Below are 72,089 nucleotides of genomic sequence, written 5' to 3'. Positions count from 1 at the left end.
GAACGGGAGCGATGGAGCCTGGTCATCGAATCACAACGTGCACCGAAATGGCGACGGGTTCCTCGTACCCATTTATATCCCGGAAAGATCGCGTGTAACGCACTGATACGACAGTTTCTTCTCTCTCTCTTTTCAAGATCTTTGCTACTTCGTGATACAACTATGCACGGTGCGATAAGGGGCGCGGAGGAGAGGAAAGGATGGGCTCACGAAGTTTGCTAAGAGTTTGAAAGAGTAGCCCCTTTTAACACTTGTATCAATTTTTCTCTATACTGCTAAATCATGAAATAAGATAGTAGTGACGCAATCTTCGTATATAGCAGTTGCTAAGCATCATGTGCTTCATGTAGTCCCTACTGATCTATGTTGTTCTGAAAGGATTGATGTTCCGTCGACATCGCCCACGTATAGTCGGCGTCAAACGTATGCGGAGCTCAGGACTTGAGAAACCATTGAATTTCACAGCACTTAGTAGCCGTAGTTAGTAAAACCGTACAACACTACGTGGTTCCCATATGGCGAAAGTACAGCCTGCAAATTCGAATGCCAGGCTGCGCTGTGTTGAGGCTGCGGAAATATTCAGCTTTTCTTACATAGCGCGATCCGTAAACTTTGGACGCATTCTCTACGCCTTCTCTAGCAGACTCGCTGGGAAGCACAGGCGAGGCGGTAAGGTGCAACTGCAGATCTTAATCCTGGAGGAGAACAACGCCTATATTTCTTGTAACTATACCCGCCACTTTCTTTCTTTCTTTTTTTCTTTTTGCGGAAAGTTAACAGGAGCATGCGCGACTACTGAGAAAAAAAAGCCACTGTGCTCTTTCTCTGCATTTTACATAGAAGTGAGGTTCACGTCTCCCATTTATCCAAACGCTGACAAATGCACACCAAAACTAAAAGAGAGAGACAGATATATTAACGATAACTTAAGATATCAACCCTGATACATGTATGGCTGACTCTTTCAGATTAGGGTTGACACGATATCTTAAGAAACGTGCAGCAGCCGTTTCTGGGGTAACTAATTTATACCGTGCGAGCCTGTGCACATCAACTAAAAAAAAAAGAAGACACTGAGAGTCTCAGTCTGCCTTTCGAGCACGGCGTCCTTTTTCCTTAATCAGAGCCACGCCGCGCGCGCGCCACTCACTCGATTTGTACAGGTTAGCTGCCGGGCCGGGCCGTCAGCATGCACGCGCTGTGGGGGCATGCATGGTCAGGCGCGGTTTTACGGTGCCCTGCTTGACACAGGCAGTGTGACAAGTTCTTGGGACGCGGGAGGCAGCGGGCGCCTTTTGGGTCTACGTCAAATTATAGAAACAGACACGGAGAAACAAAAGGACAAAAAAACTCAGTGCCCGTCCACTCTACGAAGAAGGATGACCAGCGAAGCTATGTATGTGAGCCCCTTAATGGCGAACTGCACCTCCGTCGTGGGTCGGCCCGGCATTTCAGTATCTTCGGGATCGGCCCACGTACGGGGAGTGCTTAACGCCTGCGCCACCTCCGCCGCGGATTGGCCCGGCATTGCACTATCTAGGGGACTTTTTTTTTCTACAGGCGGACACGATAGTGGGGAAAGTAGTCCTCAACAGCTTCGCTGTAATAGTAGTTAGAAAACAAATAAAATAAGCCCAAGTATACAAAACGGTCGAAGGGTGTCTTTCAGTCCTGGTGAACGTAAACACAACAGCATGACCTTCGAAGGTCGGACTGCATCCCCATTTCTGTTAAAGATCGGGCAACTGAGGTCACCATTGCGCCCCCTAGTATAAACTACCTGAATACATTGACCACGCACTGTGTATTTGCCGGAACGATAAGCAGCAAAGGTACACGTCAACAGATTAAGACAAGCGGTTTCCTCGGACCTTGGCACACAAAATCAAGGACGAAAATCACGTAAATGAATTGATAGGGAGTACACGCAGTGGCCCGCGGGAGTACAAATTAATTGGAAGGTTCCAAGTGACTTGTGGAGTTGGGGAAAGTTAATACAAAAAAATAAAAGACGAATTGTCATAGACATTTACATGCGCAGCTCATACCCCGGACATCCGCGTGCCGCATGCCACTTGAGCTACAGTGGCTGCTGTGTGCCTGTTTACATTAATACTTGCATTCATAATAATGTACATTAGCGTTGGAGATAATTCTGCTTACTGAATATGGGCTAAAGTGTTGAAAGATCAGCTTCGAAAACAAACAGCACGGCAACTAAATTTAGAATTATGTTCGAAAATATTGGCGCGTTTAATAGCGGTATTCCGCCAGAGAAAGCAAAACGAGTGAAGATGCAGGGAGCTCAGCAAGGCAAATATTCGCTTTTCTACCCTACACAGGAGGCAAGCAAAGAGGGTGCAAAATGAGAAAAGGTGCGAGAGAATGAAGAGCGCGCGGATGCAAGAGGATGCATAGCACGTAGGCAGGTTCTCTTCAAACACAGCGGTTGCTTTCGAACTTCTGATTACGCCAGCGATAGATGTGGCCATGGTCCTAGAGTCTTTTCCCCTGAAAAGGTTCTGGAGTCCAGCAAGCTTAACGCTGTCAGTTATTGCAATTGTGCGGGGTGAATTAATGGGGAGTCATGAAAGTACAAAGCTTTGCAAATGCATGTCAAGGAGTTTCATCAAGCTTTACTATCAGGATGCCCATGCTGTATTGCATGTTCACGGATGCATACAACTACTAGTAGAGGGAAAAGCGAATAACGATTTAACTTGTGTAAAGTGATCGAGTGTGATGCAAAAATACTAAAACGGGAAGCCAGTCGGAATGACGTACGGGGCTAAGTTCGCAGAATACCTTTTATTGCGATAGCAATTATATGGACACTCCAGGGGCATTTCTGCCGTCGCCGTCGCCGTGAGGCTCCGTATGAGTGAAAGCGTGTGAGGGTGAGCCGGCGAATGCGGTTCAATCTCGCGCGCACGAGCGAGGAACGCTGCCCAGATGCGTGCCCTCTCCTGTGGCCCGCGAGGCAGGGGGGTCAGGCGAGGGAAGAGGGATGTTCTTCTCCGGCGGCTGCTAGGGTGCCTCGATGTCCTCCTCGCCCGCCGCTCCGTACAGAGTGGAGACAACCGCGGCCTTTTCTACGGCGTTGGCCACGCGAATCGCAGACGCCGTAGTAGACGCCCTTGGCGAACGCCGTAGGGATGCGTTGCCGGCGCTCGTGTGTCTTGAAAGTGATCTGCGACGTGGCCAAAGTGCACGCCCGCGTGGGCCTCATTTTCAAAGCGATCTGCGATGTTGGCAGAGTGCGCGTAGTGCCAGTACCTTCGTATGCGCTGTGCTTTCGACGTTTCGTTCGCGTTGAAGCGAGAGATGCATGAAGGTCGATTCGCTTGATGCTGCCGCGCTTCCTAACTCCATCGTTTACCCAGACGATTTCCGCTTTCATCGAGCGAGATGTGTTCATGTTTACCTGTGCGCGATGGACACCGTGCTGGTTAATTTAGTTAAAACACATTGACGGGCTAGCTGGTTTGAATCGATGATAGAATGCGTAAGCGCTACTGAACAAGGACGTAGAAAGAAGCAGACATACAAAGACAGCGCGGTCTGTGTGTCTGTTTCTTTCTACGTCCTCGTTGAGTCACGCTTACCCATTTGTTATTTGTGTGTTAACACACACACACATTGTTAATTTAGTTATTAAGCGAATGTTTACAAGTTTATACGGCGATAAAACTGCTATACTTACTACGTACAGGTATCTACTAATTTGCTATCGCAATCGGTGCTTTTTGTGAGTGCCATTCCCTAGAAGATCAAGGCGTATTCGTTTCTTACCGCCCTAGGCTTTCGGATCGGCGAAATGCAAGCAACATCGTGAAACTACGACTTTGTGCTCGGACGACGCGAAAATCACAAAAAAGTCTTCAGCGATTTTGAAAACGAGCGTCACCAAACGCCTTGCTGACCACAGCAGTGTGCCGGTGTGAGTAGGTTGCCTTCTTTTTTTTCCCGTCATCTCTTAAATGCTAGAGTATTTCGTTGTTTAACCTTACCCATTTTGCTGAATCTAGTTTTCTTGCCTGTATGCGACGCTAAGGCCCCGTAGACGCCGCCATAGTACTGTCTGATGTAGTGTCCCTACAATATGCTCCCGCAAGGAGCATATACAGGGACACTCGTCTGCAGACGTTGTGTGGGTTGAAGCACCCATACCGCATGAAGGAGCTCCGCCGGGATGCCCATGACGCATCTGATATTTATTTATTTATTTTCAATACTGCCAGTCTCTTTATCGAGACCATAGCAGGTGGGCATATAAAGAGAGGAACCCGTATGGGTTTCCTTTGTAGCAATTGCTACGAACGGGTGGATGTCTGATTTTCCCTTTATTCATTACTTCTCTCCACCTTGCGGGTTTCCGGAGAACTACTACGTCAAACAGGTGGGCATATTGTTACAATGTAAGCGTTGACACAGCATTTTTTCATAGAACATGTGAATACAAAGTAGAATAAACTAGATACGCTACACGTAGCTACGCAGTACAGTCTGGAAAAATACAAATGCAAAAAAAAAAGAAAGACATCGTTTCATGCATTTAATTAGTGAAGTCAACTCTAACAATAAAAAAATGTTATAAATACAATAAATTGTGATACAATACAATCTCGTGAAATCTAAATGCAACAGATCTATTTGCAACCTAACAGTGTATAACTTAATACAAGCTAACATAACATAACATAAGAGATAGATCTAAACAATTTAAAAAACAAATTTGCATAAGACTAAAGTTTTTCTTGCAGTTATTCCTTACTCTTTTCTATCATGTTACTAAAAATTGATGGCGATTCTATATCAGCTATTGCTGAGTCGAGGTGGTTCCACTCCCTAACAGCAGGAGGGAAAAAAGAGTATCTAAATGCGTCCGTTTTACAAGGGTACTCAACTAACATCTTATGCTTATGGCGTGAAATACGGGAGGTAGAGAAAGTATTGTATTTTGAAGAATTTATGTTAAAGCGGTTGTGCAACAGGTTGTGTATGAATTTTAGCCGAGCTTGCTTTGCTCTGTTTACCAGTGTGTCCATTCCGGATGAAGCCAGGAGTTCTGTGGGCGAGTCAATGGTTTTGTACTTGTTGTGAATAAACCGTATTGCTTTTCTTTGAAAATTTTCCACTTCGGTTATGTTTGTCTTTGTGTGAAGAAACCAAACCGTGTTGGCGTATTCTAGTACTGGCCGCACATAAGGTTTTATAGCATAGCAGTTTGATATGACTGGGAGCAGATTTCAGGGACCTTTTAAGGAAGAAAAGCTTACGGGTGGCTGCTGAAGTGATGTTGGCAATGCGCTTGTTCCACTTCAAGTCAGATGCTAGAGTGTTAACACAATTGATGATGATGCATCTGTTGATTCAAGTGACGATGATTATCATGATAATGATGATAATAATGCCCATGAAGATTGCGATTATAATGTCCATAATGTCCATTATTTGCTATGATGCTCTCTCTCATTGAAGATTATTATTATTATTATTATTATTATTATTATTATTATTATTATTATTAACATGACGCCTAAGATGACAATGCTGTCTTCGGGCAAGTCTGCATTTAAATTCTGGCATTGGCATTTGCAGTAGCGAACGGACAGGTTCTACCGGAATATTTTGTTTAGCTTTTCGCCTTGTGCAATATAGAACGGCCCAACAGGACTTGACCCTGCTCACTCTCCTTTGCTGTATTCCGTTGCATTTAGTTCATCCGATATACAATGGAAAAGAAAAAATGTTCGATCATTCGAAATGACTGCTTGCTTCAGTCTCCTCTCGCTTCCATAATCATCAGAAAGGAAGAAGCATGCCTTCACAACAGCTTTAGTGCCCCATATTTTGCGGCCTTTACACTGTCATGATAACCTCGTAACACAGGCAAGCATATGGTATGCATATTCGCGCGTACTGAAAATCTTGTCCAAAGTTTTTGATGCGGAGTGTCAAGCGGCACAACTGTATGTTATATATATATATATATATATATATATATATATATATATATATATATATATATATATATATATATATATATATATATATATATATATATATAGAGAGAGAGAGAGAGAGAGAGAGACAGGACCTCAGAGAGGTGCGTCGTAATACTCACGCATTCCTCTCGTATTTACTTCTAAATCACCGCTGATTTTTTCTTTTATTTTTCAGGAGCCGGAATAACCACAGTCACGATTGTTCTAGCTCTACCTCGCAAACGTCAGTAATCATGTAGCCAGAAATGCTTCTTTTTTCCTTCTTTCGTTTCCTTTATTGATTTTTTAATTAATATTTTTTTCAGGGACAGAGAGCTCCTTCATGTATTCGCAGAAACCGCCGTGATGGCTAGTGGCTTTGGCGTTGCGCTGCTAAGCCTGAAGGCGCGGGATCGAACCCCGACCGCGGCGGCCGTATTTCGATGGGGACGAAATGCAAAAACGCCCGTGTACCGTGCATTGGATGTCCTCAAAGAACCCAAATTATTCAAAATTATTCCGGAGTCTCCCAGTACGGCGTGCCTCATAATCAGATCGTGCTTTTGGCGCGTGAAACCTCAGAATTTTTTTTAGATGCATTCTCAGATAAATTACTGGCACTGCTTGCTAATGTTAGCCAATGGTTGCCAACCATTAGCTACCGCAATCATTCAGACAGGCGAGGACATCGCATGCAAGTTGCAAGTGCAACTTGCAACGGGTCGAAGCAAGAAGCAGTAAATGGTTGCTCAAGCATTTAGTTTCATGTTCTAGTGTTTACAGTTTTCTCGTGTTCGCTTCATGTTCACGCCAAGAAACATACCCCCCTACTTCAGACATCCACATTGACCATCACAATGCACATATTGCACCTGGAGGCGCCGGCTGGTAAAATGTGCTCGGCTTGGAGCGAATTAGTTTGAAGCACCTGTGACAGAGGCAAAGCTCTTGAAGCATGGATAATGACAAGCCCGTAAAAGAAAGAAAGGAAATGCCCGACTGCAAAGCTTTCCCCCAACCAAAAAAATCATCGACTAAGAAGCCTGGCTGAGGCTTCGCATTACAAGCAACGGTTTGGCGGGCTTCGCGTTCCGCCGCTCACTCGCAATGTCAGCGTTAAATCGAGACTGCCTGCTACGCGCATTTCGGCGTCTACCGTCGTAAATTCGGAAGACAACGCCGTTCAAACGGGGACGACTGTCTTCCAACGTCCTCTTTCTCGTTTGCTCACAGATGCCGCGCTCAGCCGGCCACGCTGACGCGGTGAAGAATCGACTGAACTGCAAGCGCTCAGTGTACAAGTTCCTAATGTGCGAGCGAATTTGGCAGCCGCCTTAGCGAGCCCGCGCCGTCGCAAGGGGCCCAGACGCTCGGGGCAGATGGGGCTCGGTTCCGCTAGGTGCGCGCCCCGATGCCGGGACCGGTGGAGCGAGCGCGCGACACGAGCCCCGGCTGCTCTCGGCGCGATCATCCCGGCCGGCGCGTAAGCGCAGCAGCCGGGATTGCAGCGGACACGCTTCACGGACGCGGCGCGCACACCCTTTATGGAGTGGACGGCTTCGGCGCCGGGCTCTTCCCCCGACGACGAGGGGGGCGACACAGCGTTGAGCTGACGAGGGATCAGGTCGTCCCGGATTGAAGGCTCGAGTGGCCCGCTTAATCCGTCGTAAAAATCCAACTCCCGGAGCCCTCCGGAGATGTTCGTCCCGCGTACCGCTCGGGGCAATAATCCGGCCCGAATCAATGTCGCGTGGCCGGCTGCTACACGAGGCTTCGGCCGCGGCACTGTGACGACGACGACGACGACTACGCTGCCGGGGCGGCGGCCGTTTGCAGCAGCGACAACGCGTGCGTCCGAGCGTGGCGACGCGCGGCTCGCTGTCGCCATTACTCCCGGGCGCGCCGGGACTTCTTTGTTGCGCGGTGCGCGCGCGGGCGCGTGCACCCCAAAATAACTTCGGCATGGCGAATTTCGGCGAGCCCCTGCGATGAAATCAAAACAGCCAGAAAACAGGGAAAGGAAGAAAAGAGAAGGAAACAGCGCCATTTCGACCATACTATTTTTTTATCTTCGGCCTGCTCCGTTATCCTTCAGCCCTTCTTGATCTCTTCTGGAAGCCTTTGTCGTGTATGTAGGTGGGCGCGCTGTCTTCTGACCTTCTGGCGCGCATTGTATGCCAGTGAAAATGTTCCAGTAGAGTGGTAAGAAAAACTCGGAACCCATTTTGCCCTGCTTTCGACGTTTACAACCCCAAGGGGGAACCGACGTGGCTTTGCTGTCCCATCGTTGCATTAAATATGGTACGTGGTTCCAAATGGTTGCAACAGCGAATGCCGTAAAAATGGCAACGGGAAAACAAAAGTTATGTCTCCACAAGCCAGGCGTGCGAGCCTATATCGCAGTTATTCATTTCTATTTTTTACTAACGTTTATCCCCGAAGCTCTGCGCGCGACTTCAGACCGTCGTCACTGTCTATAGAAGCACAGTTTCAGCACTACTCATTCTCACTGAGAAACATACTGAAACATGTTGCAAAAGCACCAGTGGTTTGTCGTTCGGGTTGGAATATATTGCAAGAGTGAATCACCCCTCCGCCATCGGTTTAAATGCCACCGGATTAGTTGCGCCTTTATACCTTGCTACGCGCTGGGTGTATTAAGCATGCATATTGTTTAACGCAGCCGACGTTTCGCGAAATTCTTAATCATTTGAATTCAGCCTCTCGAGCATCCTCATCAGGACATTATAGAATTCGTAAAAAACGTTTCATTTCTGCGCAAACACAACGCTACGTAAAATTGGATTGCAAGCTTGGCTTCAAAATTTTGGTCGTGCTACTTCATCCGCCGCGGTGGCTCATTGGCTACGGTGTTCTGCTGCTTAATATGACGTCGCGGGATAAATTACCTGCAGCATGCAGCTGCCATTTCGATTAAAGCGAATCGCAAAAACGCTCTTTGTGTGCCGAGTGTTACGCGCCCCAACAGCAGCAACAACAACAAACAAACAAAGCGCAGGTGGTCAATCCGGAGCCTTCAACGCAGTGCGACATTAAACAATCTCCATCAGTCAATCACACTGATTCTTTTTTGATTGACAAAATTTGGATATCTGAATAAGATAAATTCATAAATATTGCAAATACTCAATTTTTTTTTTCATTTCTGCAAATTCTTCAACTGAAGTTAAACCGCGACAAAGCGCAAGCTGGTCTCCACGTGAGGCGAGCAAATACTACTACTACTACTACTACTACTACTACTAATAATAATAATAATAATAATAATAAAGGAGAATCAGCTTCCGGCATGAGATATTTAACTGATCTTGGACTTCACATGTGACGCGTACTCTTTATGATCATCTTCATTAAACAACCATAGGAATTATGCAATCCAAAATTTTGACATAAAAGAGGCGTTCTTGCGACGTTACACCATATTGAGAAGCATGGCTACCTGCACGATACCAGCGAAAAGTATACAGGTTCGCACAAGTATAGAATGTGGCGCATGCCAGGAAATGACCGCTGTATCAGCACTCTTATTTGCCATAAATCACGAATGAAACACGTTATCCACCAATATTTTCTGATTACCGTAATGTTTCAAAACGTCACTACACATCCCAAGTGTGGTGTTGAATCCACTCAATGCGACTCAATTGGTGTGCTTTTACTACACTAAGAAATCAAAAGGTTCGCACCATATTCAAGAGATACATCCCAAAATTGTGCGGCCTGATGCGTTGGTTCCATTCAGTATAGCCTCAAAGTGCAAAAGTGAAGTGTTAGGGGAAAATGATACGCTAGCACCAAATATTTCGTCGCCTAATCTGTGTTCAGTTCTCGTTTGGAGCGACCTCAGGAAAACATATTTTGGAAATTTGCCAGAGTTCAATGTGTCGAGCATTTTTAGAGCGCAGCTCTTAGACGTCCGTTCCTGCGGCGAGCGTAGGCGGCGTCGGCGGCGTAACCGAGCAAACGAGCACAGCGAAAGATGAAAGAGCGAACGCAGAGCGAGAGATGAAAGACGCGAGCCGCGAAAGGCGGAGACCAATGAGGAGCGGCCTCTTCAGTGGCGTGCGCGCGGGAAACTGGTGTCGTGCGGACCCGCGCGACCACTCGATTCGTGCTTGTATCTGGTCTCAGCCAGACTGCTCGTTTCGTACTATCGTCTGCTCGCGTCAGCTCTCGCTCGCGCTTGTTTGGTTTGCAATGGTCTCGTTCGCGCTCGTTTCGATTGTCATGGTTTGCGACTGTTTTGTAATATGATTGTATGCGCGACGCGTACTGTTTAGTACTTTCTGGATGCCACGCGGCACCAGCGATTACACGTGAACCTTCAACGAGTCATGTATAAAAGCCGACGCGCCCGACGCGCAGGTCAGATTTTCGACGAGCGCCGACTCTGCTACATGTCTCTCTGATAATCTTTCCCTCAGTATATCGCGAAATGAGAACACGCAAAGAGCTCCGCTCAAATTTCGCATGAGGGAGTATCATAATCATCAGTGAATTTTTTTTCTTCAGTGTCAGTTCATACAGTTCAAACGGGACTCCAAGATGTGCATGCAAACGATGGAAAAAAAAAAGAAAGAAAGAAAGCGTGTATGGCGTAACCTGGCGCTAAAACTCTATTTCCCAAACTCTAACCACCTCGGTGAATTTATCAGGTCAATTTATTACACACTATAGCGAATTAGAGAAAATACGCCTTCTTGCTTGATTTCTTGTGTTCGCATTTCATTCCAGCGTGACAGTATACACGTATGCCAGACAAGAGCGAAGCTGTAAGGTTTGCGAAGGTCAGGAGAAAAGCCAAAAGAAAATATATGCAGGAGGGGCGCATGCATGTCAATACCTTCGAGTGTTCCCCAGCGAGTTAATTGGGAATGTCCATGTTAACGCAATCAGGGTTGAGCGTGGCATACACCGTACCACTGAATATAGGCACTGGGTTCAGAAATGCACGCGGTACAAGGGCAAGTTTGAACAACTATCGCAGAATTAAAGCAAATCTGCTCGAGCGCACAGGCCCGTTCGCAACAACGTATAGTAGAAGGAGCGTGTTTGGCCAATTCAATCGAGAGAACCCCAGTGTTGGCTGTGCACCTTCAGAAAAAAAGAAAAGAAGCACTAGCGAAAAAGAGCGAGAAACGAGGTGGCGTCACGCACGCACGTCCAAATCATTCAAAAAGCTTTCAGCGATTGTGTAATGCAAACTCGGCTTCGAACGAGGTCATCAACTTGGGCGCCACGGCGCGGAGAGCCCTGTCGAGGGGCGCCTGCGCCACGCCTGGAACAAAACGCTCTCCTGGGCACGTCCAACAAGCCTAATCACCGACGCGAGGGAAATGCATCATCACTTCACGCACGAAAGAGCCCGCTCGTCGGCGGAGTAAGGCGCGCGCGCAGCGAACAGTGATTTATTGATCCTCGAGGCCATCGATGAAATATAAAAAATTGACGCCATTTCTTTTACGCTTGCCTCTGTCTTTTGCGGAGTAATCGCCATTAGTTCGTCGATACCACGTTCTTTAAAGCAGTGCAGCGGAGAACATTGAATACAGCTTGAGAAGCGTAATATAAAAGAGAGAGAGACAGAGAGCTAATAATAACCTGGAAACCTGCAGGCACGTCGCAGATTCAGTGAAAAGCGCGCGAACTTCATGAGATGGAACCGCTTGGTAGAGGACAATAACGCAGGTGATAATGAGGCGTTTGAGAGAAGCTTTCGCGACTGAAATCTCGAGGACAATGCACGGGCAAATATTTCTGGCGCCTACATACGGACAATGCCAGCGGACACATAGAAACACAAAATGTGGGGTGGTTTGGAATTAATTACATTGTCGCGGGTGTAACGACGAATAAACAGCGAGTGAGAGACAGAAGGAGACGTAGAGGGCAGAGAAAAAAAAAGAGAAAGAAAGAAAGAGCCGGGTAAAGGAGGGGAAAAAAAAAAGGAAGAAGACGCCATTCGGGGTGTCATACTTTCATCAGATACGCGTGAGAGACGAGCTGCGAGGAAACGTGCAGGACACACGCGCGGACGTGCGTCAGCGGCCCGACGGCGTGTTCAGGCGGCGCGCGCCGCACACAGGGCTGACGACGTGATCTGCGCGGCGGCCCAGTCGTGGTGGGCCGCCGGTCGCGGGGCCCGCCACCTCTCGGGGCTTTCGCCCTCCGACTGCGTGCACCCTCCCATCCCTACAGCACCCCCACATCACTTTTGTGTTTCGAGCCGCATAGCGCTGTGGGATGCCCGTGCGCGCGCGTGTGTGTGCGCTGCTGCTGGACGACCCAGCGGCGCTCGCAATCACGCTTATTCGCGACCCGAGCGCGCCGGCCTCGACCGAAAAACACAAGCGCGAACAAGACGCCACGTCCACGCCAGTCGCCTGCCACTCTGGAGATAAACAGCCCATCGCCAAGTCCGTGCGCACACGCAGCGAAGCCTGGTGCTCTCGCACTTTCGGCAAATGCGTGGAAGCTTATTTCGGGCAGCTCGACTTTGTTTTTGTTCTTCGGTTTGACTGCACATGTATACTTAGGATCTTATTTTTTATATGCTTACCCAGCCTGTGTTTATGCTTTACTTTTCCGCAGCTCTTTCTTGATTGAGCTAGCGTGCTCGCCGCACTGAACCTTTGTGTTAGTGCATTTCCTTTTGTTTACATATACTCTCCCGGATAATCGTAGAAGTCGCAAAAGCAACAATGTGCTGAACACAGTCGGAAAACAACGCCCAAGACAACGAGACCACAATTTTCCTACGGTGGAAGGACAATAATTCTGTATACTTCACGGACGGAATTTCACATTTTCACACATGCGCACTTGCGAAGGTGTTCGTGGCTTTTCATACTCGGTAAAAACCGGGAATGTGTTTTAGGGTGGTCTTTTTATTTTCATTTTCTGTTTCTTTCCTTTTTCTTTTTCTCTATCTTTTTTTTTTTACGTTGACGCAGTTGCACAAGAGGGTCATGAACGCATAACATAAAAGTCACAAGGAACTCGCAGTGAGCCTATAAGGAAGACGATGACGGACATTATGGTATTCTTTCCGCCCCATAAAGGAGCTGTAAGAAACAATAGGCAGCATAGGTACCGGTGAAAGCTGTGGCGTTGAGTGCACAGTGAAGCAAGCCTCTACTGCTAAAATTCAGGAATGATGCCCAGCATGCCGGGCAAGTTGTGCCGCCTTAAACACTACGTTCCGCGTATATCAGTTTCTTGAATAACTAGGACACACACTATGCTATGCAGACGGAGGCATGATGCCAGAAGTTGTGCCCGTAGGGCCGTTCCCCACCAGCAGGTTTGGGCAACGAAGGAGTGACAGGGTTCTCGGCACTCTTCACTCCTTCCACTGCACTGACTCGTCACACATCCTGCACTGGCCCCTCCTCCCAGACCGGCTCAACTCAATCTCCATCCGAGGAGAAAAATGAGTATAATTTTCTATTCAGCGGTGGAATGTAATTTTTACAGCGAAGCTGTTAACGGGAGTTTCGCATAATTTTCTGTTCAGAATGTAATTTTTACAGCGAAGCTGTTAAGGGCAGTTTCGCATGCGTTTTCACAGGGCGATGAAGGCCGGCACCCGCCACGGTGGTGCAGCGGCAGTGGTGTTGCGTTGCTAAGCACGAGGTCGCGGGATCGAATCTCGGCCGCGGCAGCCGCATTTCAATTGGGACGAAATGCAAGAACCCCCGTGTCCCGTGCACTGGGGGCACGTCAAAGATTCCCTGGTGGTCAAAATTAATCAGGAGTCTCTCACTACGGCGTGCCTCATAATGAAATGGTAGTTTTGGCACGTAAAATCGCAGAATTCAATTCAATGAAGGCCGGCAATAAACCAGCCACTCAACCTGCGTCGGAGTCCTGAATTTTTGCTTTGAAACGTACTTTGCAATTATTATAAAATGAAAGTTACCTCGCGTACACCTAACACGTACACCTCACACGAACGCCTTATTTGCGCTTTATTTTTAGCCAGTGATCCGTAATTTGTGTTTCTCACGCCGCGCTTTACGGGCTCCACGTGTGAGGTCAGCTAGGAATTGGTACGGCTGCGGTGGTAGACGGCAGCCATCAACGCAGCCTGCGTGGAAGCCCCAAAGCAGCCGTATGACCAGGGTGGTGATGAATAATCAATAAGATCAACCAGCAAATAGATTCCTAGTACTTCTGAGCGAGGATGGCAGAACTCGCTTATAGAGCTTCGCTGTCTTTGATGTATCACTTGCTCAGATTGGCACACATCTGGGAAGGACGTTTTTTTTTTATTGAACAATGAAATTGTGAAACTAGAAGACAGTTGTAATTATGTAATTATAATGTAAAGTGTGTAATTATTTACACCTTCTGCTCAAATGCAATCGCAAGTTCACATAGCCTCCTGATATGCGACGAGGGTGCAGCGATGCGTTGCCGGCTAATGTGAGGTTTTGCGAGTGGTGAAGGAAGCGCTGTGAGATGGCGCGTGTGTGCACGGAAGTATTAAACATAGTGATGCACGTTTGAAGCTTCAAAACCTTTGACAAACACGTGATCACTCAATCACCCCACCATGCGACGCACGCGACTGCGAAGATCTCCCGTTGAGTCGATCAGGCGAGATGTTCTTTTTCTGGTAAATGTATTTTGTGCTTTCCCTCTCCATGTCATAGGTCATTGGCTTGTCATAGGTCATTGGTCCATGTCATTGGCTTTGTTTACTGTTATGCTTGTCTCCAGGATCAACCCACTTTACTTGGCAAGAAGCCGACCAACGGACCGGCAGCAAGCATGAGGGAGCCGGCATAGAAAGCTTCGCTTTAAAATTTGCGGCCTGCTCACATGCTACTGTGCGATAGAATGGAAATGCGACAGCCAAGAGCCCTTTGGCACTTGATGCGTCCGGCCGCAGGGCTCCTTTCGGACGCCCTCGGTGTAGCTTCTACAAGCATGGCCCTCCTGCTGAAGCTCCTCTCTGACAACATTCTGATTGCGTTCGGTATATGGCAGAAGTTGGCCGTTATACTTCCGAGAATTTCCGGAATCACCTACACATTGCCTTAGATGTATTCTTCACGGTCGCCACAGCTTATTTACTAGCCATTTATCACACCATGTACATAATAGGCAAAAATAGTTATAGTGGTTCAGAACGCGAAATATGCACCGCCCACTGCAGGCCACGTGTAATAGCTCTTTTTAAATAACGTAGGTGCCCGATTTCCATATGGCGAAAGAGGTTGAATCGAGAGGGCATAGGTTTGATGGCGGCTTATATGCATTTATTTATTTATTTATTTATTTATTTATTTATTTATTTATTTATTTATTTAAGGATTCTTGGCGTTAACGGGGTGATTTGCTCAAATAGGAACACTTCGAATGCACATTAGCTCCCCTGTCTTTGAAACGAATGTACCTTGTTAATCTGGTTTCTCCCAACAGCGCTAGTTGTAGTGGTAAAGCCAGCTTTAAAGGTGTTTGTAACACGCGCGCAGACACATTCAAGTGTGCGTGTGCTCAAGCAAGGAATATTTGGAGCTCTGTTGCTGAGCACGCGAAGTTGTAAGTTTGATTCAGCCCCGGTGCTAGCATTTAGAGGAGACCATAAAGCAAAAAAAAGAAGAAAAAGAAAACGCCATTGCTACGTCATGTCCGTGAGCGTTAAAGGACACTAGGTGTTCTAACTTATTCCGGCTTCGTTCATGCACCGTCTCTCACAGCCCAAGGGGCACCTCTCAGACGTAAATTTATCGCTCAACAGTAATTCTGCTAGTAAAGACAACTAGAAGACCTGCTATACGCAGCACGAATGAGCAAGGCTTATGCCGCAAAAACGAATGACAGCTGTCCTTGTCCTTAACGTGGAAAAAGAGAGCAGCGACATGTCTGTCCTTGACTGAATTTTTTTCTGAGCAGCTTTCCCGACTGCGTAGATGTGTATTAAGATAAAAGCATGAAAGCTGTCCTGATGTAGACCTTGCAGTAGTGGCTTAGCGAACTTGTCCGTGAGCCAACACCTGGATCAAAGAAACAGGCAACACGCTTGGCTGGAACGCAGCATGAGAGACCGTAGGGACCTGAACACACGTTCCTGGCCTTTCGATTTCTCGGCAGGCAACCGACCGACATAAAGAGAGGAAACCAGGAAAGAGGCGTACGCAAAGAAAGCTTCAGTTTTAAAAAACTCCATGCAGTCACAAGAATAACCACAGAACACAACGTTACATCACAAAGCGGCTTCAATTAAATTACAAATTTGGCTCTATGTCGGCGACATATACACATAGTTTTCTGGGTGCAACATGCGTGTGTTGAATGCAAGACTGTACAAAAGCTATGAAGTCAATACATAAGCTTCTTATCCTCGACCGTCTTGCAATGTCGCCTGGAAAGTGCTTAGCGATTGCCTTTTGTGAGGCCTGTCGTATTATGCCATGTGCCGAACGCTCAGAAGTCTTGAAGACTCTCCGCTTCACAAGCGAGACCGTAGAAAAGTTTGGTGGTTCGCTAATTCTTGTACACCAGCCTTACGCTAGTCAAAAGCTGTGGCGTGTATCGGCCATGGTTATTATGCATTTGTGCATAGGGTCTACAGATATGGCGGCATGGCTTTTCGAGGACAGCCTCAGCTATTTCCTTCCCTGCTTATAGTGCTGAGCCGTTGAGGACGTTCATCAATTCTGAACCTGCCTGGTCCATATGCGATAGAAAGTGGTCACGTTATTCATGTTACCGAAAGGCAGGTGTGCGAATACGGTCACAAGAGGTAACAATAAGGTTCCGCGAACACGCATAATTGCAACGGTTCCGCTTGTCGATGCGTCCATAGAGTGATGGTTTCAATATCGGGTTTCTGCGCTATAGAGGTTCTGTGTTCGAATCATGCCGTCGGACAATTTTAATAATGGTTATTTAATTATTTAAAACGCAATGCCCTTTGAAAATGGTCAGTTTGCCAAGTCAGGGAAGTCCTTTAAAGCCAGAAAACGAAGTTTGGACAAATCCACGCACAAGCCATCATTCCCGTGATGGCTTCTTAACCACCCTGGTTGCAGCTCCCGTTGACACTATCACCACAGTTCTTTCTAGTATTTGTATAAAACTCTGTCATCATGCAACCATGCGGGCACTCGCGAAGGATAGTTGCTTAGGTACGACAACTCTTCTTTGTGCAAAATAATCGAGAGCTGACTTACGCACTCATTATCACAATTAATGATATACTACGTCTCAACAATAAAGTGAATTTCTTCGCTCTTATGTTTGAACAAATAGATACTGACTACAAATTTTTGGAGCACGCTAGGAATTGCGACAGTGCAACGAATGGGTAGACGGTGTTCCACTGGTGAAGCAACGTTTATGCTCAATTAGTTCCTGATTGATGCAACAACCTGCCACATTTGTCGCCATCTGTCACATTATTAATCTGTTTCTGCTCCTACTTCCCTGAAGAACAAAAAGACCAGTGGTGCAAACATTCACATTCGATAATTAGTATACGTCTATCAGTAAGTTGATCAAACAATGAAATCGCTGGCGAGCCCGTGAGGCAAAGGGGTCACCTTAGAAATATTGCAAAGTGAAAAAGAAAGTTACTTTTTTTTTCAATAGTATAATTTTCCTTTCCTCGCGCTTTTTGCTTCACATACGTGGCTAATAATCCTGCACAGGCGCACAAATTATTCGTGGTTGGCTGCCATTCCCGTTAAATTTTGTTTTTCTTGATTCAGACTGATTTAAAGAAAAAATCGCATGTAGCAGACAGCACAATTTGGCCTCTTCATTCGACTTTTTGGAAGAGACGCATGTTATTTGCACGAAAAATCAAAATGTACCATTAGAAAATTTAAAAAGTTCCAATTAACCTTGCAATTATTCACTTGAGCGTACTTGTAGCAACTACAGAAATGAAGCTGGGCAATAACTCAAAGAATTGATATCCACTTTGTAGAAATACCTAGGTTACCATGAGTTTCGATGTATATCCATCCGACAAATATGCCACGACATACATTGGCGTTACCGTCATTTGTATTTTAAAAGCCTCCTTTGTTAAATACGGTAAGAAAGCAAGTTGAACAAGAAGGCACGTTTCAGAAAATTTTGGGAACATATATCTCAAAACTGGGGCTAGTCTCAGCACTTCTGCTAAGAGAATATGACTCATTATCCGGCTACATTCTTGCTTTTAAAACATGTGTCCTAAGGTCAGTAATGAAAACGTTATTTAGTGAAATATTGTTCATTAACAAACTGAACATTGCAACTTTTGAAAAAAAAAGTACTTTTTTATAAATAAAGAACAGGTGGTTTTACAGGTTGAACACATTTATTGTTTACTTGATGAGCCACAACAACAGCAAAACGAACCTCAGCAAGGATATTTCAGGAAAGACGTTATAAAAAGCTCCAGGGCATTGTTAAAAGACGTGTTTTTTTGCCGCAAGTTAAAACACACACAAAAGGAAGACACATCGAAAACAACACGGGCGGCACTTCCAACTAATTTAGTTTGGGCGGTGACCCAGGAACATACACACACACGCACATGTGCAGGCTGTTCACGCACCTATGTTATCCATCTTTTATTAGATTTTAAGGATCGCGTGGCACATTTGCCAGCGTACTGCAAGGCCTGCATGTGCAAACCACGTTTTTCTGAGATTAAGACTCCTGGTATAAGCAGAAATCAAACAGCACGTCAGCTAATGGAAGGATATTATATAAAAAAGAAAGGTTCCAGTTGCATTAGAAATACATCTATCTTGCTCCAGAAATCGGAAACTAGATTGTTCGACCGCTGGATAACATAGGTTTGTGAACAGCCTGTGCATGCGTGTATGTGTATATATATTCCTGGGCCACCACCTGAACTAAATCAGTCAGAAGTGCCGCCCGTGTTGTCTTTTGTATGTCTTCCTTTTGTATGTGTTTTAACTTACGGCAAAAAATCATCTCTTTTAGCAAGCACCAACTAGGCCAACAAGCAGTTCTGTTGCAAGGGCATTGTTGACGTCCCATTCATATGCTCTGCCTTTCGATGCCCAGTTTGGTTTGAATTCTTCAGGCAATGTTGCCGTAGGGCAGGCAGCTACGCGAGAATAGGGGACACGCAACGTAAACTTACTAGTCTCATTTCCTCGCCTACCCCGCAGGCACATTGCCTGCAGAATGGGGAAGCCTACCACAGCCCTATCGAACTGAAGCTTGGCGTTATCATGAGGACCGTTCTCAAGGGGCATACTATAAAAGTTCGCTTCCCTTTTGCTTCTTGCGTTTTTCAATCAATTACAGGCATGTGGTATAGCAATTGGATACAGTCCGCTGGAACAGACACCGCCGACACAGCGCGCTATAAGCGAGGACGCGCGAAGTCGCACACTGTATCGAACCTGTCGGCGCAATCACGCTTCCTGGCCGGGCTGGCTCGTCAACTGGACGCACGTCGCTGGCGAGCGCCTGCACGTCGGATCACCCGCTGGCCGCATGATCCACCGGCACTTCGCATGCGCTGCGCGCAGTGCTGAAGTGACTGCCGACGGTGCGTTTTTGCTCACTCAGGGAGAGCGCAGGTTAACGGCGCCCAACAATGAGGGCCCGCACGACGCGCAGCTTTCGAGCGGTCCGCCCACATATTAGAGAGAATAGGCTCGCTCGCAGGCCATAAAGTAGGCTGCTGCTGCTGCTGCGCCAGAGTGGCAATCGCGGCGCGCGCGCTCTGGGTCAGACAGCGGCTGGAAACAAGAAGTCGGGGGGAAAAAAAGGAGAAAAAGAGAAAGAAAGAAAGAGGTACGAGAGAGAAAGAAAGAGCGTGCGGACGCAAGACGCATAAATTGGCGGGCCGTAAACGAACAAAAGCCGGGGGCGCCACGAAAGCGCGCGGGGCGTAAGTAGGCGCTGTCAGGGGGCCCGACCAGCGGGGCATGTCAACCTCGGCGATACTTACACGGTTTCCCGGAACAACGGATCGTGAACGACCTTTATGGAAGCGCGCGCACACGAAGGATCGACGTGCTGCCGCTTGTAAATGCTGCTCGCAGGTCGTTTAATTTGATTACACGGCAGCAGCGCGGCCGCTGGTGTCGAGATTAAAGATGCGGCTTAATTATAACGCCGCCTTATTGCGCATTCACGACGCGTCACGGTCCCTCGTTTCCACAACAAACCTCGCGCCCACGCCACCACTGCCCGGGAACACATCGACCAAAAAGGACGACGAGGGTGCGGGCGGGGGGAGGCGACCTCACGACGCGCGGCGCGTGATCATCGCACGTGTGAACGCACAGGCCGTGCCGCGCCTCCTCCAGCACGGTGGCGTGAGCCTCGGAGAAGGAAGGCTGCACCGTCGCTTCGCGCTGTGCGCCACCGACAAAGAAGCGACCGCGTGCATCTGCCCGTCCATATATCGCTGTCGGCATGCCGACGACAACCTCCGCGCACACCACCGCTGCAGCGAAAAAGCCCACACGGCGATTGCCGTATTTCAATGTTTCGCTTGCTCATTGTCACTCGTGCGCCAACGCTGCACCTGCTATTCTCGCTATGTGCACAATGATAGTCCGTATCCTGAATAGAGGGGAAAGCCAAAAAAAAAAAAAAAAACGAACGTTCGTGTACCGTGCTCTTGGGGCACGTTATAGAAGCCCAGAGAGTCAAAATCCAGCCGATGTTCTCCACTACGTCGTCCCTCATGAACACCTGTGAAGTTTCGGGACGTTAAACCTGATAATTTCATTTTATGACGCCTCTTGCCAATCCTCTCGCGGTGAAACACGTGACGCAAGCTTTTTTTGGTTCCTCCGCTTTCAGCCTTGCGTGAGTGCGACGAAGTGTTCGAGAGCATCCGCCGCTTGAACTGAACTTCACCGTACTGTGAATAAGAGACAGGCAGCGTTTGATGAGCTCTTGCCGTAAAAGTTAGGCACTTGTAATGACACATTCTCCATGAATACGCCAAGAGTGAATGTCACACAAAAAGCGGAATTACCGTGATGACATTAGCGCACATTGTGCAGCGTATACAATACGAGTTCCTTCACCTGTAAAATGGCAAGGAGAGCGTACCTTAATCGATTTCTTCGTTTAATAAATCTTTCTTGCTTTCTTTCTCTCACTCTTTCTTTCTGTGTATGTGTTCGAACGGATAAGTTCACGTGTGCACGCGGGCGAAATCTGTCAGCATTTTAATGTGGCATGCATAGCGAAATGTCGGTGAAATCTGCTGTGTAACAAAGAGGGGGATCCCTCCCCATGAATTTTCTGCCAGACTCCCTTTATCAGGCCCCCATGATCAAATACCTTGTTTGGGAATGTGACAGATTGGATGTGGAAGGCACCAGGAAAAAGCCTTGCCACCGGAAGTGGCCACAAGCGATGATTAAATCTTATGGGAACGCCGGCATGATTGATGAGCGGCATTGGAGCCAGCGGTGGAAGTGTGGGCGTTCCCATAATCTGTACAAAAAGGTCAAGAGAAAGATCATCCTAGCACTGCCAAGCTATATAACCTGGGGCCGTCTTCAGCTTTCTATGCTCATGTGCGCTGTGGTGGTTCCGTTGGCTTTGTCAACAGGATGCACAAAAAACCGTGTCTGTGTCGCCGAATAAGTATAAGTTGGTAGTTGGCGCCCATCTCGATTGCATTTGTCTCATCCCCGTCATTTAGCGCCGCTAAGTGCTTTCTTCATGTCTCAGTTGAAGGATGGCAATATACTGTTCAAGATACTCCCAAGCTTCACATGGCTCTCGTACCCCCCCCCCCCCCTCCCCACACCGGTCAAGTTTCCATCACTTCGTATGAAATTTATTCTCTGTCCCCGACTCCAACTGCGCAGTGCACTTTATTTTTTCTCTCTCTCTCTCTCCCTGCATGGTGGTTCTCAGGCGTATAAGTAACCGACGCGCTTTTGTTCTGCGTACAGAGATGACGTCGAGCGCTTAGGGGTTTTGCTGCACGTTCTCTGTATACTGCACTCGTATGCATATAGCGCGCAGTCGCTGCCCATTCAATACGTGCTGCACAGCTACACGAAATGCCCCGTATGCTGAAGTAGTCATTTTGGGGGGCTTCGATTGTGCGCAGGCAACAACATAATGCCCGCTTCCTCACTAATGGGCGCAGTACCACCCGCTCGTATACGACTGTTCGCTCCGATCGCGCGGCCCGCGCGGTGTGCGTGTCACACGTCACAGACCATCACACGCCCCATTATTCAATCTCCCTTGAACTCTGGCCCGTTCGTTAAATCGCTGCTTACCAAATCTGCGCGCGAACGTGCCCGGAGAATAAAGCGCGTTGGCGGAGAGGCACCTGCCTACCTGCGCCCGGAGCGCGCATGACACCCTGCGTTCGCGGCTCCTGGGTACGCACGCACGCACACCCCACACGCACACCCCACACGCACACACACGCTCGCACACATTTTCGGGCGCGCGAGCCGGTGCTTCCACCGCTTACATGCGCATCATGTCCCGCATTATATTGCCGCCGAGAAGCGTGGCTGTTTGCTCGACAGCGAACGCCCACCGCCACGGTTCTCTCTCGGTTTCCGTACTCCTCGCTTTTCTTTATCGCTGTTTTCTCTTTTTCGGCGCGTTGCCCTCCATCTGTGCGCGACCACGCGCGCGCGCGCGCGCGCGCCGTCCAGAAGAAAATAGGCGCCGGGCTCTTGTCATAATTGCTAGACACGAAAGATTATGTGGCCCGTCTCATTTTGCTTGCGCCACCGCCCCTGGGAAAGATGCGGCTGACCGCGTATCCTGAAAGCAGCCAAACATAGGGGTAGCCAAGGGTGCCGGTTCGCGGCTCTGCACTGCGCTGAAGCGATGGCGCGCAGAAGCAAAGCGCCACAATTATCTCCCCCGCCGCGGCACCGCCCACGCAGCCGGTGCAGTGCTGGCCCTTCAATGCACAGCGAGCGTGCGCTGCGTACATGCCGCCGCGCCACCTGGCGGCACAGGGCGACTACACGCAGGTCCTCCAGCCCCGGTGCCTAAAGTAACAGACTGACGCTATGATCTGGTCGCGCCCCAGCTAATTTCTTGGTAGTAAAAAAGAACTGGTGATGGCCGCAAAGCGCTGCCGTTAACCCGAGTTCATCGTAACACCGAAAAAAGCTCTTGGCTATGAAATTACCGCTGTCCTCATTGTATGGCTTCGTGGAGGAGAACGGAACATCACATAACCTCGACACATTTAGCATTAACACTAGCATCTACATCAAAGAAGGTTCGCGTCCAGCAATTCCCACAGTACGTGTTATCCGCGATTTTTCTTAATGGCGCGCTCTTTCGTATATTAATTTTGTAACGCTCCCAGCGAACGTTATAGTAATTTGACGCTATTGAACAGTGTTACTACTGCGCAAACCAAAATAGTTCGAGGAGTTGTACAGCGTAGCTGCTACGTAAGGCCACAGGTGTTTCCTATTACTTCACTAGAATCGAATCTTCTGAGCTCCCTCCATACTTGCCTGAGGGTGCAGAGTGACCTATTCCATCTAATTAAAAGTATAATTCATTTCTGATGTGGTTCATCTGCCTCTTCTGCGTCTCTTGTATTCTAAGTGGCTCATATGCTGACGCTGGTGGATCATATGAGGGTCATATGACCCACCAGGGTTTTTACAACCATATCACCTAGATGAGGGTTTTTACGAACCGGGATGTTAATTGGCCTTGTCACGAAACGTTCCATGTCTGTTTCCTTTTGCCTTATCTCGTTGGCATGATACATTGTTGTATATGTACCCATGTCAGAATAAATAGTATTTATTATTATATATGGATGTTGGGTGTTGGCCGGAAACCTTCATTTTCCCGGTGAGCGAACTTCAGAAGTCACCGGCACTTGCACCGATCACTTACGTCGCTTAGCCTCATTTTTCGTGTGCAGGGGCGTACGTGGGCATGGTAAGATGGTACGCTGGTCAATTGCTGCGTGATAACGAGAAGGACAGCGCAAGGAATTGGGCTCCATAACATTCACGGCCTCACTTTCGATGCGAAAGCATCAAACGGCGCATTGAGCGAGAAAGCCGGCCTCTGTAGCACCTACGGCACCTAAATTTCCATTGACTGCGACGCTACGTCACGTGCGCGTCTTGACGGAGCAGAGCGCGCGAAAGGGTACACGTGCTGTCGCGCTGGCTGACCAGGTGTTGCGTGAGGGAGAGGGGGGCATCGCCGCGATGCCACGTCACCATCGGAAGCCTGCGTCATACGCGCGTTCCTTGGGCGCGCAAGCTTTCGCCTGCGTTCATGCTTCGCCTCGGTATTCGCTACAGGGAAATTAATGTAATTACCTCTTCCTCGGGGTTCGTCGTCGTTTCCTCGCCGGATGTATTCGTGGATATAATATATAAGCAATGTGGGCCACTGGTATGTGCCAGAACAGGCAGCTTCGGCACTGGGTGTGTACAACTGGGTGTGAGCACATTGTTGTTCCAATCCTTATGAAGAAATCCGCCACTGGAACACATGCTGTATGAAGCCTTAAATGTATTTTGATATGTATCCTACTTCTGTGTGCCGTACACCTGACATCAACATTCTTCCCCTCGACAAGCATCATACATCATCTTCGTCATCGTGACGTCGACGGCTAACAGCTACTGGCGACGAGGCTGCACTCGTCTCATCCAGTACTGCTGGTACTTTGCTAACACAAACAAGCTTCCAACATTGCGTTGAATCTACGTGTTTGTTCTTTTTTTTTTTCGTTGGCTTACCTCTTGCGGTCTCGTGCAGCGACGTTTTGCCGACTCTGCGTGGAAAAAAATACTTTGACAGAAGCATTACGAGGGAGCCATTTTTTTGTTTTTTCTCCCGAGGAAGCCTGAACAACCGTTCAAGCTTGAACAACCGTTACACCACTTTGTCCATTCCACCCAGTTGTTTAACCCTATAATGCGTAATGTATCATGCATGCTACACTGGTTTTGGTACATAAGGTTCGGACTTAAGCACGGGAAACCTAACGCATAGTCTATAGTAGCGTGTTTGATATGATACGCAATGGCTACGTATACCACGCGATCGGACATTGGCCTTGCGGAGCTCAACAAGCCTACGCTTACTGGCTCCTGACTTGAATATCTGTCTACCGCCTGGGCTATTAAGATACGAAGCAACACCGGCTGCGGTTTGGTGTCGCGTTTACCAGTATACATACTCGTTTCTTGGATGAGCCCACAGCCCTGTGGCATTTAGGGCTCTGATGGAACGATCGTACATCTGTGCATCTGTCCACGTTATATCGCGGACATAATGAATCTCATGTTTAAATCGGGCAGTTTCCCACAGGATCTTAAACAAGGCCGGATCGCTCGAATTAAAAAAAAAAAGTGGCCACTCTTTAATCTTTGATTATGGCCCCATCCGTGTACTATCTTTTTTTAGCAAAGTAATTGAAAAGCTTATTGAAAAACGCTTAACTACCTTAAAACGTTTAATATTCTCTCACCATTCCAATACGGGCTTTTGCCCGGCTTACTCGACTGACCGATCAACTAAATCTCGCTATCGATGAGGGTCATTATGCAGCTTCTGTATTTGTAGGCTAAACGAAAGCGTTTGAGAAAATAAATCCTGATATCTTATTTCATAAGCTTGAATCATTAAGAATTACCGGCCCAACACTACTACTACTAAAAAATTACATGACAGACAGAATGCAGGTAGCGACTATTTCAGGCGTTTATTCTAAAGCTATGTTCACTAATACTGCCGCGCCCCTGGGTTCCATACTGGGTCCGCTTTTATTTTTGATATATGTCAATGATCTGCCTCACTGTCTTTCTTCTTCGAAACATATACTTTACGTAGAGGATACTACTATCATCAACTCTGATAAATGTCTTAGAACTATAATATCTAACCTTATTGGTGATTTGTACAGCCTGCTGGAGGGGTGCCACGCTAACCAGCTACACATAAACCTGTCGAAAACAAAATTTGTTGTATTCACTTTCCACCAACGAACACTTCACTCCATTCCTCCCATTTTGCTTCGCGCCAGCACTTTCTCTGCAAGTTTTTGCGTATCTTGATCTAGAACTTGACAGAAATCTTAAATTTATTGAACAAATATCGAAAGTAAAAGAGAAGATTACCTACGGGATTAGGATGCTTCTATAGGCACACAACGTATTTAACCATCAAGTATTACTATCCTTATACTTTACATATTTATTCATTCACACATTAACTACTACATTACTTGTTGTGGAAACACATAGGTAACCCATTTAAACTCATTGTAAATCCTACAGAATCAGGCTATTAGGATAATTACGTTCAGCCCATACAGCCACAACGCCGCATATCTTTTACAAACTAATCACATTCTTACAGTCACAAAACTCGTTAAATATAACCTCCGAACCTATTTGTTCCGACAAATGAATTACACATGATGCGATGGCTTTGATACCCTAATCTTCTCTAATAAATACAAATTTCACCAGGTCTGTAATAAATAGGAACTTCATTTTACCCAAAATACATACTAACTACGGCAAGCAGAGCATCGATTTTTCATCCATCGCTTTCTGAAACAGACTACCGTTAGATACAAAAACATTTAAGATTCACGAATTCAAGAAACAACTAAAAGAGTATATTCTGTTCAATACTGATGCTTAATTCATACTCATAACCATTCTTTCAGTGTGCCTTCAGTTAGTTTTCATTGTGGTACGATTAGAATGCTGTTTGGTGTCTTTGTCATGCATATGTATTCGAGGTCGCCAATTATGCTATGTACATCATGTCATTTACACTTCAAATTTATGAGTATTTAATGAGATTATCCTACAATGCTTTTTATATGCTTCCTATTTGTGCACATTTAATTATTTAATTATGATATTTATCCAAGAAACCTGTAATTCTTCACTGTTCACGATATTTTTCAACTGCTGTAGTCTGTGCTTTATTATGTTTAGTTTGCAAAGGAGGTCCCATGGCAGTCTTTGACTTCGGGACCTCCTTCTGCATATTAACATCATGTAATCTTTCTAATAATCACAATAAGAGTGATACTGATTTTGTTTCTGATTGCGGAGAGCCAGATGCCAAGAAAGTGCTGTGCAGTGCGTTAGAGACACTGGGCAGCCGGTCACTTTCAGAACCGAAGATAATAGGACTGGGGTCATAACGGATGTATGCACTACAGCCGCAGCAGTAGTTCGCTTCCTGTGGTCTACGGGCCTGCGAGACAGACTGTGATAGTGAAGTGCGTTACTTCACAACGTTGTGCGCCAATTTTCGTTTCGATATTCAACTTCCTCCTTTTCTATCTGCAACTGTATCTTCCCCTGTCTGCCTTTCCCCGTTCTTGTCTCTCTTTATCTCTTTAAATATAGTTTCCCCTTCCCCCATGCAGGGTAGCAAACCAAGCAAGCCAGATTTTTTTCTGGCTGACCTCCTTGTCTTTCATGTTTCTATCTCAGTCCCTCTCTCTCTCTCTCTCTCTCTCTCTCTCTGCGTGCGTGCGTGTGCGTGTGTGTGCGTGTTGCTGTGTGTGTGTGTGTGTGTGTGTGTGTGTGTGTGAGTGTGTGTGTGTGTGTGTGTGTGTGTGTGTGTGTGTGTGCGCGTGTGTGTGTGTGTGTGTGTGTGTGTGTGTGCACGCGGCGATGAAGGAAACGGACGCCAACGGTCTCTCCTTTGCCCTACGTTCCACCCCTCTGTACCAGGGAGCGGTTTCTCTCAGAATTCTTCTGTGTGGGTTGACCAGTGTGTTGACCCGACGTGACCTACACTCTCCACCTCTACGCGAGTGAGTGGTTTCTCTCCGAATTACTCTGTTTGGATTGCCAGGGAGTGGTGTTTCTCCGTATTCCTCTGTGTAGGCTGACCAGTGTGCTGACAGGCAGCAAGAGAGAATGAAGTTGCCCAGTTGGTGCTGGGTATAAGAAGGCCAGTGAGACGTCACGTAGAGATCTTTCCTGCCTTTCCTACGCCGAATGTTTCTGTACTTTTTGTCTTGGAGCGCACCGCTCACCCGTAACGGTGTATTAAACTTCCGTTATTTGTTTTTACATAATCTCGTCTACCCTGCCGGACCCTCTCCGATGGTCAATCTGGTTCGAGCTCCAAGCAGACGCTGTTGAAAGTCGCCGAAACCGAGTCCCTGTACCAACTAGTGGCAGTCTTAACAACTGGTGGCAGCAGTGGGATATGGATCTACGAGCCTCGTCTACCAAGTCGCAACTGAATTCAGGGTTTACGATGATCTACGCCGGATTCTTGGCTGCAAGGTGGTCAGTGTGGGACATTCTGTGCTGAGTTTTGCCAAGTTTTGTTAAAGGGTTAGAACAGAACGGGTAATTCGAGCTATTGTTGTCGCCTAGTTAGGTCACGGCAAGATAGTTGCGTGCAGTAGAAAGAGCAGCTCTGAAAACAGCCATGAAATTGAAGTTATTGCGCAAACCGGAGTTGTTGGAGCTGGTCAAGGAGTTGCAGCTGGGTGTCACTACATCTGCAGGCTTGGCGTGCAGCCTGACACCGGCAGAAGATGCCGAGAGGGAGTGGGGCTATACTAATCCAGGTACAACCAAATTAGGAAGGCCCACTAAGCTTCAACAAAGACACTACCTCACCAGAACAGGAATTGGCCTCCCTGGTGCAGTATTCGGCCACTACGTCCCAAATGATTCCTACATATAACCCATTGCCCTCAGTCCACAGCAGGTGCGGAACACGTGACCAAGGCGGCGGTCAGACCTGTGACGTAGCAGAGGGTGCTAAGAATATCTGGGTCCGGACAGGCCGCCAATGGAAACTGACCCTATCTATCTATCTATCTATCTATCTATCTATCTATCTATCTATCTATCTATCTATCTATCTATCTATCTATCTATCTATCTATCTATCTATCTATCTATCTATCTATCTATCTATCTATCTATCTATCTATCTATCTATCTATCTATCTATCTATCTATCTATCTATCTATCTATCTATCTATCTATCTATCTATCTATCTATCTATCTATCTATCTATCTATCTATCTATCTATCCTGTCAACAAGATATAGTAAAAGAAGCGAAAGAATTCTATACTGGCCTGTACAGTACCAAGAGAAATCAGGATACCTTCATTAGAAACAGTAATGAACAGGATACATAAACTCCTCCTATAACTAGCGATGAGGTCAGAAGAGCCTTGCAAGACATGAAACGAGGAAGAGCGGCAGGTGAAGACGGAATAACAGTCGATTTAATTAAATACGGAGGAGACATAATGCTTGGAAAACTGGCGACTCTTTATACGAAGTGTATATCGACTGCAAAGGTCCCAGAAAACTGTAAGAATGCAAACATTATACTAATCTACAAAAAGGGAGACGTTAAAGAACTGAAAAATTATACGCCCATTAGCTCACTCCCAGTAACTTATAAAATATTTACCATAATAATCTCCAATAGAGTAAGGGCAACACTGGACTTTAGTCAACCAAGAGAACAGGAAGGTTTCAGAAAGGGATACTCTACAATGGATCATGTACATCCGTGTCATTAAACAGGTAATCGAGAAATACGCAGAGTACAATCAGCTTCTAGATATGGCTTTCATATATTACGAAAAGGCATTTGATTCAGTAGAGATACCAGCAGTAACAGAGGCATTACGTAATCAAGGAATACAGACCGCTTACGTAAATATGCTGGAAAATATCTACACAGATTCCACAGCTACCTTAATTCTACATAAGGAAAGCAGGAAGATACCTATAGAGAAAGGGGTCAGAGAAGGAGACACTCTCCCTCCAAGGCTATTCACTGCGTGCTTGGAAGAGGTATTCAACCTATTAAATGGGAAGGCTTAGAAGTAAGGAACGACGGCGAATACCTCAGCAACTTTCGGTTTGCCGAAGACATTGTTCTATTCAGCAAAAATGCAGACGAGTTACAACAAATGATTGAGGACCTTAACAGGGAGAGTGCAGGAGTGGGGTTGAAGATTAATATGCAGAAGACAAAGATAATGATGAATAACCGGGCAAAGGAACAAGAGTTCAGAATCGCCAGTCAGCCTCTAGAGTCTGTGAAGGAGTACGTTTACCTAGGTCAATTAATCACAGGGAACCTTGATCATGAGAAGGAAATTCACGGAAGAATAAAAATGGGTTGGATCGCATACGGCAGACATTGTCAGCTCCTGACTGGAAGCTTACCATTATCATTGAAAAGGAAGGTGCACAATCAGTGCATTTTTCCAGTGCTGACATATGGGGCAGAGACTTGGAGACTGACAAAGAAGTTTGAGAACAAGTTAAGAACCGCGCAAAGAGCGATGGAACGAAGATTGCTAGGCATAAAGTTAAGAGACAGAAAGAGAGCGGTTTGGATCAGAGAGCAAACGGGTACAGACACGGGTCTAATTGACATCAAGAGAAAAAGGTGGAGCTGGGCAGGTCATGTAATGCGCCGGTTAGATAACCGTTGGACCATTAGGGTTACAGAATGGGTACCAAGAAAAGGTAAATGCAATTGAGGACGGCAGAAGACTAGCTGGAGCGATGAAATTAGGAAATTCTCAGGTGCTAGTTGGAATCGGTTGACGCAGGACAGCGGTGATTGGAGATCGCAGGGACAGGCCTTCGTCCTGCAGTGGACATAAAACAGGCTGCTGATGATGATGTCACTGTCGCGCTCCGAAAACCACTGTTAATTGAGGCTATTCTTGGTCTCGAGGCTGAGGATGATGGGCTTACGGTACGGCTGAAGATCCTCAAAGAGAGGGTGACTGCAAAAAGTCAGGCAGAAGAGCGTGAACAATGGGAACGTGAAGAACGGGAATGTAGAGAACAGAAAGAGCGAGAACGTGAAGAACGAGAGCGTAACAACAGTAAGAGCGGGAGCATGAAGAGCGGGAACTTAAAGAACTGGAACGCGAAGCACAGAAAGAGCGTGAGGAAATGGAACATGCACTTGAAATGAAGCGACTCGAGCTTGGAATGGAACGCGCTCGAGTAGCAGGTCAAAGGAGCGAAGGAAACAGTGCAGGAGTGCGCGTATCGTTAAAGATGACAAAGCTAACGCGGCCCTTTAAGCTCGAAGGAGACATTGGTGTGTACTTCACGTCTCAGCGTGGAGCGCGTAATTATCCCCGCGGCAAACTAGCCCTGGACGTCTTCGTAAACTTCGAGCGGAGCAAGGGTTCTCCCGCGAATCGTGGCCACAGCGACTGCTCACACTGTTGCCGGGCGAGGCAACGCACGTAATCGCTCGCTTAATCAGAGAGTAAGCTGAGGATTATGATGAAGTCGAGTTTGCTGAGTATGTATAGGTTGTCAGCGGAAGCGTTCCGGCGGAAGTTCCGCGATATGGGAAAGGCTAGGAATGAGCCCTATACAGAGTTTGCATATAAGCTTATATAAATCATGGAGGAATGGCTCAAGGAACACGAGAGAGAGAGGGAAAAAAGATGAATAGAAAGGCATGTAGGTTAACCACAGGCAGTTCCGGTTGGCTACCCTGCACGCAGGAAGGGTGAAGGGGGATAAAAAGGGAGAGAGAGAGTGGAAGGGGGAGATAGAGAGAAATAGAAACGAGCACGAACAAACAGCGTACACAGAGCACTAGAGGGCGGCGTTCCTAAAGTATATCGTGAAGCCCCGTAGACCGCAAGAACCTTAACAACGCGAGTAAGGCCTTCAGTGCGGATGTTCTGTGAGAGTACTGACCTAAAGCCTTGAGTTCTTATAGTGGACGATTGTCCAACTGGTCCAGTACTCTGCACAGCACTTGTCTCTGGGCACTATATCGCGGGCAGACACAGATAATATGTGCGACTGTCTCATCGATGTTGAATATGGCGCACGTGGGGCTGTTGGCCATTCCAATAAGGAAAGCATATGAGTTCGCAAATGCAACGCCTAGCCACAGAAGGTACAGCAGGGTTTGTTCACGTCGTGGTAACCCAGGCGGTAGATGCATCCGTATGTACGGAGACAACGAACGCAAACGACACATGGCGGAAACGTTCGAGTCCCACAGAGGCAAAGTACATTCACGGGACATCAATCACAGCACAGCCGCAGCGTCTGTTCGCGAAAGCGGAATCAAGACACGTTGACCACTTTCATGTGCAGATCGGCTGGCTTTGTCGGCGTGGTCATTTCCACTGATGCTGCAATGTCCTGGAAGCCATTAAAAGATTACGTTGTGTCCCTTGTCATGGTTGCGATGATATATGTGTCGAATTTCTGAGGCCATTTGTTCATTGGGTCCGTGGCGCATTGGGCTTTGTATGCAATGTTACGTTTCGCCTACAACGCGCGGTAATGCCGGCGCGGATGCAACGCACGCCGGGGCTTTGTTCAAAGCGGCGGACATTTTGGCCCGTCCGACGCCGCCGCGACGCCTACCCGCCAAGCGTGTCCAGGCGTGTTTCAGTGCCACGTGTCTTCGTGTGTGCGTGTGTGTGTGTGTGCCCTCGCTTGTCAAAGCGCGGCAGCCGGGGAGCGGAGTTCCCCGAATGAGGGGCCTGGGGGTCTCTCGGCTCAACCGCTCGCGCCGTCGTGGGCCCCTGCTGCGCCGTCCCGTGACCTTCATCCCGTGACCTTCCCTCCTTCCCTTTTGGACCGCGACGCCGAGGGTATAAGAGCAGCTGCCCCCGGACGCCAGAGGAGAGGCTCCGATTTGTACTGTTGAGTTACGTGCTCTCCCGTCTCTCCACTTCGGTCGACCTGACCGGCCGCTCTTTTGCTATGTTAGAATAAACAAGTTGTTCTGTTACCAGTCTTCTCATGCTTTGCCGGGACCTTCGGATGCTTCCAGTGCCCCAGGCCGCCAGGCCAACGCTACCCTTGGGGCTTGCGACCCATTGGCAATATCGGGCGTCAGCACCGAGACCCCAACAACTCGTGCCAGCGGTGCGATTACAACATCTGGTTGCCAGCGGTGAGATCGCGACAACGGAGGCCAGCAGCGAAGAGATGCGGTTGACTGTATGCTGAGCAGCACAACGACCATCCGGGAGCAGCGCAACGAGCCCTGTGTGATGACTGGTTGCCTGCAGCGGAACGACTGCGCTGAAGTCTTGGCTGCGAGGTTTGGTGAGTGCGGGACTTTCTTCTTCTGAGTTTTGCCAGGCTTTTGTTAGTGTTAGAAACAGAGCTGGTAATTGTGGTTGTCGTTGCTACCGGGTTAGTTTGCGGCAAGACAATAGTAGGCAGTAGAGAAAGCAGCATTCAGAGCAGCCATGGATTTGAAGTCGTTGCGCAAACCGAAATTGTTGGAGCTTGCGAGAGAGTTGGGTCTGGATGTCTCAGACAAACTCAGAAAACCAGAACTGCTAAGGGCTATTCTTGAGTTAGAAGCTGAGGATGACGAGCTGTCGGAATGCCTTGAGACCATTGAGGAGAGGGAGACGGCAAAAAGACAGGAGCGCGAACTTAAAGAGCAAAAAGAGAAACAGGAGCGCGAACTTAAAGAACAAAAAGAGAAAGAAAAAGAAGAGCGCGACCGTCAACACGCGTTGGAAATGAAGCGTCTCGAGTTAGAGATGGAACGCGCTCGTAATGGAAGTCAGGCACACGGTGCAGGAGAACGAGTATTGTTCAAAATGACTGACCTGATGCGGCCGTTTAAGCTTGGAGAGGACATTGGTTTGTTCCTGGTTAACTTTGAGCGAACGTGCGAGAAGCAGGGGTTCTCTCGGGAAACGTGGCCACAGCGCTTGCTCACTTTGCTACCCGGCGAGGCGGCCGACGTAGTCGCCCGCTTGGAGAGAGAGGAAGCAGAGGATTTCGACAAAGTGAAATCGAGTCTGCTAAAAAAGTACCGGCTGTCAGCGGAGGCGTTCCGTCGGAAGTTTCGGGAAAATGAGAAAGGCAGAAGTGAGTCATATACAGAGTTTGCGTACAGGCTTATGTCAAACATGCAGGAGTGGCTCAAAGAAGAGAAAGCGTTTGGTGACCACGAGAAAGTTCTGCAGTGTTTCGGGCTAGAACAGTTTTATAGTCGGTTACCTGAGAACGTGCGGTACTGGGTCTTGGATAGGCCAGACGTTAGTACGGTGGCTAGAGCCGCTGAGTTAGCCGAGGAGTTTGTGACGCGTCGGGCTCGTGGAGCTAAGGACGGTCAAAAGGGTGAATTTGGCTCCAAGTTTGAGAGGCCAAAGTTCACGCCCATGAGAGCAAAGGGGGACACACGTAGTTCGGATGCGAGTGAAAGCAGTCCGACCGAACGTAAGGAGACGGCGGCAACCGAAGCCGAACGCAGAAAGCGGTTCGAGATGAGGCAAGCGCGCGTTTGTTATACGTGCCAGAAGCCGGGTCACTTTTCGGCGCAGTGTCCAGAAACAAAAACACAAGTCGTGTTTTTGTCTATATGCAGCACTGACGAGAACATGAAGCTTCTCGAGCCTTACATGCGAGACCTCCTCGTGAACGGGAAAGAGTGCCGAGTGCTTCGCGATTCCGCAGCTACAATGGATGTAGTTCACCCCTCTTACGTAGAACCCGATATGTTCACGGGCGAGTGCGCATGGATCAAGCAAGCAGTGGAAGCTCATAGCGTGTGTCTGCCGGTAGCAAAAGTGCTTATTGAAGGACCTTTCGGAGCACTTGAGACGGAGGCCGCAGTGTCATCTATGCTGCCCCCCCAGTACCCGTACTTATTTTCGAACAGGTCCGATCACCTCCTGCGCGAGAAGGGGCTTTTGTTTGGTGAGGCTAGCGTTCAGGCCTTAACCAGATCGAAGGTTCGGGAGCTCGCTGCAAAGGCGGTAGTTGCGGGGCCGACGTTGTTGAATGATGAGAAAGGGTCAGAGGCGCAGCAAGCTGGTATTCAGAGCACGCCCAAACTGAATAAAATTGAGCCTGTAGCGTTAAAGGCAGCAGATACTGGAGAGGAAATTCCCGACACGGGAAAGTTAGAAGAGCTGTCTCCAGATTTGCTCATCGCGCCTACGTCAGACGGACTTAACAGGTTGCTAAAAGTCAGCCGGTCGGCTTTGATAGCCGAGCAAAAGAAGGATGGCAGCCTAGAAAACATACGCTGCATTATCAAGGAAGGTATCGCCAAGAAAAATGCTCGCTTTGTGGAAAGAGGTGGGGTCCTGTACCGGAAGTATCTAGACCGCAGGGGAGTGGAGTTCGATCAGCTGATCGTGCCTCAATGCTATCGTCAGGATCTGTTGCGCTTGTCGCATGGGGGTTCGTGGTCCGGACACCTAGGAGTTAAGAAAACTAAGGACCGTCTCTTGCAAGAGTACTATTGGCCAGGGTGTTTTCGGGACGCAGACCACTTTGTGAAGACATGCGACACCTGTCAGCGGGTGGGCAAGCCAGGGGACAAATCGAGGGCGCCGTTGAAGTTGGTACCTATCATTACGGAGCCTTTTAGACGGCTCGTTATTGATACAGTGGGACCTCTGCCGGTAACAGCCACGGGGTACCGACACATTTTGACTGTGATCTGCCCAGCGACAAAGTTCCCTGAAGCAGTGCCGCTTAAAGAACTCAGCTCAGTTGAGATAGTCAATGCACTACTGTCCATATTTGCGCGAGTTGGTTTTCCTGCAGAAATCCAGTCAGATCAGGGTACAGTGTTTACTAGCGCTTTGACGACAGCCTTTCTCGAAAGGTGCGGGGTAAGGCTGTTACACAGCTCAGTGCACCACCCCCAGTCGAATTCCGTGGAGAAGCTCCACTCCGTCATGAAGCGCGTGTTGAGAGCATTGTGTTTTGAACATCAAACTGACTGGGAGCTGTGTCTGCCTGGAGTGATGTTTGCATTAAGAACCGCGCCGCATGCGGCTACGGGGTTCTCGCCAGCTGAGCTGGTGTACGGTCGCTCGCTGCGATCTCCGCTTCGCATGCTTCGAGAATCATGGGAAGGCAGGGGCGACGACCCAGTCGTGGTAGAGTACGTGCTTAAGCTCCTCGAACGCTTAAGAAGGGCACAGGAGTTGTCAGGTGAAGCAATGGCAGAGGCCCAGCAGAGGGCCAAGGTTTATTATGATCGGACAGCCAGGGCCCGTCGTTTTGAGGTGGGCGATGAGGTCATGATATTGCGCACATCGCTAAAGAACAAACTCGACGTGCAGTGGGAGGGCCCAGCACGGATTGTTCAAAAACTGTCGGACGTTAACTACGTGGTGAGTCTGCCAGGAAAGCGGAAAGCACAGCAAGTTTACCACTGTAATCTGCTCAAACCCTATAATCAACGGGAAGCAGTGGTGTGCATGATGGTAAACGTGCCCGAAGAGCTTCCGGTCGAGCTTCCGGGACTAGGCTCAGTGACAAACAGGAAAGACACCGATCAAGTCATTAGTGACTTAATAAGTAAAGCATCGCTGTCGCCTGAGCAGAAAACCGAACTACACCAGCTCTTACAAGAGTTTCAAGGTCTGTTCTCTGAGAGGCCTGGTAGGACTTCTGTCCTTACTCATGACATAGAACTTACCTCCCCAGAGCCAGTACGATCCAAGGCGTACCGGGTGTCACCCCGCCAGAGCGATATTATGGAGGCTGAGGTAAAGAAAATGCTACAGCTCGGTGTTATTGAAGCGGGTGAGAGTGATTATACCTCCCCTTTGATTTTAGTTGAGGTACCGGGCAAGGAACCTCGTCCTTGCGTCGACTACCGCAGGCTTAATTCCATCACTAAGGATCAAATTTATCCGATCCCTAACATCGAGGAGCGCCTTGAGAGAGTGAGTAGCGCTCAGTTTATTTCCACCCTAGATCTTGTCAGGGGTTATTGGCAGGTTCCACTTACAGAAGAGGCTAGTAGGTATGCGGCGTTCATTTCACCAATGGGGACATTCCGTCCTAAAGTTTTGAGTTTTGGTTTGAAGAACGCGCCATACTGCTTTTCAAGCCTCATGGATAAAGTGTTGCGGGGACAGCAAGAATTCGCTTTACCGTATCTAGACGACGTAGCGATATTCTCCGCATCCTGGCCTGAACATATGGCGCACTTGCGGGCAGTGCTAACCCGCCTGCGCGATGCGGGCTTGACAGTCAAGGCTCCCAAGTGCCAGTTAGCACAGGCCGAGGTTGTCTACCTCGGACACGTGATTGGTCGGGGTCGTCGCCGCCCCTCTGAAATAAAGGTCGCCGCTGTGCGAGACTTCCCGCGACCGCGCACGAAGACCGATATTCGGTCGTTCTTAGGTGTCGCCGGCTACTATCAGAGGTACATCCCCAGGTACTCTGATATCGCGGCTCCCTTGACGGATGCTCTAAGAAAGACAGAGCCGCAAACAGTCGTCTGGGAGGAGACGAAGGAAAGGGCTTTTAGCGCCCTAAAGAGCGCCCTAACAAGCCAGCCGGTGCTACGATCGCCCGACTACACAAAAGGGTTCGTTGTTCAGTGTGATGCTAGTGAGCGAGGCATGGGCGTTGTACTGTGCCAACGGGAAAATGGAGAAGTAGAACACCCCGTCCTGTATGCTAGTCGTAAGCTGACGAGTCGTGAGCAGGCGTATAGCGCCACCGAGAAAGAGTGTGCGTGTATCGTGTGGGCCGTTCAGAAATTGTCATGTTACCTAGCTGGCTCGAGGTTTATCATTGAAACGGATCACTGCCCTGTCCAATGGCTGCAGACCATCTCTCCCAAAAATGGCCGCCTCCTGCGCTGGAGCCTCGCTTTGCAACAATATTCCTTTGAGGTGCGTTACAAAAAGGGGAGTCTCAACGGTAACGCCGATGGCTTAAGTCGAAGCCCCTAACGTGGGAATCAGCCTCAAAATTGTTTGTTACTGATGTTTTTCTTCCTGAGGCAGGATTTTTAACTTATTGCTTTTGTGTAGTGTTTCAAAGTGATGATGTGCTTTTTAGTGCAATTTTTCCGATTTGTGGACGCGTTCTGAGTGCTGCTAAACTACTGTAAGGAACTAGGCAGCAGTATAAAAGGGGAAAGAGCCTGGCAGGGCTTAGTGAGGGTTGTGCCGTGCTTGCTGACTGAGCGGTTGACTTTTGGCGTGGTTCTAACGCTTGCCGGAAACGAGAACAAAAATGTCAACTCTCCCGAAGTCACTTTGCAGTGTCCTGTGTGCACCTGAACGTGAGAACGAGGCCTTCTCTGTGCGCTGCGCTCAAGAAACGCCCAAGGACGCCCAACTTCGGTTATGAGCATCATCGAGCGACATCCCTCCGGACAGCGGATGCAGTCCCCTGACCATCGGGATCTCCTTCCCCCGGCGGGGCGGTCTGTTACGTTTCGCCTACAACGCGCGGTAATGCCGGCGCGGATGCAACGCACGCCGGGGCTTTGTTCAAAGCGGCGGACATTTTGGCCCGTCCGACGCCGCCGCGACGCCTACCCGCCAAGCGTGTCCAGGCGTGTTTCAGTGCCACGTGTCTTCGTGTGTGCGTGTGTGTGTGTGTGCCCTCGCTTGTCAAAGCGCGGCAGCCGGGGAGCGGAGTTCCCCGAATGAGGGGCCTGGGGGTCTCTCGGCTCAACCGCTCGCGCCGTCGTGGGCCCCTGCTGCGCCGTCCCGTGACCTTCATCCCGTGACCTTCCCTCCTTCCCTTTTGGACCGCGACGCCGAGGGTATAAGAGCAGCTGCCCCCGGACGCCAGAGGAGAGGCTCCGATTTGTACTGTTGAGTTACGTGCTCTCCCGTCTCTCCACTTCGGTCGACCTGACCGGCCGCTCTTTTGCTATGTTAGAATAAACAAGTTGTTCTGTTACCAGTCTTCTCATGCTTTGCCGGGACCTTCGGATGCTTCCAGTGCCCCAGGCCGCCAGGCCAACGCTACCCTTGGGGCTTGCGACCCATTGGCAATATCGGGCGTCAGCACCGAGACCCCAACAACTCGTGCCAGCGGTGCGATTACAACAGCAATGAAGGGCTGCCTTGAAGTCACTAAAGACTCTCCACTGTTATAGTGGTTCCTGATTAATGAAATCAAGTGCAGCATGGAGTGCCGCAAGTTCAGCACCCGTCAATGTGGTCACACATGTAGTTTCTAATTTGATTTCTTAAGATTTTGCCGGGATGGGATGAGTGCAGCAGCTGAGCTGTTGAGTTTTACCGAACCATCTGTGTAGACAAATTGCCGGAACAAAAACCCTATGATGATCACGCGAAGGTTTTTCAGTGCTTTACACTTGAACAATTCTATAACCGGTTACCTGGGAGCGTGAGGTACTGGGTTCAAGATAGGCGAGAAGTTATCACGATAGCCAGAGCAGCTGAACTAGCCGAGGAACTTGTGACGCGTCGGGCTAGCGAAGTCAGCGACGGCCGAAAAGGCGATCCCAATTTCCGGCTAGGCAGGCCGAAACTTGGGCACGAAAAAAGAAGGGGCGAGCCTATGATTGAGGGTACCTCGAAATGGAATACTTCAGGGTCTGAAGGCACCCCGGAAGTTATGAAATTGGAAGCGACAACTGTCATAAACCAGGGCTACAACTGTCGCAAACCAGGGCTACAACTGTTACAAACCAGAGCACATTCCTCCGCAATGTAACAAAGCAAAGGTAGTTTTTTTATCAGTCGGATGCAATGAAGAGAACATGAAGCTGCTCAAACCGTAAATGCGTGACCTTGAGGTAAACTGGAAACCATGTCGCGGACTGCGCGACTCCGTGGCTACTATGTGGACGTGGTTCACAACTTCTTATGTGGAACCTGAGATGTTCAGGGGTGAATGGGCCTGGATTAAGCAAGCTGAAGAAGCTTACAGTGTATGTCTTCCAGTCGCAAAGGTATGTATTAAAGGTCCTTTCGGCCCATGCGCACTTGAGCTGGAAGCTGCCGTATCGCCTCCGCTTCCTCCGCAGTATCCTTACCTGTCCTCAAATAGGTCGGATCAGATTCTGCGCTAGAAAGGGCTAATGTTCGGGGAGTCTAGCGTGATGGCACTAACGAGAGCGAAAGCTCATGGGTTAACTGCAAAAGCAGTCGCGGAAACGACACTAACTGACGTGGATGCCAGTTCGGAATCTCAGGAAGCGGAGATCGAGAATGCTTCCGCGTTAGAACCACAAGTTTGCATCCACGCAGACAGAGGTCCCGGTAGTGGCAGCAGCCAAGTATTGAGAAGTGCAGTCGCATGATTTGCATACAGCGCCTACGTCGGAAGGCCTACAGCGGCTGAGGTAGACAGTTCCACCTTGAAGTCCAAGCAAAACAAGGACCCCAGCCTGCGGAACATCCGAAGCAGCCTAAACGAAAGTATTGCTCGGAAAATGTGAATTTTTATGGGAGACGCGGCCTACTGTACCGGAAGTATGAGATCGCAGGGGGGTCGCATTTGACTAGCTGGTCGTTCCCCAATCTTTTGCGCTTGTTGCACGGAAGCTCTTGGGCTGGTCACTTAGGTGTCAAGAAAACTAAGGATCGACTATTACAGGAGTATTATTGGCCAGGTTGTTTTCGCGACGCAGAGCTATTTGTAAGGACTTGCGACATATGTCAGCGTGTAAGGAAGCCGGGCGAAAAGGCAAGAGCGCCGAAGGAGCTAGTGCGGATCATCATTGCGCCCTTTCGCCCCCTCGTAGTCGACACAGCGGGCCCATTACCAGTAACAATCCTGTGATACCGCCATATTTTGACAGCGATTTGCCCCTCTTCTAAGCTCCCCGAAGCGGTCCCACGTAAAGAACTTAGTTCGGTGAAAAGTTAGTTAGTTAATTCGGGTTTAATGGCGCAAAAGTGACTAAGGCCATGCTGCGCCAGCCACGAGATATTAAGAATTCAAATCTTAAAGCAGCTCAAGCTGCGATACTTTAGAGTTTGTGTAAAAAACCAGTTTCTTCTAAAAAGCTGAACAAGTCAGTGAAGGGCACTAGCGGTTCATCTCCGAGTATTGATGCGGGGTGTAAAGGTATGTGTAAGTTGTAGAGATTCTGTAAAAGCCTTTGTCTCTGTGTTTCAATGTTTCGACATGTCATAATAATGTGCATTATAGTGAGTGGTTCATGGCACTTCTCGCAAGTTGGCGGGTTGTCGTTTTGAAGTAGAAAATTGTGTTTCAGGTGTGTATGCCCGATTCGAAGTCTACATAGGATCACCTCATAGAAGCGTTGCTGGTGACTGCACGACTTCCATTCTGTAAGCAGGGGTTTTATTGCGTGTAACTTGTTATTTGTGCATGAGTCCCATTCTAGTTGCCACTTTGATGTCAGGGCCTTATGAATCGCTCGGATACTGTCTTTGTATGGAAGTGTTGTTTGTGTTATACCTTTGTGCGCTGCCATGAACGCGCATCTATCTGCTGCTTCATTCCCTGGTATCCCGACATGGCTTGGGACCCAGCAGAATCGTAAGGTTCTTCCGTATTCGTTATAGGCCAACATGTTTAGGATATCACCAATTAGGGGTTCAGACGCGGAGTTAAGGTTTAGAGATCTGAGTGCGCTTAACGAATCGGTATATATGATAGCATTCATCTGCTTGTCGCTGGTAATTTTTTTTACTGCCGTCCATATTGCAAAAGCTTCTGCGGTAAACACTGAAGAAAAATTATTTATCCGAATGCTATTTTGCCAATTTTTTGTTATGATCCCGACACCTACGTATTCTTGTGTTTTGGAGCCGTCAGTGTAAAACTCCGTGTAATTTTTATATTTTTCTTGAATGGCTCGGAACTCTTGTATTATGTGTTCTTGTGGAATGTCTTTTTTCTTTAGATGTGTTAGTGTCCAGTCACATAGCTGTGAAAAGTTGTACCATGGTGGCAACCTTGGTGGCCTTTCAGCAACCTGCAGGGCCTCATGAGGAACATCGTAATTCTGACAGTATTCTTCGTGTCGTAAGATTAGTGGCCGAATCATGTTTGGTTTGTTTGTGTAGTGTATCCGTGATTTGCACTGTGTTACGATGCTGTAGCATATATGTTGTGGTGATGATCGAATTCGTAGTACATAGGAAAGTGTAAGTAGTGCTCTGCGTTGCTGTAAGGACGGCTCATTGCAGTCAACATATAAACTTTGGACAGGCGATGTTCTGTAGGCACCGCTCGCCAGTCGTAGGCCAAGATTGTGAACTGGATCAAGTCGCTTAATGTAGGACTGCCTAGCTGCACCATAAACTACACTACCGTAGTCGAGAATGCTGCGTACAAGAGACCGGTATATACGTAATAGACATGTATGGTCAGATCCCCAGTGCTTGTGCGATAAAACCTTAATGATATTTAGTGCTTTATTTGCTTTTATCTTAGTTGAGTTAATGTGGGCAAGGAAATTCAGTTTTGTGTCAAAAGTTACACCTAAAAATTTGTAGTCTTCTTTGACCGGCAGCGTTGTACCATACAATGTGAGAACTGGAGTGCAGTGTAAACCTCGCTTCTAGGAAAAGAGAACTGTAACAGTTTTGTGTGTTGAAAAACGGAAACCATTTTTGTCGGCCCATTGTGTCAGATTATTTATCGTTATTTGTAGTTGTCTTTCGCAGGCGGGTAGATTTGAAGCGCGGCAAGCCACTTGCAAATCGTCGACATATAATGAGTGCATAACAGATGATGGGATAACTTTATTAACAGAGTTCATTTTGACTATGAAAAGTGTCGTGCTCAGAATGCAACCTTGTGGAACGCCATTTTCTTGTGTAAATGTGCGTGAAAGTGTTGTGCCGAGACGTACTTGAAATGTTCTATTTGACATGAAATCACATAGACAATTTAGCATTCTGCCGCGAATTCCCAGGTCAGCCAGGTCTCTTAGGATTCCATATCGCCACGTCGTATCATAGGCCTTTTCTAAATCGAAGAAAACCGTCAGACAATATTGCTTGTGTAGGAAGGTGTCACGTATTTCCTGTTCTAGTCGTACGAGATGGTCAATGGTGGAGCAACCCTTTTTGTATCCGCACTGGTGCATATCTATTAGGCGTCTTGTTTCAAGGATAAATGTGAGTCTTGTGTTTATGATGCTCTCATAGGAATTGGCTAGACAGTTTGTTAATGCAATGGGTCTATAGCTACTAGGGGATGTTGCGGGCTTACCAGATTTTAGAAAGGGCACTACTATCGCATTTTTCCAGTCTGTGGGCATTACCCCAGACTCCCATATCATATTGAAAAATTTAAGAAGTGTCCCTACCGATGTTTGAGGTAAGTGTGCCAGCATTGTGTAGTGGACACGGTCAAGACCAGTTGCCGTTTTTTTACCGGCAGAGAGAACTCTGTTCAATTCATGTATTGTGAGGGGGTTATTATACGTTTCAGCTGAAGCCCCAGTGGTGAGCAGTCTCTGTTTCTCCGCCGACTCTTTATATTTTAAGAATGAATTTGAATAGTTTGCCGAGCTGGATATGTTACGAAAGTGTTCACCTAATAAGTTGGCCTGGTCCTGTAGTGTTGTTTGTGTGCCTGGACATGTAAGTAGTGGTATTGTGTAAGATGAGTACTGTCCTCTAAATTTCCTCACCTGGTCCCACATTCGTTTTGATGTTACCGTACTATTAATTGAAGAGATGTATTTTTGCCACGATGATTTTTCAGCATGTCTACGAATGAACCGTGCTTTGGCTTTCGCTTGTTTGAAGGTTAACAGGTTGCTATAGGTGGGGTACCTTCGTAGGATTCCCCAGGCCTTATTTTGTGCTTTTTTAGCGTCGGCGCACTCCTTCGTCCACCAGGGGTTTAGCTTTTTGTGCACAATACCCGATGACTGGGGTATGGCCTTCTCTGCCGCACAGATTATAACCTCAGTGATTTTTTTATTAAGTTTGTCAATACTTAGCTCTGGCGAAAAGACATCTTCCAGTATCGCGTTCTCCATAAAGAGCGGCCAGTCCGCGAGCTGTAATTTCCATAGTTCGGTGAAAACATATAGTTAATGCACTCCTCTCGATGTTCGCGCGAGTTGGTTTTCCCGCCGAAGTACAGTCCGACCGAGGCATCGTGTTTACTACAGCCCTTACCGCGACCTTTCTAGAACGATGGGGGGTAAGGCCCATTCATAGCTCAGTGTACCATCCGCAGTCCAATTCCGTAGAGAAGCTACACTCTATTATCAAGCTCGCGTTAAGGGCGTTATGCTTCGAAAGGAAGACAGACTGGTAGCAGTGTTTGCCCGCTGCCATGCTTGCGTTGAGGCCTGCGTCGCATGAAGCAACCAGTTTTTCGCCAGCAGAGCTCGTATATACGGCCACTCGCTCAGATCACCGCTGCGCATGCTCCACGAATCATGGGAAGGACGCGAGGAAGACCCAGTTGTTGTCGAGTACGTACTTTAGCTACCAGAACGCTTAAACAAGGCGCAGAAGTTGTCAGAACAGAAGAGGTCATGTCTAAAGCCCAACATAGGTCCAAGGTGTATTGCGACCGGACAGCCAGGACCCGTCGATGATTAAAAGTAATGATTAATGAGTAATGAGTAATAACGATGAGTAATGATTCTGAGGCCATCGCAGAAAAAGGAGCTAAAGGTAACCATCAAGGCACCAAAATGCCAAATGGCGCAAGCGGAAGTGATCTATCTCGGTCACGTAATCGGACGGGGCCGTCGCCATCCATCTGAGCTAAAGGTGGCTGCGATACGCGATTTCCCGCAGTTCTTTCTTAGGGGTCACCGGTTACTATCAGCGGTGCATCCCTAGGTATTCTGCACCAGCTAGCGCTCTAACTGATGCTCTTCGAAAAACTGAGCCACAGAGTGTCCTCTCGATCGAAAAAAAAGAATAATCTTTCAACGCCCTGAAGAGCACGCTGACGAGTCAGCCCGTGCCAAGATCGCGGGACTACACGAGGGGGTTTGTGGTTCAACGCGATGCGACCGAGCGAGGCATGGGCGTCGATAGTACTATGCCAAAAGGGAGAGAGCGACTACGAATTGGACACCCCGTCCTTTACGGAGGTCGGAAATTCCCTAGTCGAGAACAGGCGTAGAGCGCTACTGAGAAAGAGTGCGCATGTCTCGTATGGGCTGTTCAAAAGGTTCAAAAAGCTCGAGGTTCGTCATCGAAACGGATCATTGTCCTCTCAAATTGTTGCAGACAACGTCTTCCAAATATGGTCGTCTCCTGCGTTGGAGTATCGCCTTGCAGCAATATTCTTTTGAGATGCGCTATAAAAAGGGGACTTTCAATGGCAATGCCCATGGCTTGAGTCGAAGCCCCTAGATTGAGAATGGGCCTCAAACGTCTTCCAAAACTCGTGCTTTCTTTTTTTCCTGACGTGGGATTGGAAGGGTCGTATTTTGGTTTACGCAGTTCGGTTGAGTCATGTTTTCTGAAGCGTATAACAAGTTCATGTATGTATTAAGTGATGTTGTAAGTTCTGTAAAACTGTCACTTTTGAGTGGGAAATAAGCCTGGTGGAGCTCCGCAAAAGTTTGTCTCGCGCTTATTGACTGAGTGGATGAGTCTCGGTGTAGTCCTCACAACGCATGCTATGAACGAAAAACTGTTGCAGACCCTTGTGAAGCATCTAGACCCTGACCGAGACGTTGAGCGACGTGGTAAAACCACCGCAACCTACGACGACTACAAGCACCGACTTGCGTTATCCCTCTGACCAGCGGGTGTCGTCCCCTGCCCATCGGGATCTCCTTCAGCGGCGGTGCAGTCTGTTACGGTTCAGTGTGCGCAGCGATGAAGGAAACGGATGCCAAGCGCGTCAGACACGACTTGCCTAATCGTCACGTTCGTCAACATGAAAAGACTTGTCCGCCGGGTGTGTGCGACGGGATTATGCACCAGTGCAAATCCTACTCTCCTTTGCCCTACGTTCCACCCCTCTGTACCAGGGAGCGGTTTCTCGCAGAATTCGTCTGTGTGGGTTGACCAGCGTGTTGACCCGAGGTGACGTACATCTCCACTTCTACACCAATGAGGGGTTTCTCTCCAAATTCCTCTGTGTGGATTGCCAGGGAGGGGCTTTTCTCCGTATTCCTCTGTGTTGGCTGACCAGTCTACTGACAAGGCCCTCTACCAGGCAGCAAGAGAGAGTGAGGTTGCCCGGATGGTGCGGGGTATAAGAAGGCTAGCGAGACGCCACTCGAGATCTTCCCTGCCCTTGCGTGCAGGAACACGCACGCCGAACGTTTCTGTACTTTTTGTCTTGGAGCGCACCACTCACCCGTAACGGTGTATTAAACTTCTGCTATGTGTTTTTACATAATCTCGTCTTCCCTGCAGGACCCTCTACGATGGTCACTGTGGTTCGAGATCCAAGCAGACGCTGTTGAAGGTCGCCGAAACCCCGTCCCCGTACCAACTGGTGGCAGCCTTAACAATTTCAATACCATAAATTTCTTTTCCGAGTATTCTTGCTCAAATATCGAATTGTGGCTGTCTTTATAGGTATGGATACATGACGCCAATCGGTGATTCAACCGTATTACTTGCATGAATGAGACATCACACTAGAGTGCCTTGGACTATACAAAGCAAAAATACCACTGCGATTTCTTCCGTTTTTGTTTTGTTTTGTTTTGTTTTGCTTGTGCATAGCACGAGCGCTTGGTTATTATAAAATTTGCCGCCTAATTTACTTATTTAAACTGAAACAAATTAAATACTTTTTGATGAGTTTCATTCAAGCATGGTGCTGTGTACAAGTCACGGAGTTCCAGAGCACAAAGGCTATTCGAAATTACAGAAAGCTTCAGGTGACTGAACGTAAGCTGCAATTTTCCCTTTATACATTGGTTCAAAATTTGGCTGATACACAGCATTGTTCCTAGATATTTTGACAACTCGTCAACAAGGAGACCACGTGCTAAAAACAAGCTTGCACATTCTCTGCCTTGCAGTTCCGGGTATTAATAGGCCAAACTCCATCAATGCGCACACCTTTTCGCACGCCATTCAGGTGCTCCGCTACACCCTGCGGATGGAAGAGGTCATCCACGTTTTGCCGTGTTCGTTGGCCGTCTGTCTTATATCGTAAATGTGTACGTGAATTGACGATTTTCGAAGAGACCGCACAAGAAAGAGAATGGAGGTGTGGGTTGAAACTTAACTAGCAGCGAGAACATTATGTATAGATACTGGTTAGTCCCTTTTGGTGTGTCTGGTAATATTCTGAAGCCTGCAATTAAATAACATATAAGTGGCAAGGAAAGTTGGAAGCGTGGGCCCCTAGTGCACTTGAGTGAACATAGCGTTCAGTTGCTTCTCGTACCGAGCTTCACAGGAGGTCACGTTCATAAACGATTGTTTTCGAAGGATGCTCGCAGGCAGGAGGCTTGACTTATCGAAGCTAAACACCCGAAGTTAGTAAACAGAGCGAGTGCACACGTTCTCGTGCGACCATTAATGGTTCTCTGGTGAAATCCTAATGCCCAAATTATTCACCAAAATTGGACGGAATCTCGACATCTGATATTGTTCTTACGTATGCCCACTATTGGGCTACATCTCGCGAGCTTTCACGACGAACTTCGCGAGGCAGAAAAATAATCACCGACTCCTCATATTATCACCTGAGAGATGTAATGCTAAAGCATCTGGAATGAGCATCATTCGATGATGCCTCCTTAGCAATTAGTACTGTATGAATCCCTTCTTGTTCCTCCTGTGTCTTGCCTTGACGCCGCTGAGTCTCAGCCTCTGCCTTAGAAAGGAGAAAAGCTTCGCGTTCTTTCGCTGTCTCTTTTTTCCAAACAATACATATTCGTTGTTCAAGCGACTTGCGAGCGAGCGGTGCTTTGCTGGAGCATTTCGGCAGTCCGACACTACCGCGCCGCTTGAGGCTCGCGACGCTATATCTCACTGCACCGGCCGCCTTCTCTTCGGAAATGATCGCCTTTTTGCGAGTTATCAGGGTGAATGGCGCAATCCACGCAACGGGCACCTTATTAAAGAGCGGAAAGGCTGATGCATTCGGTGATGAGCCGGGCTAAACGCACAGTGCGTAGAGAATGCTGACCGGTACCACGACGAGCTCAAACCAGCGAGCGGGGGAAACGAAGTAATCAGCGCACACCCAGCGCACACCCAGCGCAACGCGGTGCTGCAATGAGGTCGCCTCCTTCGATTCCCTTCACGCCGGCGGCGTCGTTACGTGACTCCGACGTATGCGCCTGCGCACGCCTCTTCATTCCTCTTCGGAGCGCGTCTTTCTCTTCACAATCGCTCTCTCTCTCTCTCTCTCTCTCTCTCTCTCTCCACGCGCCTCCCCATCTCTCAAATATTTTTTATGATAACCCACAAGGCCAAGCGCCCCTGAATCATCCGTATAGTGTTATCGTATAAAAATAAATACTAGAGAAATTCTGAGAATTGTCCACTAATGCGTAAGCAGTCTTTGGCTTGGCTAGTACTTCGCTTTTGCTTACTTATTTAGCTAGCTTGTGCATGTCTACCAATCGCTACCAATCATCTATTAACGCTACTATAACGATTGCAAGTTATTTTGCAGATACAAGGCCTCACGGCACGAACAGATTTTGCTGGGGTACTCGCCAAAGAATGCCTACGCATTAAAGGAAGGGTCGACCCAGCGTCGACGCTGAAGAAGTAAAGGTCGATGTGCATGGTGGTTGAAATGATTCTATGATTAAATGTTGATTGTATTTCTCTAATCTGTGTCTTTCTGCTTCTTTTGCATGTTCCCTATTCACTCGTTTTGTATCGTCTTGATATCGCATTTCACGCACATTTCCGCAGACCTTGTCTTCTATAGCGTAGACACTTGGTCGACATTTTCTTTTTTTGACCACCAAGAGCACAGGAGGTTTGATCCAGGAGATAGTGCAGTCTATGGTACAATGTGGTTAATTTTTCTACTGTATTGGCCTTAATTATGCCAGTACCGTTAATTTTGTCTACTCTACCGCTAATTCTCGTTGCTTGTAGACACCGGCAAAGTCACCTTCTAGACACCGTTGCCTCGCGCGAGTCATGCTTAGTCCAAGCGAACTCTGTCCATTTCCCAAAATTTTGCTGTCCGGTGGACTTGCACCCCCTCGACGTATCTGTATAAACCGCAGTGCATCCTTCACACGCGTTTAGTGCAATGTAGCTAATTATAGACTATATTGATTCTAATTAGGCCCATATCGTTAATTTTCCTTTCCCTGGCACTTATTCTCGCTTCTTGTCTTGTTGAGGCCTATATTTCGATATCATTTGCAACTCGCTACGACGCTAGGGAAGTTTTCTTTCAGGAAGTGGTTACAAGATACCCAAATCCCAGATACGGCAAACTCAGGTAAACTGACCTATGAAGACCGTGTTTTCAAAATGTGGCGGTACGGTAAAGAGTATTTGTTGGCTTGAGCTACATGAAACAAAATAAAAACTGCGCTGTCGGCGGAAGTTCACAGCGTTGCTGCGAGTGCCATGGCCAGACAGGCTAAAGGTATTTAGTAGATATTTGCAATGAACAAATTACCCTTGTAAAATTTCTGTTTTTAATTGCCAATAAATTCAAAACGTTAAATTTCATCTAGGATTGTATAAAGGCCGGATTACACGGAGCGAACTTTCGCGATGAACTTCACGCGAACGAAACAGACGCGGCAACATGACCCCGATTGTTCGCTGGCTCGGGCTACATGAAACGAAAAACAGGCGGACGCCGCCTCGCACTCGCCTGCTCGCCGCGTAGCTCTAAGTGTTGCTAGATTCGATCAGTGCTCATGTGAAACATAAAAATGATAAAAGTAGTTGTCATTTTATTATTTGTTGTCACTTGATAAGCAATTAGAAAAGAAATATTCATACGTGCGTCTACAAATGATTTATACTCTTTTCGTGCGCTTTGCCGGAAGTCAGACTGAGATCGCTCCTCGCGACGCCTGGCGAGCGCGCCTCTCGCGTTCCCTCTTCGGGCGGCGAAGTCGACCGGGCGGATTTTTTCTGGCTGAACCAAGTTGGCGGCGGGCGTCGAATTTCTTGACGCCGGGCATGCGTTCACCACCGGGCGAAGATCGCCACTTTGAAGCCGGTTTTTCGCTCCATGTATAGAGATGATAGACACAGCCTTAAGGCTGTGTCTATCATGTTTCTTGTGCCCTTAACGTGTTTTCCCTATACTGAAGCTTATTAAAGCAGTGGTACCGTGTGTTCTGCTCTCAAAAAACGCTTTCTTATATTTTTAGACAACGCGCACGCAATCCGAACGGACGTGGTTTCTTTGAGACTGCTGTAACGCTGCTGTAACATCGCTGTTATACTTCACTTTCTCGAGATTTCACGTGACCTGGCGCGTCGGTGCCTGCGGGCAACGAATGGAGTTTCTTTCCTGCACAGGGTGACACCTTCGCACAATGCCCAACACGCGGTTGTTGCACAGTGCCAGGAACGCTGTTGCTCGTAGACTGCAACGCGTCCATCGCTGCCACGGTAAATCTCGTGAAAATATTTTGAAAGTAATCGTTCGAGAATACAGCCCCAATTGTTGCCCCACGTAGCCCAGACAAGCCTATAGACAACCCTAGATTTGACAAGGCTTCTGTTTTGCGTCAGGCGCACGTCTCCGTAAACCACGACCAACGATGTCGTCGGCATACGCGGCCATTTGCCTGCGCTGTCTTCGTCGCGCCGAAGACTGCGGAGCACGCAATGTGCTGCGCCCGTAGAACAGTCTGACCATCTAAAGCGCTCGAGTGACCGCGGCGTTGCGTCGGCAGCCCCGGCGGCCAAGTGAACGGCGGCTCACCGCGTGGGGCGGTGAGCGGTGCCAACTGCGCCAGATAATGGGGCATTGTGCGGCGTTTTGTACTCCCAGCCCCATACGCGCCACCACCAACCCCCGCGGGATAACCCCACTCGTAGCTGAATTAAAGGTTAATCATGCTGTCAAGCCCCCCAATTTCTGCGAGGGGCCGGGCGGAGCCGCTCTCACCCGCGCCGACACCGCAGAGCCGCCCCCGTCGCCGTCTCTCCCCGCTCCTTTGTAAGTGAACGTAAACGTTTTTCCAGCCCTAATTTTCGAAACACCATCTGTGACAATTTTGCGTCACGTCTAGCGACCCGTTCCCGCCCCGAACTCGATTGGGGGATTATGGCCCCCCGTGTTTTATGGAGAGCCGGTCCGGGGTGACACGCGCCGCCGCCACGGTGCAAACTCGGCGGCTTCATTGACCGGACGAGGCCCCCGCCATGAATGCAGTGAATCACGCACGCGCAAGCACGGCCGCACTCGAGGGGGCGCGTGCTGCGCGGCCGGTGTGTGGCCTCCGGCGCAGCGATATCGGCCCCACGAGAGCTGCGCCGCTTCGCCGCCAGAGCGCGCCCCGGAAACGGCGTGAACCGCCACTTTGCGCTGGAACTGTCGAGTGGCACCTATAGCTCGCTGGGCGGACACTGTGCTTCCCGAGGACGTCGAGCCACGATGAGATTAATGTTCGCGGGATTTTGAGAGCAGGTGTTTTATGGATTCAAAGACGGCAAGTGCGCGAGTCCGACGTTCATTCCAGCGTTCGCAGCTTGTCGAATGATGAATTCATCTACTATAGGGTGCCCTGTAGTGCTGCTTAGAAGGAAAAAACAGGATGTTTACTTCATTAATTTGTTCATTGGTTGGCTCATAAATGAATCAAAGCATTTTTACTGCTCACGTGACGCTATAATGCTGGCAGCACAGTCGTCCTTTGATATTACAAGAAATGGCCTGTTCAAGAAAGAAGCCGCTTGTTATAGGAGACAGAAAGTCAATAAGTGTTATCTCTCCCTCGAAATAGACCTCTGTAGCAATACTTCGACTGAAGTATTAGCGACAACGGCCAATATTCTGACCTTAGTTCACCTCTGACGCAAGTTTCGTGTCTGTCAAGATTAGTCTTCCTCGAAACTCTCACCATACCTAACTCATACGTTATGATTATGAACGCTCTACACATTGTTGCCACGATCAGAGACGGAAAGGCATGGGCGATTCGAAAAATCTCAATGCTCAAAGCAACACATGCGTCGGTTCACCACGTCTCTGTTCCTGTTTCAAAAAGGAACAGGAAGAAGCGCCGGTCATCCAGCACTTACGTCGGGCATCTCAACTTGATACACGGCAACTTTGACTGATACACGGCATCGAATGTTGAATTTTTAAAAAATGATGAAGAGCGAAATATACCACAGAGGATGGAATGACCGCTTACTGCCGTCTAGCAGAAAGCTTCAGCTCTTGTGGCAGAGGTATAGAGCCCTATCTCAGCGCGCACAGAGCACTTTAGTGCGTAATACTCGCTTGCGCCGACGAATAAACATGTCTTGCTTGCTAGAATATGTATGCGCGTTTGTACCATGTGCACAGCGACACACAGGTTTTGAGAATTAGTGAATATTTGCGTGGCTACCGCGTTTGACCCTATACCTACGTAAGGTCGTTATCGCCCATGCAGGAAAACACTGAGACCATTGCGCAAGCTTCAGCAACGTGCTACAGTAATAGGTTTTCAGGCGTACACGCTGATAGGACAGGTCCATTTTTATCCATGTAACAACATTCGAGACGCACGAACACTGATATCGCAAACGCGTATCTCGCGACGACTTTGTTCTTTTTTTTCAATTAACTGTGTGTTTAGGAGAGGTCGGCATCATGGCTGATGACCGCTACTCCTGTTTTCTTTGGCAAAGAGTACATATCAAAAATAGGGCGGCTCAAACAAACAAATGAGTAAAAAAGGCAGAGAGAAGCACGTAATAAATATAGGCCTGGCAAAACATGCAAGCACACAAACGAGATAAAATATGAACTTAAAAGGTAAACAAAGGTCCGAAAGCGGTAACGCAGAGTTCACACAAAGTTCAAATTAGCCTATTATGCGTCACAACAAAGAAAATTTTCAAAGCAAGTAATGTCACTTAACATTATAGAGCAATGACTTGCAGTTCACTTGTGTTTCAGGAAAGCACAGTCAAGGAATTACACCAGAGGTTGTAACGAAATCAAGGTCAGGGAAGACATCGCAAAAAACTGCAGAGCATAACCGCAGAACAAAATTAATGAACAGCATGTTAACAACACTCTAGTAATTACCATCAATTCTTGTCGTTAAAGAAAAAGAATATTTTAAGGCAGTAACTGCGCGCTTTTGCAGCTCTGCACTGTTGGATATGGTCCTAATATATATTTTCGTATCCCCAAAAAGAGAGGTCGTTTGTGCAGAGCACACAATTTTTTTCTTCTCGTTGATGAGCATCAACACTGCAGTACAACAACAGGTGTTCAATATATTTTTCTGATTCTGAGCAAGAGCATACCGCACTTTCGGCTCGTCTAATTCTATGTAATAACACGTTGTGTTCAACCCCGAACGCTGCAGAAGCAAACACATCATAGGGAGTGCTTTATTCACCCTGCCTATTTGCTCGTATTGACGATGTGACTATATCATACCTCCTGCGTCCATAGTGACCTCCACTCCATGTGCCTAATTCGGAACCAGATATTTAATGAGTGGTTGAAGGAGAGTGATAAATTACACTGTAATAGATATGACTCATGATTTACAGCTCAAAAAGAGAGAGACAAAGAAAACGCACGGACGACACGAGCTGTCTTCCAACTGAAGGCTCATTAAAAACGTGTGCCAATTAAATATACAACTTTACAAAAGAAACAACATGACACTATCAAAAAATCCAGCTCGCTCAGTACTCCATTCATGGCCAGTAAAAAAATCTCTCTTGGGACGTGTATTTGTGAATAGCTATAGGCGGGAATGGTGCAAAATTGCAGAAACTGGGAAGTGTCGCACGGTTGCCTGTAGTACTCGCTGTGCACTACAATGAAGGCCTAAGATGCAGTTGCTACATAAAGTAGGAAGTGATAAGTGGGAAGAGCAAATGGATGATACAAAAGAGAGAAATACAGACCTACAATGACACAAGTCTTCCTCGCAGAGTGTGAGACTGTGAATATACCGCAACTAAAGGTATTGGAAACCCTGTACATAGATAAAGTCCGTAAAAGCACGTTTGTTCATTTGATATATACCCGCACAAGATAGAGTTGGCTTGTGTGCGCCTTGAATTTTACAGCGTTGCAACTCCCGTTCGATTACGAGTACGTACCATTAACCTTAACCGTAGCATGATCTCTGCGACTTTGGTTCTACTTGTTCATGGTGGGCATTCGGTAACCATTTGGTAACACTGCGCCGAGAATTTACTGGTAAGATCACAACTGTCATTCACATAGAAACCCGAGCAACCCTCTGTGTACAAACACATGCCTTCAACCGCATTACCTAATTACTTGTTTATTTCTCTCTCTTTCTTTCCTCCACTTATGTGCTAAGGAAAGGCCGGGGAGCTGGCGCACTTATTGACGGCGTCTAGGTGCGGCCGACAGTGCCACAGGCGTCGAACACGAGCATGCGCGAAGTCTGGAACGAGCGTGACGTAGGTACAGACCGCACTGAGCGTAGCCGCGGATAGCCAAGGCACTGTGAGCGTCCAAGGCGGCACGGGATGACAGCGGCGGGAGCAGCTTTCTCGGCGCTCAACGTGCCCTCAACAGCCTCTCGGCGCGGCCCAGGCGGGCTGGACAGCGCTGCGGGCCGTATTTCGCATTCATGGCGACAATGACAGGTTCTCGGTGCCGGACAGATCTATTTCTCAGGCTGTGGGGCCGCCCTGTATCGCGCCGACTCATCTGCGTCGCGCCGCGGGGCACGCGGTCCCTCTGGAAGGAGAGAGGTGTGTGTGGCCGCGTGTCATCCATCAGAATCCGTCACGGGCCGGCCGACCGCCAGACACATCGTTGAATATTAATGAACCGGACGACCACCAAGAAAAGGTTCCGTTTCTGTCGCATCCAATTAGACGGGCGAGGGGGAGCCCCGCTCGCGACCGTTTTCGCGTCGCGTTGTCGCATGACAAGTAAAGGGTTAATGAGCTGGCCTACAGGAGGTGCTCCTGTCACATGCACTTTCACGTGCCAACACGGTTCGCCCATCACATCTCGGGTAGATGTGCCGACCAGCGTGACCACGCCCCTTCTGCCGCTGCGACGCGCTTCGCCTTGGTGGCCCCCCCAAGACGCCGCGGCGGGATGCCCGATCGACGCCTCCGCGCGTGATAGGTTCTAACCGGCGAGGGTGGCCGCCGGTGCCGGCTCGGTGACAACGCCGAACGGACACGGCTCTGGGTACGCCACGCCAAGCGTTCACCCTAAGCATGAGTGACACACTGCGCATGGTAAGAAAGGGCGATTTCTTGCTTCCATGCATGCTCCAAGCGAGTGAGAATCGAAGTCATCTTGGAAACCTCCTACAGAGGAAGTAGGACTCAGCGAGTTTCTCTGAGGAATGTACTCGTTGCTCATCTAGGGAGAAGGACGAAGCGTTTCCTTGTTTATTTTTTGACATTTCCACTCTCCTTTTGTTCCCTGAACACTGCCGAACCAGGACGCACCTTTATGTGATGCCTCTCTGAGTTTTACCGTCTTCTTCCTCGTCCTTATACGAGCACGAGCCTTTAAGGTCCAAATAGTGAAAGTGAAATGAAAACCGATAAAGAGAGAGAGAGGGGGGAGGGGTACCAAAATCTAGAATAATAGATAGATAGATAGATAGATAGATAGATAGATAGATAGATAGATAGATAGATAGATAGATAGATAGATAGATAGATAGATAGATAGATAGATAGATAGATAGATAGATAGATAGATAGATAGATAGATAGATAGATAGATAGATAGATAGATAAAGAGAGAGAGAGAGAGGAGAAGGAAAGACCGGGCGTTTAGCAATCGTAAAACCAGCTGGCTACGCTGTACTGGAGTAAAGGGTATTAATGAAATGTATATAAAATTGTCTATTGTTGAGTAGCCTTTACGGAATCCTGCCTGATGTGAAGCAAAGGACCAGTCAGGATTCCGTAAAGGCTACTTAACAATAGACCATATTCACACTATCAATCAGGTCATAGAGAAATGTGCGAAATATATAAACAACCCTTATATATAGCTTTCATTGATTACGAGAAAGCGTTTGATTCTGTAGAAACCTCAGCACTGATGAAGGCATTACAGAATCAGTGTGTAGACGAGCCGTATGTAACAATACTGAAAGATATCTATAGCGGCTCCACAGCCACCGTGGTCCTCCATAAAGAAAGCAACAAAATCCCAATAAAGAAAGGCGTCAGGCAGGGAGATACGATCTCTCCAATGCTATTCACAGCGTGTTTACAGGAGGTATTCAAATACCTGGATTGGGAAGAATTGGGGATAAGAGTTAATGGAGAATACCTTAGTAACTTGCGATTCGCTGATGATATTGCCTTGCATAGTAACTCAGGGGACCAATTGCAATGCATGCTCACTGACCTGGAGAGGCATGCAGAAGAGTGGGTCTAAAAATTAATCTGCAGAAAACTAAAGTAATGTTTAACAGTCTCGGAAGAGAACAGCAATTTACAATAGGTATACAGTGAGGCACTGGAAGTGGTAAGGGAATATATCTACTTAGGGCAGGTAGTGACGGCGGATCCGGATCATGAGACGGAAATAATCAGAAGAATAAGAATGGGCTGGGGTGCGTTTGGCAGGCATTCTCAGATCATGAACAGGAGGTTGCCATTATCCCTCATGAGAAAAGTGTATAATAGCTGTGTCTTACCAGTACTCACCGACGGGGCAGAAACCTGGAGGCTTACGAAAAGGGTTCTACTTAAATTGAGGACGACGCAACGAGCTATGGAAAGAAGAATGATGGGTTAAGGGATAAGAAAAGAGCAGATTGGGTGAGGGAACAAACGCGAGTTAATGACATCTTAGTTGAAATCAAGAAAAATAAATGGGCATGGGCAGGACATGTAATGAGGAGGGAAGATAACCGATGGTCATTAAGGGTTACGGACTGGATTCCAAGGGAAGGGAAGCGTAGCAGGGCGCGGCAGAAACTTAGGTGGACGGATGAGATTAAGAAGTTGCAGGGACAACATGGCCACAATTAGTACATGACCGGGGTTGTTGGAGCAGTGTGGGAGAGGCCTTTGCCCTGCAGTGGGCGTTAACAGGATGATGGTGATGATGATGATGATGATGGTGATGATATAAAATTAAGTTTCTTTGATGTTTGCATGCGAGTCTCTTCTCCTAGGGCACTTGCTGCGAAAAGCTACACGTGGAGCAGCTGTGTGTCACTACAAAAGCTTCACGAAACAATGCGCGCAGGTTTAGATCGAATGCCTTTATATCAACATAGTGAATAATGAAGCTTCAGATGCTTATTGGAATTTACGGTCCCAAGATATTTGCTATCGCAAGTTAGTGCTTCTTACCTGAGCACCTTGCCCACTATTTACCTGGCAAGAAAATTATTCCATAGATACATATGTCAGTATGTCACAGTCCGGTTGACCAGTTTGCTACAGCACATCATAGAAAATTGGCATGGGACAAAAAGTGATGACAAGAACGACGTAGAAATTAGGAGAACGAATGCTCCCACGCTGTTTCAAATCACGCAATAACGACGTGTGTTCCGACTTTTAAATATAGCATTTTAACTATAGCAATTTGGCTCCTTCTATAGGAGTCGCGAAGAAATGTGCGGCCTAAGCGACGATCGCCAAGCTGCGATTCCGTGTTAGCTGTGCCACTGTGCCGGTTGTCTTGGTCTTCCTTGTTCCCGCGTGGTTATTTTGAAGAACCTGAGCTCATGGTTCCTCGTTTAGCAGAAAGTGGTCAGACACCGCGCTGGGCGACCTTGTGCCGCGGTTTTGAACGTGCAGCGGTGAGCAAACATCGCCATCGGCTCGCGGAGCCAGAACAACGGCGACGGCCTCCCATGGGTAATCAATGGGTTCGGTCGGCCAAGCGGCGCCCGCGCCACTAATGAGTCTCGTAACGCGAAACACATCGGGCCGGCCATAAAGTTCGCGCGCTGCGCGAGCAAACTGTGCGGCCGAGTCACGTCCACGCCGAATTGGCATGCCCGAGAGGCCGCGCGGCCTCCGCCTCGGCCACTGCGGCAGCGCGGGGGCCACGTGACGCAGTTACAAGCTGCGCGTATCCTGGCAACCTCGCCTGCGACGACAGCGGGACACTGTCACGAAAGCAATCCGTTTCGCGCCGCTGGCCACCCAGCGGCAACTTCTGCGCGCCTTCTATCATACATATACATCGGTGTTTCTCTTTTTCTATAAGCCCAGTGGAGATCTGCAGATATACCATCGGGTCGTGGAGAGGTTCGGCCGGCCGCCGCTGAGAATATACCGCCGAGCGAGCCGGAGCCAAAAGCCGTTTTGGCTCAGGCACATTAATTTTCCCCCGCGCCTCGCGCCCGGCGTTTCCCGAGAGAAAAGCAAAAATAAGCGGCTCGAAGCAACGGCACGGCGAACATCAGTCTCGCTAGGCTGCCGATACCTCGACGTAATTTAATACCTCATCGCGTAAGCGATGCGAACTCGTGAAACTGTGAAAAGCAGCCTCGCCGCCCTTTCTCGCGTGGCTCATTGGAGCGTGGGCAGCCCAAAAAGTGGCTGGCTTCCGCGAACAAACGCCGATACACTCGGCTGAATGCGCGGCCACTTTGACGGCGCTGTAAAACGTGCCGCCGCGGCAGGAGCGCCCGCCGGGGCCAAGTAAAAAATGGCAAGCCCCAAACGAGGAGCACTGACGCGCGAAAAGAAACAAAGTGGTGTGTCCGGCAAGATTGCCTCACGCCTTTCTGATGTGTGTGTGAGACGCCTCGGCACTTTGTCTCCGAGTGCACAAACGTGTGTGGGTAGATTAATGAAATGCGAACTGCAAGAAAAGCAAAGTAGCTAGAGAGGTGCTCCTCGGCACAGTAAAATAGTTAACCTTTGCAGTACCGGCTTTACATCCTGGTAAAGCTCGTCAAGGAGTAAGACGGGGGAGAAGGCCCTCAACTACAGCCAACACCAAGCAATATTATAGCCCGCACGAAGACTGCCCTACTATACATCTACAATAAAGAATGCTGGTTAGCTGTCGTAACAGTTAAAGTATCAGCATGACCCATTTCTGCACGTAGCCGACTTCTGTTGCATCGGCGTGAAGAACTACGACCAATTGCCTACTTTAGCCTATTACGTATACCAGCCCTCCCCTCCTCCCACCTCACTCTCATTCCCTACCCTCCGCACGAAAAAAAAATTGCCTCAGCTTTGCGTAGGAACGTCTATCACGGTCGACTTAACGGAACAATAAGTATGAAGAAAATTACGAGTCCAGATTAGACGGGTGAGTTACTCCTTCGGAATTGCAACTGGTGACTTTTGCCGTCAGTTAGCCGCCTTACTGCTGAAAGATAATTAGTTTCATACTGTACGATATATATGAAGTGTCTTTGATACCATATGATATATATCAAGTGACTTTATATTGGGATACAACATGCAGGCAGATGTGCTTATCATTCATACCTTGCTATAATGGACGACGGTGCTATGCGCATATACTTTGAGCATGAGCTGTATACTCACTTATGCTGTATAATCTGTACAATCGGCCTTTGCTCCTTTTACAGACCCAGCTGTTAATAGTTTATTCCAATCCCTGTATCAGTGCGTCCGGGCTGGCGGAAGTCTCAACACTTTCGTGGAATTCAGGAACATCACAAGGAAACCATATATATATATATATATATATATATATATATATATATATATATATATATATCTTACTGATTAGTCATAGAGAGCTGCACGCCGGCCAGTATGCACTTGGCATGACTGCTGATGCTTAATGCAAGAAAAACCATCTTAGATAGTTACTGATGTTTGGAAAGAGTCGACTGTTTGGAAGCCCGTACTTTGCATCCCCACACAAATGACGTCGTGCATCACGCAACTGCTCACACCACTACTGTTACCCAATGAAGGAGCCACTAAGGATCACTCCGCTTCCCGCTACGCGCGACGGCCCCGACGCGTATGCCTCTCCCTTCTATAGGCGCTGATTAGGCATACTTAAGCAGTTATTAACTGTGTCCTATTCGCTGTAGCAACATGTCAAAAGTGCCATGGCATGTGCATTTTCCTGCAAAGTTGAAGGCCTATAAGATTCCCCTTTTATTTCTTACGTTTTTATTTATTTATCATTATTTTTTCTCAGCACAGCGTTCGGTTAGAAATATTGGAAGTTTTCTCACGCTTTCCTGGAGGCTCCGGGTCGACCATTTAGCACGTCTACCTTGATACACTAAAACAGTCCCCAAATTGCTTGTGGTAACCCTACTGCTATTTGAAACAGCCATGAGCAACGACAAAAAATCCCTCTACGTCCGGGTAATTAAGCTGCCATGCTTCTAGGCGCCATAAATTGTGGCGCAGCAAACATGCAGGAATTTCGTGCAGAAATTTTCTGTACGACTCCGCAAGGCACTTTCGCCACCTGCTACAGCTCTTATAACGACTTCTAGAATTTAGTGAGAAAATATTTATTACTCAATGGTACAGGCTCTCTTCACATACCTGCAACCGTCACGTCAATAAATTCTTTGGTTTCCTTGTGATGTTCCTGAATTCCACGAAAGTGTTGAGACTTCCGCCATCCCGGACGCACTAATACAGGGATCGGAATCAACTATTACCAGCCGGATCTGTAAAAGTACCAGAGGCCGATTGTACAGATTATACAGCCCAAGTGAGTATACAGCTCATGCTCAAAGTATGTGCGCATAGCACCGTCGTCCATTAGAGTAAGGTATGATTGATAAGCACATTTGCCTGCATCTTGTCAGCATCAACCTGGCTACGCCCACTGCAGGACAAAGGCCTCTCCCATACTTCTCTAACTTCCCCGGTCATGTGCTAATTGTGGCCATGTTGTCCCTGCAAACTTCTTAATCTCAACCGCCAACATAACTTGCTGGCGCCCCTGCTACGCTTCCCTTCTCTTGGAATCCAGTCCGTAACACGTAACCCTTAATGACCATCGGTTATCTTCGCTCCTCATTACATGCCCTGCCCATGTCCATTTATTTTCCTTGATTTCGCGCTTGTTCCCTCATCCAATCGGCTCTTTTCTTATCCCCCCCCCCCTTAACGTTACACCCATCATTCTTCTTTCCATAGCTTGTTGCGTCGTCCTCAATTTAAAGGGACACTAAAGGTTAATATTAAGTCAACGTGGACTGTTGAAATACAATCCCAGAAGCCTCGAAACGCTTGTTTCGTGCGAAGAAGAGACTTATTTTAAGAGAAAATGCGTTCTGTAGCGTCCTCGTACCTCTAGCACAGTTCAAATCACCCGCCCTCCGATCGAGGAGTATTGACGTCATGGTCTCATAGTGACGTTGCGCCGTCGGTGAGTAAAACCATAGTAAAACGGCTCCCGCAGACGGCGCTAAGGCTTTTCTGCACAAAACGCAAACGCGCGGCCAGAAACAGGGCCAAGACAGAGCCGACAGTAGCGCGAAAGAGGAACTGTGGTGGCTAGCGGAAGGGAAAGCGCACGACGATAAGCTGGTTCTTTATTCCATGACGCTAACTTCGACGCTCGTTGCAATGGATGACCCTGACAACGACACATTAGCTCGCGATGCTGGGCTCGTTCATCGGCGATTTAAGCACTGATGAACGTGACCTGCTGTTGAGGGCTCGCGCTAACGGCGTCGTTGCGTACTACTACGACGACGGCCTGCTTTGAAAGGCACTTCACGCGACTTCAGTAAGTCGGCGTTGAGCTCGTAATACTCTGGACGAAAGTGCAGCGAGCACACTACGTGATTTCTCGGCTCTTTGCCAGCGCGCTGTGGCAGAGGTACGGAACTTAACCACTTCGAACGGAGAGGTTCAGTCGTTGGCACACAGTGATACGTAACATTGGATTCGCCGCTGCAACTGCCCTTGGCCAAGTTCCGCGGACCGTTCGCGCATCCCATGACATCGCATGGACGTGGCATTCTCGCTGCTTGTTCCAAATGCAAGTTTCGCGAGCCAGCAGGACCACCGCAGCACGACACGATAAAGAAACAACTGAAACTCCAAAGCGCGCGCGGCGCAAAGTCGAGCGCGCAGAGTCGAGCGAAAACGAAACCTTTCGATCACCCATACTATTCAAGGGTAACGTCAAAATACTATTTTTTCTTAGAATCGAATAGAAGTAGACAAGTAGCATTTTCTTGCGTCTTAAAATCTAATGAAATTATCTTTTTAATACGAGTAGTTGAGTACTAGTGACATAAATTATGATGAGGAGTGCTTTCGTCATCGGGCTAGTACCGGAATGTCGCTGGGGGTCTCAAATCGTGTCATGCATTTACCTCAATTTCTCGGTCACTAAAGCTCTGTTTGCGATTATATTGACGCCTTAGACGTTCTAGAGCATTGCTTTATCACTTTAACTTGACTTTCTGGTAACCTTTAGTGTCCCTTTAAGTAGATCCCTTTTCGTAAGCCGAAAGGGATTAATCTAGGTTTCTGCCCCGTAGGTGAGTACTGGTAAGACACAGCTGTTATACACTTTTCTCTTGAGGGATAATGGCAACCTGCTGTTCGATCATGATCTGAGGATGCCTGCTAAACGCAACCCAGCCCATTCTTATTCTTCTGATTATTTCAGTCTCACGATTCGGAATTGCGGTCACTATCTGCCCTAAGTAGATGTATTCCCTTACCACTTGCAGTGCCTCGCTACCTATCGTAAATTGTTTTTCTCTTCCGAGACTGTTAAACATTACTTTAGTTTTCTTCAGATTAATTTTTAGACCCACCCTTCTGCTTTGCCTCTCCAGGTCAGTGAGCATGCATTGCAATTGGTCCCCTGAGTTACTAAGCAAGGGAATATCACCAGCGAATCGCAAGTTACTAAGGTATTCTCCATTAACTTTTATCCCCAATTCTTACCAATCAAGGTCTCTGAATACCTCCTGTAAACACGCTGTGTTTACAGGAGGTAGGAGGTAGATCGTATCTCCCTGCCTGACGCCCTTCTATATTGGGACTTCGTTGCTTTCTTTATGGAGGACTACGGTGGCTGTGGAGCCGCTGTAGATATCTTTCAGTATTTTTACATACGGCTCGTCTACACCCTGATTCCGTAATGCCTCCATGACTGCTGAGGTTTCGACTGAATCAAATGCTTTTTCGTAATCAATGAAGGCTATATATAAGGGTTGGTTATATTCCGCACATTTCTCTATCACCTGATTGATAGCGTGAATATGGTCTATTGTTGAGTAGCCTTTACGGAATCCTGCCTGGTCCCTTGGTTGACAGAAATCTAAGGTATTCCTTATTCTATTTGCGATTACCTTAGTAAATACCTTGTAGGCAACGGACAGTAAGCTGATCGGTCTATAATTTTTTCAAGTCTTTGGCGTCCCCTTTCTTATGGATTAGGATTATGTTAGCGTTCTTCCAAGATTCCGGTACGTTCGAGGTCATGAGGCACTGTGTATATAGGGCGGCCAATCTTTCTAGGACAGTGTTCCCACCATCCTTCAACAAATCTGCTGTTACCTGATCCTCCCCAGCTGCCTTCCCACTTTGCATAGCTCCCAAGGCTTTCTTGCAGGTTATCCGGTTATACCACTTGCAGAAGAAGGTATTCATTATCCGCAAAATATTCCGTTCTGCAAACTCTACTAATAACTCTCCCCTGCTATTCCTATAACCTATGCCATATTCCCCCACTGACTTGTCTCCAGCCTGCTTCTTGCCTACCCTGGCATTGAAGTCGCCCATCAGTATAGTGTATTTTGCATTGACTTTACCCATCGCCGATTCCACGTCTTCATAGAAGCTTCGGACTTGCTGGTCATCATGATTGGATGTAGGCGCGTAGACCTTTACGACTTTCAATTTGTACCTCTTATTAAGTTTCACAACAAGACCTGCCACCCTCTCATTAATGCTACAGAATTCCTGCATGTTACCAGCTATATCCTTATTAATCAGGAATCCGACTCCCAGTTCTCGTCTCTCCGCTAAGCCCTGGTGGCACAGGACGTGCCCGCCTTTTAGCACTGTATATGATTCAGTTGTCCTCCTAACCTCACTGAGCCCTATTATATCCCATTTAATGACCGCTAATTCATCCAATAGCACTGCTACACTCGCCTCACTAGATAACGTTCTAGCGTTAAATGTTGCCAGCTTCAGCTTCCAATGGCGGCCTGTCCGCATCCAGAGATTCTTAGCACCCTCTGCTGCGTCACAGGTCTGACCGCCACCGTGGTCAGTTGCTTCGCAGCTGTTGGAGACTGAGGGCCGGGGTTTGATTGTTGTATTCATATAGGAGGTTGGTGGCCAAGTACTGCACCAGGGTGGCCAATCCTGCTCTGGTGAGGGAGTGTGTTACCGGTTCTGGTCACCGGGATCAGGCCGCACTCTAGGCCGGTTTATGCAATTTTATCAACACGGGGATTTTTCTTTTAATCCGGTGAAAATTGCACGGCACCGGGATTTGAACCACGGTCCTCTTGCACGCGAGGCGCATGCTCTGCCTCTACGCCATCGCTGCAGCTCTGTGTGGATTTATTGACCAGTTGTCATCACCCAAAAAGTTCACGTACACGTGGCGCCTGCGGCAGAACACACGTTCCACATCCGCCACCAAGGCTTGCTAGCGGTGGCACTGGCTAACACTCCCAGGGTTACTTTTAGTAGATAAACATAAATACCTCGGAAAGCAGATGGGGAAAGCGGCGCTGCGGTAGCTCAGTTGGTAAGAGTATCGCACGCGGAATGCGAAAACGCGGGTTCGTGTCCCACCTGCGGTCAGTTGATTTTCGTCCACTTTCACTTCCATTAATTTATCATTTACTTAATTGGAATAATAAGTACAAGTAATTTCCCCTATGCTATCCTTAGTGCCTTTGTTTGTTGGCTTCTTTTGACCTGACTAACAAAAGCGGGCGCCTGGGTTTCCTTTCTTCTCTTTAATTACATAGCGAGAGTCCCGAATCCGGCAGCATTGGTGCCTTCAGGTAGCATGTGTGGGTTTGTTGACCAGTTGTCTTCATCCAAGAATTTCACGTACACGTGACGCCTGTGGCAGAAAGGATGTTACACATCCGCCGCCAAGGCTTCTGAGTGGTGGCATTGGATAACACCCCCAGGGTTAGTTCTAGTAGATAAACATAAATACCGCAGAAAGCGGATGGGAAAACGGCGTCGTGGTAGCTCAATTGGTAAGAGCATCGCAAGAGCACTACAGGAAAATATAAGCAAAAAACAGAAACATTATCAATAAAAAACAATTATGAAAAGAAGAGAGTATATATATACAACGAAACCCCAAGGTAAGCACAAAGAAAAAGGAGGAGAAAGGAAGTTGAACAATGTGTGAAACTATGAAACAGCAACGTAAAGCTGCGAAATAAACAATGACAGTGATTTCTGAAAAATATCGAGATCGTGAAAAAGAGAAAGAGAGAGACAGAAGAAAGGTGAAAGGCAGGCAGGTTAACCACAAGGGCTTACAAGTTCGTGCACTTGCTACTAGATTATTATAATTATTTATGGCATTGCTTTAGATATGAACATAGCAATCATGACCATAGCAAAAAACAAACTAGCACGAAATTTTCAGACAACGAAAAGAGTCTTTAAATCCCGCTTTACCAAGTTTTAATCACCATTTGTACATTTTACCGCCATATACTATAGCGCTGTGCCCAAGAGTGCACAGGTGTTACGCTACGGAGCCATACGTTGGACTATTTCCCCGCTGCTAGTGCTCCACCAGCTCACCGGAGAAATTAGAGTCAAGAAATGCTGATGCGAGGCCACCAGCTAGGGGAAAAAAAATGTTGGCAGCCCAAATATTCCATACTATTCGTCTCTCAGTTTCTTCGCAAAGAAAAAAAAAGAACAAATGACTTAACTGTAATGTTTACGCGAAATAGAGGTACCGAACATGGCATGCCCACACCAAAAAAGTGCAGATAGATAGAGAGAGAGAAAGATTAAAGTAAGGCGGTGATGTTAACCAGTAAAGAGCCCGGTTGGCTACCCTATGCTGGGGGAAGGGAGAAGGGGAATAGAAAGAAGCGCGAGAGGGTTGCGAGACGGGCAGATAATGCTGTCAAAACTTTTGCCCCAAGTACGAGATTAAAAGCTATGGTGGGACAGAAAAGGAAGTACAGGGTGTGCGTGTGTGTGTATGGGAAGGGTGACAAGTGGAGGGAGGGTGAAGGGAAGCACCTTTGCTGTGGAAACAAGTCAGCCGAAACGCGCGAGCACGCCTCGAGTGGACTAGCGCCACAATTTCTCTCTTGCTTTTCGCATTTCTCCGCAAGACGCGTCGTGAGTCGAGTAAGAAATTCCGAGGCAAATTTAAGAGCAGGCAACAAATTTCGAACTTACGCATCTGCCCTTAAGAGGCACGAGACGTGGACGCAGTTGAATTGTGTCGCTCAAGAAAAGCTCCACTGAGAGATTGCGAGGGCGTAGTCCTTAGCAGCGAAGTTGCAAACAAAATCCAGTTTCTTTCGACTGACAGTGGCGTACAGGAGTACCGTCAAATGCTGAGACATTGGTCGGAGTATTCCCTGCTGCTCGCACACTGGTGTCGCATCGCTCCTTCCAGAACGCCGCGGGTGCGCCCGCTTCTCGTTGAATTATACATGTTTGTCTCTAATAGAGAATTTCGCGAATTTTAAATGGCAAGTCTGAAATGTCTCTAGTACCAAAGGACGATAAGCTGTCACGTCAGACACGCAGGCTGAAGGTTCTGCGAGGCCGTCACTATTGTATCCTGTTCGCCCGTGCCGCACGAAGGAATAAAATAAGCGTGCGCGAAGATTATGCCCGTGAAATAACGAGAGGCAATACTAAGTCCCGAGCAAGCCCACGCCACGTAAATTGGCCCCAAACTGTCAGTTTCTGCGTTGAGTACCATAAAAAAAAATATAATAAATAAACAAATAAATAAAAAGAAACAGGAACAATTCAAACGGGCACGAAATAACAAAGGCTTTTCTTTATCTTCCTTCTTAAAAAATTAAAAAGAAAGGACGCGGAGATGCGCGTTCCTTTAAACGCTGCGGTCGCGTGTCTCTGGAAGTGCTCGTTACGCGAAATTTCAGACATAGAAGATTAGCACAAGCTAGGCAGCACCCTCCCACAGAACGGCTAAATATAAGGGGGGGTGTGGGGGGGGGGGGAACGACACACGGTAGATGCGTGGCCATGTTTTAGCGAGGCCTCCTGCTGGAGTCCAGTGAGCCTTACCGAGGATTTTCGCTGGGGAGTGTCAACGTCGAGATGAAGTGAGACTTGTTAAAAATATAGCAAGTTGAAATAGACTGCTCCGTCGGAGAAATACGCTTCTAAATAGGTAAGAAAAAATATTATGTTCTGCAGCAGTTTTAAGAAGCCCGTAATATGTCACAATGAAAGTGCACATTTCCTTTGCGTAAAAGATGAAATCGCTCGTTTACAAAGCCGCGCACGTTCCCTTGCAAGACGGTGCGCCTATATTAGACTATATATATATATAAGCCACTTTGCCTCTCTAATCCAAGAACTCACCTACCTGTCACCTTTACCAAATTAAGGGTTACAGCACTTTTTAAGGGAAAGGACGACTGCACCTTCATGTACTTATTTCTGTGTGTCAGCCATCTATAAGTACAACTATAATATACTCGTATAGCTACAAACACAGATATTTCTCCACTGCCTAGCCACTCTCTAAAGCCGACGTAGAAAAGACTAGCGCTTCAAAACGGGTCGGGCACAATCACGGCAGCGACTGCACCACCTTGATTCGCGCAGGACAGGGGTGTTTCTCGGGGGTTGCCAACGTTAGCGCTACGCAGATCCGTGCTATGCAAGAAAGTCGACAAACAAGGGTCTTTTTGGGACAGTGGCCGCCGCCATCGCGGACACGGCAAAAAAGAGTCGGGTCATCTATCAGCGCCATGTAAAACAACACGACGAGTGACACCGCGGCCTGTCGCATCGACCGCGCCAGTCGGACAGTGGAGCGCGGGCGCGCGTAGCTTGATCGCCGTGTAAACACGCGACGCCCGGGGGTCGCAGCATTAGCGCGATCCCGACTACACTGTTTGCCTAGCGGCGGGAACAAATCTGTCTTGAGCTGGGCTCGGGGTGAAACGCGAAGCAGCTAGGTCAACACGCCAGCGCGGCGTGCCACAAATCTCCCCCCGCATGCACGAGCGCCGCCTGAGGCTTTTCTTCCTTTCGTTCCTCCTCTCGATATGAGAAGAAAGCGTCACCAACTGCTGTTGCCAGCGGATCTCCTAAATATCGGGACCCCTCCTCGCTTCGTTTCTTTTCTCCTTCCCGTAGGCCAGCACTGCGGGCCTAAACTTTTTGCAGGCTGCTCCTTGGGGGTGCCCTCCCTGAAACAGATGCACCTCAGAGAGGTTGTGCCAACACTCATTTTCATACAAATAACCCATTCATCATGGCACGCGGGTCACACGTCCACCCCGGCGCGCCACACTTTCACCCCTCCCCGAGAGAGCGCGCGCTCCGGCGTCTGCGGCGCGGAACGCCGGTTCTGGACCCCGGAGCCGCGGGAGAATACATTAGCCGCTCCTGCAGGGCACCCAGGCCATGGCTGCCGCAGCCACGGTGAGTAACGACGCCGCCGCTGACTCTCATTGGCGACCGCCCCCCCCTCCCGCTCTGCCGGCTTCTCGTCGCCAGGCGAAATCTTTTTCTTCTTTCTTCTTGCTTGTACCACCGGAGGCTTGTAAAATGCTAAACCCGAACCGCACAGTCACTCCACTGAGGGGTTGTGGAATATAGCTGCGTGATTCTTCTCGTTTGCGTCGATTGACCGTGCGGTTCGGAAGGCCGGGCGCGATCAATTACACAGGCGGCCGAGAAGGCAGTCGAGCGAATACACGGTGTCCGACCGTTGATGCTACCGAATCGGATATATTTATTCCAAGCACAGTCATTAGGCATGATAAATGCCACCTGCCACGCACCGGTTAAGCGCCAAACCCCTCGGCGTCAACTGTGGCGCCCTAGGTTTGTGCGTGCCCTCTCTGGCGTCAATGAGGCTGCACATCCCCCATCTTTTGGGCCCGCAGGTACAGGCCTGATTTGTCGCCCCATACTTGCGGGTTCACGTTACTTTTTTTTGCCGCCTGGTTCATTCTGCAGTGCAGTTATAAAAAAAGGAAACACCGTTCACTTCCTTCCTGTGGCGCCCACTTCCTGACCGACGCGTCAGCTGTGTGAGGCAACCAAGTGCCTTTATTCTTTCAGTCAGGCACTTCATTGTTACAGGCACTTGGTTGTTAGTCAGCGCTGTGGTCTGTGTCCCTCTCCTTGTCCTGTTGTTTAGCGCTCTTAACAGCTCCGTAATCATGAACCAACCAGCCAAATGCGTACTCTTCTGTGTGACGCACCTCGTCATGACTTAAAGGTACACGAAAGAGAAAAATAGGTTGATCTGTATTCGTAAATTACGCTTCTATAAGAAACCAAAAAAGCCGCTTTCGCCGTTATAACAGGCTTGGTAAGCCAGAAAAGACGCAAGAGAGAAAGACGGGTGTCTACGCCGCCATGCAGTTCAAGCACCAGCTATAGTAGCCACGGATATCATCGATTTTGATAGCGTCGACTCGAACATGATTTATCGATAGTCTTGGTCTACATTGTGTTCTACAGGCGCCAACGGATGGACCTTGCAAGTTTCGAGACCTTTTACTGCCCACAAAGGACGGCATAGAAGAAAACACTTTGAAATCTATGTCGTCGCGTCGCCAGTGTTTCAGCGCGTGCGCGGGCGAGAGAGAGAGAGAGAGAGAGTAAACTTTATTCAATAATTCGGGCCGACTGTTCTTCGCCCAAGGCGGGCGGCCTCTCTAGTCTAGGAAACTGCCAGCGTGGCCCTGTCCACCAGGCGTTGCTGGTTCTCAAGGTGCGCGCTTGTCAGGTGATTCTCCCATGTCGCTTTGGTCGGTGCTGTAATGTTTAGTCTTGGGCTGCGCCCACACTAGCATAACATGTGATATAGGGTGTTGGACACTTCGCAAGAAATGAAGCTGCTTTGATATGATATCGCGTACATGTCATGTAAAAGCGTTCCGTGCGGAAATGTGCCTGTTAGGAGTCTTCTCAGTATGACTGCGTCTTCTCTCGTTGGATTGCGGTGAGGAAGTGGGGAGAGTCTTCTTGTGTTCTTGTAATGGAGAATTTTGGCGCGAAATAAAATCGGCAGGACCCATCTCACGATGACTGTCGATGATAATGCGTGTAGCATTGGATCAATATATAGAGTCAACCTATTACACAGCTTTAGAATAGGGGCCCCAACGTTTTGGGGCCCCAAAGAAATAGCGTCGAAGCCACTGCGCATGCGCGAGACGCAAACTGCGTTTGGGTTTTCTGTCGGGCACGTTATTTCACTGATTTAGCGGGAGCCCCAAAAGTTGCCCAAAAGATTTGCGTAAACAAACATAGCGGGACCCATCGAAGCGACGGCTCTAATCAAGCACCAAACCGGGTTCCATTCGTGGTAACGCGTGAAGTTAGCAAGCTAGGACGATTGACTGCGGTTATCACTTTCTCTCAACTAGCGTGTGTTATGAAGATAGATTCATTAGACGCCGCTGATTCTGAATTCGATCCTGGATTTTATGGCTCGTAGACCTAGCACGGCGTAGGTTGGCTGGTGAAGGCACGTAAAGTTGGTTACTCAAAACTAAGCGCAACTAATTGTTTGCTGCGTACAGAATAACCTCTTAATTGTAATTAAACGCGAATACACGAAAGTCAAAATAGCTATTCTTATCATAAAATGGTATATTTTATTTAATTATTTCTAATAGCTATTCTTTGACGCCGTAGTGGCGCTGTCGGCGCAAGACGCTATCCGCAAATGCAAAGCCCTATCCTAAAGCTCTTCACTCCTGCGTGCCCCAACGCTAACACCCGCAAAGCTCTTTGAGGCACCAAACTATTTGGGCCCCTATTCTAAAATTCTCTATTATCACCGTCGAAACGAGTTATGTATGAGGCGCGTACTGCAGCAGGACTCCTTTTTCGCTCTTCCCTAAAAACACTAGGCGCCATGACGACAATTCTCAGCGTTCGCAGACGCCGGCGCACCACGCACCGGCGCACTATGTATTTCGGAGGACCCGCGCGAAGTCTGCGCGTAGCCTCCGAAATTCATGACGTGGCAACAAAAATTGCTCAAAAGCGCAAGAAAACATTGCTCGTGGCAACGCGAGTGAAGACTAGTCGGACGCGATCGTTCGAACGCCGCTGGACCGGGTGAGTGCGACCAGACCCACAGGGACAGGTGAACCCCCATCTACGCGCGGCGTTCTGAAGACCGGGCTGCCGTCTACAGGACGAAGAGCGCCTCGGGTCGTCGCCAGAAGTGCGACGTCGGAGCGGTACGAGTTTGCTGCCGTCATCCGTTCGAGTTTGCTGCCAGCTACCGTCCTCCGTTCGAGACTGCTGTGGGCTTCCGTTCATGTCGGCGGCCGTCTACGTTTCCTGCCTGATCAGCCGTTTCTCTCTCCCGCGTCGGCCATCACCTCACTGGAGGCAGTTCTACAGCATCAGGCACCACCTGCACCGCAAGTTCTTGGCCTACCTAACGAGTGAACTTGTGAGAGTGACATACATACATACATACATACATACATACATACATACATACATACATACATACATACATACATACATACATACATACATACATACATACATACATACATACATACATACATACATACATACATACATACATACATACATACATACATACATACATACATACATACATACATACATACATACATACATACATACATACATACATACATACATACATACATACATACATACATACATACATACATACATACATACATACATACATACATACATACATACATACATACATACATACATACATACATACATACATACATACATACATACATACATACATACATACATACATACATACATACATACATACATACATACATACATACATACATACATACATACATACATACATACATACATACATACATACATACATACATACATACATACATACATACATACATACATACATACATACATACATACATACATACATACATACATACATACATACATACATACATACATACATACATACATACATACATACATACATACATACATACATACATACATACATACATACATACATACATACATTGAGGTGGGTGGGCATGGGATGAGGAGAAGAGGTAGGCTGCTATCCTTGATAATGTTGCATTGAACCTTATACTGAACAGCATTTGTTGTGTAATGTGTGATTTTATTTTCATCAACAGCAAGCGTTAGCTTATGA

This window comes from Dermacentor andersoni, chromosome 1 (assembly GCF_023375885.2).
Source record: "Dermacentor andersoni chromosome 1, qqDerAnde1_hic_scaffold, whole genome shotgun sequence".
Lineage (NCBI taxonomy): Eukaryota > Metazoa > Arthropoda > Arachnida > Ixodida > Ixodidae > Dermacentor > Dermacentor andersoni.
The sequence above is the reverse complement of the archived record's forward strand: the minus strand, read 5'-3'. Positions refer to the sequence as shown.